Source organism: Lactuca sativa, chromosome 8 (assembly GCF_002870075.4).
Source record: "Lactuca sativa cultivar Salinas chromosome 8, Lsat_Salinas_v11, whole genome shotgun sequence".
Taxonomy (NCBI): domain Eukaryota; kingdom Viridiplantae; phylum Streptophyta; class Magnoliopsida; order Asterales; family Asteraceae; genus Lactuca; species Lactuca sativa.
Window position 1 is genome coordinate 17,158,187 of NC_056630.2, and position 72,089 is coordinate 17,230,275.

The 72,089-nt window shown below is 35.4% G+C and overlaps 4 protein-coding genes, 1 long non-coding RNA gene, 2 other non-coding genes and 1 pseudogene across 7 annotated transcripts in view; 5 read left to right on the top strand and 3 right to left on the bottom strand.

Annotated features, from left to right (window-relative positions):
- The first annotated feature begins 16,568 nt into the window (after positions 1–16,568).
- Positions 16,569–20,965, top strand: LOC111919772 (sister chromatid cohesion 1 protein 1). The gene is made up of 20 exons (XM_023915364.3): positions 16,569–16,621; positions 16,797–16,865; positions 16,963–17,021; positions 17,100–17,144; positions 17,240–17,259; positions 17,343–17,419; positions 17,505–17,625; positions 17,721–17,796; positions 17,876–17,954; positions 18,051–18,169; positions 18,239–18,303; positions 18,385–18,561; positions 18,768–18,930; positions 19,102–19,184; positions 19,274–19,469; positions 19,837–19,903; positions 19,985–20,115; positions 20,185–20,287; positions 20,386–20,498; positions 20,713–20,965. The coding sequence occupies exons 1-20, from the start codon at positions 16,569–16,571 to the stop codon at positions 20,793–20,795; spliced, it is 1,899 nt and encodes a 632-aa protein (XP_023771132.1). The 3' UTR covers positions 20,796–20,965.
- Positions 20,966–22,340: 1,375 nt separating this feature from the next.
- Positions 22,341–26,228, top strand: LOC111919696 (uncharacterized). The gene is made up of 4 exons (XM_023915274.3): positions 22,341–22,941; positions 23,249–23,734; positions 24,657–25,160; positions 25,770–26,228. Exons 1-4 carry the CDS (start codon positions 22,441–22,443, stop codon positions 25,851–25,853), a joined length of 1,575 nt encoding a protein of 524 aa, XP_023771042.1. The 5' UTR covers positions 22,341–22,440; the 3' UTR covers positions 25,854–26,228.
- Positions 26,229–31,055: 4,827 nt separating this feature from the next.
- LOC111919697 (LOB domain-containing protein 21) lies at positions 31,056–31,831 on the top strand. The gene has a single exon (XM_023915275.3). It carries the CDS (start codon positions 31,111–31,113, stop codon positions 31,594–31,596), a length of 486 nt encoding a protein of 161 aa, XP_023771043.1. The 5' UTR covers positions 31,056–31,110; the 3' UTR covers positions 31,597–31,831.
- Positions 31,832–44,635: 12,804 nt separating this feature from the next.
- On the top strand, positions 44,636–47,835 carry LOC111919630 (uncharacterized). The gene is made up of 7 exons (XR_008225640.1): positions 44,636–44,995; positions 45,264–46,050; positions 46,135–46,283; positions 46,711–46,766; positions 46,988–47,081; positions 47,166–47,337; positions 47,414–47,835. It is a non-coding gene; the product is annotated as an uncharacterized LOC111919630 (long non-coding RNA).
- A 6,240-nt stretch (positions 47,836–54,075) lies between these two features.
- Positions 54,076–54,182, bottom strand: LOC111919809 (small nucleolar RNA R71). The gene has a single exon (XR_002859609.1). It is a non-coding gene; the product is annotated as a small nucleolar RNA R71 (small nucleolar RNA).
- Positions 54,183–59,520: 5,338 nt separating this feature from the next.
- On the bottom strand, positions 59,521–59,662 carry LOC111919804 (U4 spliceosomal RNA; annotated as a pseudogene).
- Positions 59,663–61,163: 1,501 nt separating this feature from the next.
- LOC111919802 (U4 spliceosomal RNA) lies at positions 61,164–61,316 on the top strand. Its single transcript, XR_002859604.1, has one exon. It is a non-coding gene; the product is annotated as a U4 spliceosomal RNA (small nuclear RNA).
- Positions 61,317–62,448: 1,132 nt separating this feature from the next.
- The window catches only part of LOC111919698 (clathrin heavy chain 1), an 11,500-nt gene continuing 1,859 nt past the window's right edge, over positions 62,449–72,089 (bottom strand). The window contains exons 4-30 of the mRNA XM_023915276.3: positions 71,918–71,996; positions 71,680–71,807; positions 71,474–71,572; positions 71,238–71,346; positions 71,069–71,148; positions 70,765–70,992; positions 70,622–70,687; positions 70,323–70,439; positions 70,020–70,217; positions 69,793–69,909; positions 69,611–69,670; positions 69,394–69,480; positions 69,221–69,304; positions 69,011–69,145; positions 68,869–68,931; positions 68,687–68,791; positions 68,075–68,187; positions 67,751–68,003; positions 67,532–67,668; positions 67,160–67,438; positions 66,070–67,072; positions 64,534–65,019; positions 64,279–64,449; positions 63,565–63,750; positions 63,341–63,463; positions 63,131–63,241; positions 62,449–63,045 (exon numbers count right to left, since the gene is read on the bottom strand). Of these exons, the coding sequence (XP_023771044.1) occupies positions 62,893–63,045; positions 63,131–63,241; positions 63,341–63,463; positions 63,565–63,750; positions 64,279–64,449; positions 64,534–65,019; positions 66,070–67,072; positions 67,160–67,438; positions 67,532–67,668; positions 67,751–68,003; positions 68,075–68,187; positions 68,687–68,791; positions 68,869–68,931; positions 69,011–69,145; positions 69,221–69,304; positions 69,394–69,480; positions 69,611–69,670; positions 69,793–69,909; positions 70,020–70,217; positions 70,323–70,439; positions 70,622–70,687; positions 70,765–70,992; positions 71,069–71,148; positions 71,238–71,346; positions 71,474–71,572; positions 71,680–71,807; positions 71,918–71,996 (4,770 nt within the window). The 3' untranslated portion in view covers positions 62,449–62,892. The remainder of the gene's footprint in view (positions 63,046–63,130; positions 63,242–63,340; positions 63,464–63,564; positions 63,751–64,278; positions 64,450–64,533; positions 65,020–66,069; positions 67,073–67,159; positions 67,439–67,531; positions 67,669–67,750; positions 68,004–68,074; positions 68,188–68,686; positions 68,792–68,868; positions 68,932–69,010; positions 69,146–69,220; positions 69,305–69,393; positions 69,481–69,610; positions 69,671–69,792; positions 69,910–70,019; positions 70,218–70,322; positions 70,440–70,621; positions 70,688–70,764; positions 70,993–71,068; positions 71,149–71,237; positions 71,347–71,473; positions 71,573–71,679; positions 71,808–71,917; positions 71,997–72,089) is intronic.

Genomic DNA, 72,089 nt, shown 5'->3' on the forward strand with positions numbered 1-72,089 from the left:
ATCGAGTCGAGGCCTCTCGACTCGTCGAGTAGACTTCAAGTTCCGCGTCCAATCATTCATTCCTACTCGACGAGTCTGGGGCCTCCAACTCGTCAAGTCCTTTTGCAAAAATGAATAATTCTTTATTAAAATACATACCAGGAACCGAGCGTTACAGAAGGGGTCAAATCGTGGTGGTGGTCTGAGCGGACAGGAAAATAGTCAAAACCACCATGTAGCTCCCTTGCATGCCCCATATAACTAAAACTAAGTAGGAGGTAATGCGATGATAATTATGCCTCTAGATCTCAGACGTCGATAAGCAATAAGTATCTTGGTGGGCGTGAACATGTGGTTGTGACTTTAAACAAGGGTGTTTATATCAATAAAGAAAACTTGAAGGTCGAGCGCAATAATATATATATATATATATATATATATATATATATATATATATATTGTTGAGTTCAGTTATGATACCTATGTTTTTGAAAAGTAAATTCTTTAGTATTACATATATATATATATATATATATATATATATATATATATATATATATATATATATATAGGGTTAGGTTATTTTGTTTATACTAACTATTGTGTGCCAGAATGCACAAATCTGGACCAACGGATAGAATTAATCAATGGACATGATTTGAGTATGTATGATATTACAATGGGATAACATGTACCATATAATCACACAAATTTTAACAAAAGGGTATTTTGGACAATTAACTACATTTAAAAAAAGGAAATTTTCGGATTTTTAGGGATAATTAATTCTCCTAATTTTAAAAATGTGATTTTTTTTTAATTAATTCAATTTTAATTCTAACGTAATTTCTAAACATAACCGATTTTATTCTATCAGAATATTTTTTGCTAGAATGATGTTCTTTCATAATTTTATTTTATTAGAATATTATTGAAGAATAACAAAATTCTTGAACCTGAGGTTGAAAAATAACAACATTCTAATATATTCTTATACATCCGAACTTAAATACAAATTTATATATATTCTTACAGACTAAAAGTCTTATATATTTTAATATAATTGTACATATTTTAAAAGAATATCAACACAAATGAATAAAACTCTTAAAAAATAACAACATTCTTAAATCATAAGTATGATCAAACTTTATTCATTCTTCAAGTTATTCATATTAGGTCTTCAACACATTCTTCCAGTCATTCCTATCACAAATACAACAAAAACTAATAATGGTTAAAAACATGTTACTTGCAATTAATTATCACTTTATATATTCTGGTTGAATACATAGAATATGACAGAATACATAGAATACATTCTTAGAGAATACATAGATTTTATTCTGGCAGAATACATTGTGACATAATACATATAATACATTCAAAAGTATTGTTTTTACTGCTAATATAATTTTTTATTCCAAATATACAATAACGAGGGATAATAGAAATTGGAATTCAAAATCACAAATTGAACCAAAATAATACACAAACAAATTAATTACCTTTTTAAACAATTACTTAGAACATGTGTTGCTAGTATTCTAACAGAATGCATACCACAAGGTTAAATTCTTAAGATTCTCTTTCAGACATTTCAACAAACACTTGTTAGACATTCTCATCAAACAATCCAAAATCCTTTGAAAGGCTTAGGGTAATCGAAAGCAAAATAAAAAAAAAAACATAAATTCATTAAAGAACCTCAAAGTTTAAGTGCATAGTAATAAAATCAAATAGCATTGCAAAGTGAATAAAGTAGTCCTAAATATGACTGCATCAATATAATCAAATAGCTTTAGAAATTCTCATAAAAAAGAACAATTCCACTATAATCGATTAGCATAAAAAAGTTTTCACATTTTTAAATACAAAATATCTCAAATATAGTATTTACCTTGTCTAATAAGAAAGAACCACCCGATTTTTTTTTTTTCTGTCAATGCTGAATTAGAAAACCATGAAAGCGTAATAGGATTGCAAAAATCTAATTTTAGTTTCTGTAAAAATCAATCAGACAAAGTAAACATTGGAAAAATCTAAGTTTTTCCATCTGGATTTATGTATATCTCTTACTTATCTTCTTCTCTCGTACTCGGGATTAACAGAAGCAAAGGCGGCAATGGCCGATGGTGCTCACAGCAAGGTAAATATGGTGTTGTTACTTTGGTGGTGCTGATACAAGAAGAGAACATATATGAGGTGAGAAAAAATAAACCTGAAACGAGCAATAAAAGATGCAAAGATAAGCCTCGCCATACGTCGATTTTGCTTGTGTGTCGGAGAACCAGGCGGAAGATGCCTTCTAGCGGCCGGTAACGATGGTTGACAGAGAGGGACGCCGACAGTGAGATTGGATTGCAGTTGAAAAGAAAATTGGGTCTAGGTTTAGAAGGAGATGATCATATACTTTTTGACTTGTGCTAATTTATAGGATATTATTATTTTCCCTAATTAATTAAATAGTAATAATGTGTAATTACCATTATAGTTTTGTTATATTAATTATCTACCATAATTAAATATGTCATGATTACTATAATACCCTTAAATGATTTATTTAATTATTTATTATTTCCTCAATTCTCATTGGTGCATACATGCACACAATAGTTACTAGAAACATTTGAACCTAGCTCTCTCTCTCTCTCTCTCTCTCTCTATATATATATATATATATATATATATATATATATATATATATATAATCATAACCATTGCAAACATTTTATGTTTGAACTTTTGGTCAACATCTTTCTAGTTATGAATGCTGTAAATATTTACTGTGTTTTATGATGTATGAACTGACTGATCAAATGTGGTTTTATGTTGTTCTCATGGAATAATTGTCCTTTATTCACATGATGTAAAAGAATTTGGGGATACACACCATTTTCTGACTAACAATAATGAACATTTTGCATATATTCATGGGGTTCTCAATTTAATTTACTCCTCATAGACAAAAGAAGTAAAGCATGCTATATTTATATGCTTATTTGGACAATGACCTATGTATTATGTTATCATTTCTAGTTGTTCAATGCATTGTGATTTGGTCCCTTCTTATGAAGAGATCTTTGTCATAAAAAAAGTGCTCACAGGCCTTATTTTACAGATCAAAGAATGAATTAATTCCCTATTCATATGAAATAGTAATTTAGTATAAATTAGAGGCATTGTGGCCGACTACTATTACTAAATGTGCATATAATGCAATGTCTTGAAAGCAAGCTACAATGACCATATTCCAAAGTTATAAATAATTTATTGATCAAAGGCTATAAAGGGACTGCTATACATTCAACTACATCAAGGGGTAGATCTTTACCAACTTTTTAATCTACTATTTTAAGGAAACCAAAAAACCTGATCGCCTACCTCGAGCTTGAAAAGGTCTTTACTAAAAACATAGAAGGTAAGATCGGGTTTTGTCACACCCCCAAACCTGAACGGCGGAAACGTTCGGGGGCGGATGACTTCATGTGGTAACGTAACAAATGAATACATAGTAAAAAAAAGCAATACAACCATCATATATATAATTGAAAGTTTACATTTGTCAAAAGTTACATGTTCAAAACTCAATTACAATATGATGTCAAAATACGAGATTAAACTGGCGCCGCAGCATCCCTTCATCAAAAGCGAAATGAATACCTGAAATTACTGATTCCCTGGGACATACAAGTAATTTTGAAAGAGTAGATCAGCATTTAAGCTGGTGAATTTCATAAGTATTTAAGTGACAATGTTCGAATGAACTGAAATGTTTTATCTTCGTTTGTTTGTGGTTAGAAAATCCAATATTTTCTACTAGTATAAAAGTAGCCTTCACTCAAGACCAATGTTTGTTTCTAAAATGTATGTAAATGTAAAAGAACCAATGAATTTGAAAACCTTGTAAATCAATGCATTTTAATACCCCTTGTGAGTTTTATAACCATACTATTGACTCTGAATGCCTATACACAACGTTCTTCAGGCGTTGAAATGTTATGACGTTTGTCACCCCAAACGGTGGACTGCAGCTAACAGTCAGGGCGCGGGTTTGTCAAGCCCGTATAGATCTATACACAAACACCATGCTCCCCCTCCAAGGGATTCTGGTATATAATACAGGACTTGAAATGTGTACTCGAACGTACATGAAGTTAGTGTCTCACAAATCCGTGGTATAAAAACAGATCTACTTGTTAAAATGTTACGTTTGTTCTTGTACACGAAAGTGAACTTCTTGAAATATGTGATTCTACTATATAAGAGTTAGAAATTTGTTTCGTAAAACCATACCTATTATAGTTTCCAAAAAAACGTGTCTTGTTTGTTTAGAAACATTGAGAAAAGGAATCGCTTGTTTATGAAAGTATAGATTTTTGGGTGTAGAGTCTAGGATAGACAAGAAAAATCTCAGAACAGATTAGTTTATACATGCATTACAACAACGTTATATTTTTAAAAGGGAAAATGCTATTGTGACATATGTTATATATATACATATATACATATATACATAAGTTCCTTTAAATGTTTATAAATCGCATGTGATTTGAATATATATAACAGTGTATAAAAGAATTTCTTTATGTAACGCACGATAATACTCGTGTGTTTTACTTGTAATCCCCCCCTTTGAAAGCATATAAAAGTATTTAGACTAATTAAAAGGTTGATTTAGGGGTATGAAACTCACTTGAAAGTTTGAAGATAGCGAGATGGAAAACCGGGCAGAGTTTCGTCTCGGGAAACGGATTTTCCTCGGGGTTCTCGGGAATCTCGGGAGTAAAATCGACCTTCGGGACTTGAGCCAAAAAGACCAGAGCTTCGGGTTTGAACGGACACGGAAAACGAGGCAAAGTTGGGAGAGAGAGAAGAGAAATGAACCCTTTCTTTGGAAACCCTCGCATTCTATTTATAGGAAGGCTGGTCTGCCTCGGTACGCGGGGCGTACGCTCGTACGCGCTGCGTACGCGTACGTCATGCATGACCGAAGCCTCGACTGCCTCGGTTCGGATGGGACGGGTTGTTGGGTTCTCGGGTCGGATGGGACGGGTTGCTGGGGAGGTGGGTCGGATGGGACGCCGGGTCGGATGGGACGTCGGGTCGGACGGGTCGGGCGGGTCGGATGGATCGGATTCCTCGGATATGGCGACGTGGACGATCCGAGGCCAATCCTCTCGGTTACGCGGGGCGTACAGGAGTACGCAGCGCGTACTTCGGAGGAGGATGCTGACTCCCCTTCGGATAATATCCGAATTTTGAATTAAATAAATAAATAATTTATTTAATAAACTTCAAAAATCCATATCTTCTTCATACGAACTCCGTTTTCGATGGTCTTTATATCCTCGCGTAGGTGAGACTACGCTCTACAACTTTCGTTTAGACTCCGTCGGCAAATTCCAAAATTATATTTTTATTATTTATTAAAAATCCATCGTGTTTAAGGAATTTCTTAGAAAATTCATAACTTCTTTATCTGATGTCGGTTTTTGCCAGACTTTTTACCGCTGGAATACCATTGTCGAGACCTTCGATTCTCGTTTAGGTCATTCCAGCCAAAAGTCGCTCGATCTCCGATTCGAGTTTTTAGCTGTCTGTTGCTAAGCCGAACTTGAAAAAAATCACATCTTCGATATATGAAGTCGGATTTGGGCGTTCTTTTCACGTACGATTATGTTTCAAAGACATTTAATCATAGAAGGAAATTAAGTAGAACTTATTTATACATGTTATTATGAAGGTAACTTTTTATTATTCAGAAGTGGTTACAATACTTGACCCATTTTGGTCGTTACAAAGAGTTGAAATATCGGGTTGTCACATCATCCCCCCGTTAGAGAGAATTTCGTCCCGAAATTTAAAGTAGCAAAGATGCTAGTGAACATGAAAGAGATGAGGGTACTTTTGTTTCATCTGATCTTCGCGTTCCCATGTGAATTCAGGTCCCTGCTTGGCGTTCCAGCGAACCTTCACGATGGTTATGCGACTTTGTTTTGTTTGTTTGACCTCTCGATCCATGATTTCTACTGGTTCTTCCACAAAGTTGAGGCTCTCGTTGATCTCGATCTCGTCGAGTGGAATAACAAGAGTCTCGTCGGATAGACACTTTTTCAAGTTTGAGACGTGGAAGGTTGGATGGATGTTACTAAGTTCGCGCGGTAGGTTAAGCTTGTAAGCCACAGGGCCGATCCTGGCAAGAATCTCGAAAGGCCCTATGTATCTTGGATTTAGTTTCCCCCGCTTTCCAAATCGTATTAAACCCTTCCACGGTGAGACCTTTAATAAGACGTGGTCTCCTACCTGGAATTCTAAAGGTTTCCTCCTTTGGTCAGCGTAGCTTTTCTGTCGGTCTCTTGAGGCCTTCAATCGTTCACGAATCTGAACGATCTTCTCTGTTGTTTCACGTATGATCTCCGGACCTGTGAGAGTGCTTTCAGGAACTCTTCCTCTAGCTAACTGGGTATCGCCAACTTCAGTCCAGCACAGAGGGGATCTGCACTTTCGACCATAGAGGGCTTCAAACGGAGCAGCCTTTATGCTTGTATGATAACTATTGTTGTATGAAAATTCGACAAGGGGTAAATGAATATCCCATGCCTTTCCAAAGTCAATCACACAGGCTCTCAGCATGTCTTCTAAAGTTTGTATTGTTCTCTCACTTTGTCCGTCTGTCTGTGGGTGGTAGGCTGTACTCATGTCTAGCCTAGTTCCCAGGGAACTTTGTAGTGACTGCCAGAATCTTGAAGTGAATCTACTATCTCGATCGGAGATAATGGATATTGGAACACCATGCAGTCGTACTACTTCCCTTAAGTAAGTTCTTGTAAGCTTCTCCATTTTGTCAGTCTCTTTGATGGGTAGGAAATGTGCGGATTTGGTCAATCTGTCGACAATGACCCATATGGTATCGAGTCCACTTGTCGTCTTGGGTAACTTGGTTATGAAGTCCATAGTAATCCGCTCCCATTTCCATTCCGGTATCTCGGGTTGTTGTAGTAGTCCTGACGGTTTCTGATACTCGACCTTAACCTTAGCGCAAGTAAGACATTTACTCACGAAGGTAGCAATTTCTGCTTTCATGTTAGGCCACCAGTACAGTTTCTTAAGATCCAGATACATTTTATCTGAACCCGGGTGAACGGAATATCTTGAATTGTGAGCCTCGGTCATGACTACGTATCTGAAACCACCATGATTTGGGGTCCAGATTCGGTCCATGAGATAGTAGGCTCCGCCACCCTTGACTTCTAAATTCTTCTCCATTCCTCGCAGGGATTCACCCGCCACATTTTCAGGTTGCAAAGCTTCCATTTGTGCTTCTTTAATTTGTGTGGATAGGTGGGAATGGATAGTCATGGTCAGAGATTTGACCCTCCGACCAGTGTATTCCTTTCGACTGAGGGCGTTGGCTACTACGTTGGCCTTGCCAGGATGATAACGAATTTCGCATTCGTAGTCATTCAGTAACTCAACCCATCGTCGTTGTCGCATGTTGAGTTCCTTCTGATCGAAAATGTGTTGAAGGCTCTTGTGATCGGTGAATATAGTACTCTTTGTTCCGTATAAGTAGTGCCTCCAGATCTTCAGAGCAAATACCACTGCTCCTAACTCGAGGTCGTGTGTCGTATAGTTCACTTCGTGTGTCTTAAGCTGTCGGGAGGCATAAGCGATAACCTTCCCTCTTTGCATAAGAACACAACCAAGTCCTTGATTTGAAGAATCGCAATACACTACGAAGTCTTCTATCCCTTCGGGGAGGGATAGTATCGGTGCGGTGCACAAGGCCTGTTTTAGTGTCTGGAATGTCTTCTCTTGTTTCGCTTCCCAGTCAAAGGCCACTCCTTTCTGGGTTAATGAAGTAAGAGGTTTCGCAATGCTCGAAAAGTTCTTTATGAATCTGCGATAGTAGCCAGCTAGACCTAGAAATTGACGAATTTCTGTAGGTGTCTTTGGTGCCGACCAGTTCTCAATAGCCTTAATTTTGGAAGGGTCCACGTGTATACCTTTCTCGCTAACAACGTGACCTAAAAATTCGACTCTTCGAATCCAAAATTCGCATTTAGAGAACTTCGCATAGAGTTTCTCCGTTCGCAGTGTTTCTAGGACTTTTCGTAGGTGTTGACTATGCTCTTCCTCACTTCGAGAGTAGATAAGTATATCATCGATAAAGACGATGACGAACTGATCCAAGTAAGGGCGGCATACCCTATTCATTAGGTCCATAAATACTGCTGGTGCATTGGTTAATCCGAACGGCATCACCACGAATTCGTAGTGTCCATAACGAGTTCGGAAGGCTGTCTTTGGAATGTCCCCCTCTAGAACTCGTAATTGGTGATATCCGGATCGCAGGTCTATTTTGGAGAAGTAGTTCGCCCCTTGAAGTTGATCGAATAGGTCGTCGATACGGGGTAGAGGATAGCGGTTCTTGACAGTAAGTTTGTTTAGCTCTCTGTAGTCGATGCACATACGGAACGATCCGTCTTTCTTCTTTACAAACAAGACCGGTGCTCCCCAAGGTGAGAAACTTGGTCTTATGAATCCTTTATGAAGGAGTTCATTAAGTTGGCTGGAAAGTTCCTGCATCTCTGCTGGTGCAAGACGATAAGGCGACTTCGCTACTGGGGTAGCTCCTGGAATTAAGTCGATTCTAAACTCGACTTGGCGTTGCGGTGGTAATCCTGGCAGTTCTTCTGGAAAGATATCGGGAAAGTCGCGTACTACCGAGATGCTCTTGATGTCCTTCAGTTCTTGACTTGTATCGACGATGTGCGCTAGGAATGCTCGACAATCCTTCCGCAAGCACTTTCGAGCTTGGATGCACGAAATGATGCGAAGGTTTGCACTAGATTTGTCGCCGTAGATAACTAATGTTTCGTTGTTTGGGAGGTTAAGACGGACTGCTTTCTCAAAGCACATGATGTCGGCGCGAAGAAGGCTCAACCAATCCATGCCGACTATGACGTCGAAACTTTTAATTTGAACCGACATGAGATTGATTGGGAAAGAATGGCCGTCTAATGTTAACGTACAGCCCATGTATATGCAATTTGTGTTTTCGGTTTTTCCATTGGCCATCTCTATAGTGAATGATTTTTCTAACTTGCTAGGTTTAGGTTTAAGTAAATGAATAAAGTTTTGACTCACGAAACTTCTCTCCGCTCCACTATCGAATAATATGCATGCGTATGAATTATCGAGAAGGAACGTACCAGCAACAATAGTTGGGTCAGCTACAGCTTCGTTATGGCCTATTGCCAAAACTCGTCTCACACCTCCGGTGCCTGCTGCCTTAGGACAGTTTCTCTGGTAGTGGCCCACCTCGCCACAACCGTAGCAAGCCTGCCCTACACCCGCACCGGGAATTTGAGTGATCGGCTTTGCGGGTTCCTTGCAGAAACGGGCTGTGTGCCCTTTCTGGCTGCAGTTGGCGCACTGCATAGCTCGACAAAGTCCATGGTGGTGGTAATTGCATTTGGTGCATTTTGGGAGGTTGCCTATATAAGGCTTTGTTGGGTAGGTATTTGTAGGGGCTGTAGCAGGTACAGTGGCCGCATTTACTGACACCAGCTGTTTCTTTGCGGATTCTTGGGAAGATCCACCCTTCCCTTTAATCCATGCCCTCTTCCTGCCATTGTTGTTGTTGTAGTTGTTGTAGTTGTTGTTTGCTTTCTGTGGGGCTGGTGCAGAAGTGGTTGAGTTCTGATGACCTCCGTAGTCGATCAGAGATTGTGCCAGTTCCTTAGCACTTTCAAAGGTGTCAGGTTTAGAAGCTAACACGCTTGATCGCATTTGGGGCGTCAGTCCCCAGATGTACCTTTCTATCTTCTTGCTCTCGGGAGCAATCATATCTGGACAAAGGATTGCCAGCTCGCAGAATCTGTTGGTATAAGTAGCGATGTCGGTACCAACCATTCCGAGAGTCCATAGCTCGTGTTCAAGCTTTTGAATCTCTCCCCGTGGGCAGTATTCTCTCATCATCATGGCCTTCAAGTTCTCCCAGCTTATGGAGTTTGCCACGATTAGGGTGAGTACTTTAACGTGGCCATTCCACCAAGTTAAAGCTTTATCGAGAAGGGTGAAAGTTGCAAATTTGACCTTGCTGTGCTCGGGGCAGGAGCATATTTCAAAGACTGCCTCCGTCCTTTCGATCCACTGCCTCAGGGCCATCACACCACCAGTACCATAAAACATCCGGGGCTTGGCATTAGTGAAGTCCTTATAGGTGCATTCTCGAGGTGGTCCATGACTCTCTCCATGGTTGGATAGGTGTGTGCCAGATCCCGAGCCATTAGTACTCGAGTTATTGATCTGTGACATGGCAGCTGCCACTGCCGCGGTGACTGCTGCTTGAAACATAACAGCATCAAATTGAGGTGGTGGAGGTGGTGGTGGTATAGGTGCTTCCTCACCATTGTTTCGCCTTGGATTCCTACGCGGAGGCATCCTTCAACTATAGATTGAAAAGACAAGGATAAGAATTTCATAGAATGGAAAAAAATGTATGTGTCTCATGAACTAAATCGCTATAGTTCAACAACAGATGAAAGTATAAGTCTTAAAATAGAAAAATGAAAGTTATTTGTAAGACTGAAGGTATGAAACGAGTGTTTGGGTTCACAAAGACCATTCAATGTTCGAACGAAATACTCTACATAGTAGTAATAGTGCCATTTATATTAATATAAAAGTTGTTACAACGATCATGAAAATTTGACCCCCATAAGGGTCTCCGATTACAAAGTTCGAGAAATTTAAAGACTTTTAGCCGAGGTCCTAAGCTATAACAAAATTTGAGTCCTAGACAAGCACTACTTGCGTCGAAGGTTGCGCTTGGAGCTTGACTCCGTATCTGATTGCTTTGACTCCATTAGACGCCTATCGAAAGCGGCTTGTTGTTCCCTTAGTTCGGCGAGGACTGCAATCATTTGCGCTTGAAACGATTCAGCTTGGAATTGGGCGTTGTCTTGCATCTTGTCCAGCCTACGGATGTCAGAAGTGTGAACCTGCACTTCCACGTTGATATCCCGGAGTCGACTAGCTTGTACTCCAGACTGATAGGACTGATTGGCTAACTTACCCACCATTACCGGGAGTGCTCGATCAGCCGAACCTCCGCCGCGGACATCATAGAAGTCCCGGCACATGCCGTAGGGAGGGCGTAGGTTTTGCTGTTGGCTCCAATGGTGGAGGTGACTTCCCCAGACGGGAGTCGGTCCTTGAAAGTTCCTTACGAAGACGGGAGGTTGAATGGGTGGTGGATCGATAACTTCCGGCTCTGAGTCGGTACCGGAGTCATCACCCACTTCTATGGGTTCCTCGTCCTCTTCGGGATCATCTTCGATCCATCCTCCGTTGCCTTGGTTGGGAAAGTAGGGGTCGCCAGGGTGGTGAAATCCAGCCATTTGACTGTACGAGAAAAAGGGGTTATAAGAATTGAGTAAAGCCGGAACATGTAAAACATGTAAGTTAAACTAGTTTAGATAGCAAATACTCCTATAGTAATTAAGTGCTTGTGTTTGATTCTTGTAATGGTTTGGTAAGTTTTGACTTGTTGCTTACTACGATCATTCCTCGATATACGTTGGTCCAATCTTGGGCAAATATAGTTGATCATGCTATATTTGTCCAAAATCTGATTACATATATCGAGTCCCAATCGTAGTGTCAACTTGTCTAAATACTTGTATAGTTGTATAACATGAAAATAGTTCGTGGTATGTATGTATTTGTACTTAAATGAACTACCAGTTTAAGTTGAACGAAATGCTGCTTAAGTGTAAAAAGAAAATTTGTTTTGTCAGAGAGTATTAGTCCCTTAAGCATTTATAGTTTGTATATCTTATGTGGTTCGATATACTTAGTTCACTATAAACATTGCTCTGATACCAATCTGTCACACCCCCAAACCTGAACGGCGGAAACGTTCGGGGGCGGATGACTTCATGTGGTAACGTAACAAATGAATACATAGTAAAAAAAAGCAATACAACCATCATATATATAATTGAAAGTTTACATTTGTCAAAAGTTACATGTTCAAAACTCAATTACAATATGATGTCAAAATACGAGATTAAACTGGCGCCGCAGCATCCCTTCATCAAAAGCGAAATGAATACCTGAAATTACTGATTCCCTGGGACATACAAGTAATTTTGAAAGAGTAGATCAGCATTTAAGCTGGTGAATTTCATAAGTATTTAAGTGACAATGTTCGAATGAACTGAAATGTTTTATCTTCGTTTGTTTGTGGTTAGAAAATCCAATATTTTCTACTAGTATAAAAGTAGCCTTCACTCAAGACCAATGTTTGTTTCTAAAATGTATGTAAATGTAAAAGAACCAATGAATTTGAAAACCTTGTAAATCAATGCATTTTAATACCCCTTGTGAGTTTTATAACCATACTATTGACTCTGAATGCCAATACACAACGTTCTTCAGGCGTTGAAATGTTATGACGTTTGTCACCCCAAACGGTGGACTGCAGCTAACAGTCAGGGCGCGGGTTTGTCAAGCCCGTATAGATCTATACACAAACACCATGCTCCCCCTCCAAGGGATTCTGGTATATAATACAGGACTTGAAATGTGTACTCGAACGTACATGAAGTTAGTGTCTCACAAATCCGTGGTATAAAAACAGATCTACTTGTTAAAATGTTACGTTTGTTCTTGTACACGAAAGTGAACTTCTTGAAATATGTGATTCTACTATATAAGAGTTAGAAATTTGTTTCGTAAAACCATACCTATTATAGTTTCCAAAAAAACGTGTCTTGTTTGTTTAGAAACATTGAGAAAAGGAATCGCTTGTTTATGAAAGTATAGATTTTTGGGTGTAGAGTCTAGGATAGACAAGAAAAATCTCAGAACAGATTAGTTTATACATGCATTACAACAACGTTATATTTTTAAAAGGGAAAATGCTATTGTGACATATGTTATATATATACATATATACATATATACATAAGTTCCTTTAAATGTTTATAAATCGCATGTGATTTGAATATATATAACAGTGTATAAAAGAATTTCTTTATGTAACGCACGATAATACTCGTGTGTTTTACTTGTAATCCCCCCCTTTGAAAGCATATAAAAGTATTTAGACTAATTAAAAGGTTGATTTAGGGGTATGAAACTCACTTGAAAGTTTGAAGATAGCGAGATGGAAAACCGGGCAGAGTTTCGTCTCGGGAAACGGATTTTCCTCGGGGTTCTCGGGAATCTCGGGAGTAAAATCGACCTTCGGGACTTGAGCCAAAAAGACCAGAGCTTCGGGTTTGAACGGACACGGAAAACGAGGCAAAGTTGGGAGAGAGAGAAGAGAAATGAACCCTTTCTTTGGAAACCCTCGCATTCTATTTATAGGAAGGCTGGTCTGCCTCGGTACGCGGGGCGTACGCTCGTACGCGTTGCGTACGCGTACGTCATGCATGACCGAAGCCTCGACTGCCTCGGTTCGGATGGGACGGGTTGTTGGGTTCTCGGGTCGGATGGGACGGGTTGCTGGGGAGGTGGGTCGGATGGGACGCCGGGTCGGATGGGACGTCGGGTCGGACGGGTCGGGCGGGTCGGATGGATCGGATTCCTCGGATATGGCGACGTGGACGATCCGAGGCCAATCCTCTCGGTTACGCGGGGCGTACAGGAGTACGCAGCGCGTACTTCGGAGGAGGATGCTGACTCCCCTTCGGATAATATCCGAATTTTGAATTAAATAAATAAATAATTTATTTAATAAACTTCAAAAATCCATATCTTCTTCATACGAACTCCGTTTTCGATGGTCTTTATATCCTCGCGTAGGTGAGACTACGCTCTACAACTTTCGTTTAGACTCCGTCGGCAAATTCCAAAATTATATTTTTATTATTTATTAAAAATCCATCGTGTTTAAGGAATTTCTTAGAAAATTCATAACTTCTTTATCTGATGTCGGTTTTTGCCAGACTTTTTACCGCTGGAATACCATTGTCGAGACCTTCGATTCTCGTTTAGGTCATTCCAGCCAAAAGTCGCTCGATCTCCGATTCGAGTTTTTAGCTGTCTGTTGCTAAGCCGAACTTGAAAAAAATCACATCTTCGATATATGAAGTCGGATTTGGGCGTTCTTTTCACGTACGATTATGTTTCAAAGACATTTAATCATAGAAGGAAATTAAGTAGAACTTATTTATACATGTTATTATGAAGGTAACTTTTTATTATTCGGAAGTGGTTACAATACTTGACCCATTTTGGTCGTTACAAAGAGTTGAAATATCGGGTTGTCACAGGTTTTGAGCTATATTGTTGTCACACAAGATAAGCACGTCAGCCGCTTGCTAGTCATGCAAATCTAAGTTTTCTTCCAGATAATTTTCGACCCAGTCAAGTGCCAAAAAACATAGTAAAATCACACAATGGACACTGTTGTTATGATTCTGGCTCGCATGGAAAGAAATAAGAGCGGGAAGCTTAAGTTCAGATAGAGGGCTCCACATAAAGCCCATGGTTTTTATGGGAGCCATAATCTAGATTTTACTCTAGCGATGCCACGTCCCTCTAATATAACATTGCCATCTTATGACTTGCTTTTCCCCTATGCCTCTTGGCAAGATCTTAAGCAACGACCTTTTGTCTCCTCTTAACATGAGAAGAAACAAATTCGCCAATGACTCTTGACATCATGTTTAAGGTGCTATTTGTTTTTTGTAAAAAACATCTTCAGACCTCTTATTGTTGTGCGACGCAACACACGCGCTGACGCGCAATACTTTCTGTTTGGCACATCACGTGTATTGTCTCTTCCAACCTCTTCTTCTTCTTTTTTCTTGCCGAAATCTTAATTATATGTTGCTGAAATCTTATTTTACGTTTTTTTTCTTTATTCTTGTTGAATTTTTTTTCCTGTTTTTTTATATTAAATAATGATAATTTCTTGATGAAATATCATTATTTTTTGCTAAAATATCTTTATTTTTTTGTTGAAGTATCATTATTTTTTGCTGAAATATCATAAATTTTTGCTGAAATGTCATACATTATTAAAATTTAAGTATTAAAAAACTATTTTCGGTTTATAAAATCAGTTTATTTTAATTTTTTAATATCTACAGCAGCATACAAATGTTAAAAAAAGGCATGCTTCTTATTACAGTCTTGAGTTGTTTGATCCACATTTTCTATTGCAGAGGTGATCCGCAGATTTCATGAATTTTTGCTTCAAAAAAAACAAACAAGACCTAAATCTTCCTTTATTATGACCACCTCGTAACCTTAGCTTTGATGCAAACTATCACGACCTTAGACGATTCTAAGTCAACTGTGCGGTACTTAGTGCTTCAACACCTTTTATTGGTTACTAATTTAGTCTAACCCGAATAGTGAGCTAAAAGAAACAACAGGATAAGACCGAAAGCACACAAGAGAGAGTTAGGGGAATATAGAAACATGTATTGCACTAGAGAGAAGCTTACAAATGTTTGTATGGTTTGGCCAAATAAAGGCCTCACATATTTAGACACCTCCTCATCCTCAATGGACGATAAAGATTATTTCGATCTAACGACTACAGTTGTGTATCTAAGAGTGTTCTATATAAAGATTAAGAAATTTACTAGGCTCCAAACATCCAAACGCTTATAGGTAATTATATATAAGTATAGATCAAACTAAAAAATATGGAATAATCTGTAGCGGATGTGATGTAGACGTCTATGCCAACTTGGGTGTCAAGTAAACGCCTACCCGACAAAGCCTCTTTTTAGCAATCGGAAACATTTTGTTTATTTGCCTCACTCATATGTGATATTTAAAGAAAGCATTCAGCTCACCGGATATTAAATTTAAAAATACTTATGTTCATTATTGTTTAATGATAAAGAAAAACAAGATACATGATGAATAAAAATACACATCCATATAGATAACTTAGGAGGCAATGAATAAGAATAAGATATACTTAAAGTAATGTTTGTATTTCAAATAAATAATAAAATTATCAATTTATTGTTAATACTTTTGTTGATATACATTAACATTAAGACTTTTTTTTTACTTAGTCTTATACTTTTAAACATATTTATTATAAAAAAATAGAATTTAACGAATATACAACCATATTGTTATTTGTAACTTATTACTTATGGATGTCGAAAATTAATAAATCCAATAATTGTTAACATGTTTACGTGATCATCTTTCTCTTTCCTTCGTTTAGATAAATTACAATAGTAATAATAAGATGTAACAAGATAAATTAGAAAATTGGGCTATATATCGATGCACAACGTACCAACACTGGAAGCATACATTTAAGGGAAAGTACACGTGGCAGGTTAAACAGATGGGTAGCATGGAAAACTATGATGTGAACGGTAGCACTAGAATGGAACCACGACATTCTTTCCACATGCTTCCACCCTCCCGCCTAAAATCCGTTATTGCGATTGCACACTCTCACTCTCAAATCTCATTTGTATGTGAGAATTTCCTCTTCACACACACACAGACACACACAGATACATAAGCAAACGACCGCCATTAACAACTCTCTGTTCGTTTTCATCTCTGCAACCAACTCAGAGAAAATGTTTTACTCTCACCAGCTCCTTGCTCGCAAAGCTCCTCTCGGACAAATCTGGTATGGAATCGATAGTAATAATCCCCTACGTGTGTTTTCGATTAAGTGAAGCTTAATTTATTTTATTGATTCGAGGTTGAATGAACTTTTAGATTCTCATATTGGAGTAACTGCAGGGATTTGATTGAATCTCGTCATTAATTTTATTTCATTCTCGTTTTTTTGGTTTATTAAGGATGGCGGCAACAATGCATGCGAAAATCAATAGGAGGAAGCTCGACAAGCTTAACATCATCAACATCTGGTATTGATTCACTTCATTTTGTACCTAATTAATAGCATCAGTTATGTTTCGTTTTTTCAGTTCGCTTTAGTTGATGATCTCACTGATTGAATTGCAGTGAAGAAATTTTGAATCCATCAGTTCCAATGGCTCTCAGATTATCTGGAATTCTCATGGGTAAATTGGTTAAACAATTTATTCGACATTTTTGTTGTTGACATTGATTTTTCTCAAATTGCTTTTCGTAATTCTCAGGTGGAGTCGTTATTGTCTACGAGCGCAAAGTAAAACTTCTCTATGGTAATCTCTTCGATTTAATTCATTCATTGTTTGAATTATTTGTTGCTAGAAAATGCAATTGTTCTTAAACTCCAATTTTTTTTTTTTATTTACAGAGGATGTGACTCGTTTTCTGGTACACTCTCAATTCCGTTTGTCTACATTCCCGCTTTGCTTTTCCATGTACTTGATGAAAACTGAAAGATATGAATTACCCAGGTGGAAATCAATGAAGCATGGAAGGTTAAAACTGTTCGAGATCCTACCATACTTCCTAAGGGCAAGTCTCATGCCAAGTAAGTCGTAATTTCCGTTCACACATTGATGATTGCTTTTTTTAATCTCATAGTTTTGATTTCCATTTATTGTTACATTATGTAGATATGAAGATGTCACACTCCCTGATAACATACCCACAGACCTAGGAGAAATTGAGCAACCTCTTCAGTTTTCTAACTCAGAAACACAAAGAGAGTTTCATAGAAGTGCTTATACTGAAATGGTAATATGTCCAATAGAGTGATAAAAATGACCATCTCCCTTTATTCTATTCTGCATCAAAGTTCAAAAAACAGATTTATTCCTTTTTTTGTGCAGAAACTTGACAGTATAAATGAAGCCTACATCAGCCACAACCAGGGCAAGAAAGATATCCCTCAGGATCATCATCAAGGTCTTTTAACTTCATCAAAAATTATCACAGATTTTCAGATTTCTCAAACCTTTCCTGATAAATTTATATGTGATCTCAGCTAATATTGATGATATCACAATGTGTGACAAATTTGATTCACACCAGACTGAAGCAGGTCTCTTCAATCTTTTTGAGAGGTAGGTTACTAGGTTTTGATGCTAAGTGAACTTTCTACATAGAAAAAATGAGCATACCTTAATCGGTAAATTTAACTTTAACACTCTTATGAACAGGTTTGACATCGATGAGGACGAAGAAACACAAGTGAATTCAGCTTTCCATGATCATACTGACATACCAAATACTCTTATCCCCTCTCCACCTCCACAAGAAGAACCCCAAATTCAAAACCGTAAGTATCAGTTTATTGTCTCAATTGTAGTGATGTGTAAGAAAAGTTACTGACTTTTATGTTTTGTAGCTGATGAGATCCATGAGCAACACCCAGGAGAAGTTCCCAATCCCCAAGTTTCTGATGAAGATAAGGTAAAATATTCATTCAGTAATTCACTTCCACAATAACATTTAAACATATGAGTTGGTTTAAATGATAATTAAATGTTGTAGGCACAGTACAACAGTCCACACAACAGTCCACAGAGGCGAAAACCAACCAGAAGAACTACAAGAAGAGTCACAACTACTTTAATGGATCATGGACAAACTATAATTCCTGGACCAATGTATCAATTTTGGCTTCAGAATACTTCTGATATTGTCTCAAGAAGAGGACAGAAGAGAAAAGTATGTTTTTCATCCATGTACTTTTTTGTTCTTAACTGCAAATTGTGTAGAATAGGAACATACTTTACCCTTTCTACCAAGATGGGAAATGTACTTTATTTTTTGCCTTTAATAACAAATTATTTACCGATAATAACAATGTACTTACCACTATCATGTTCTTTTTTTTTTTAATAATTGACTGCTGCATCTAAATATCAATACAGCTCATGCGCAATAACACACACTCTGTAAAGATAGCCAGACTCATGGATCTACCACCAGTTTCTCTTGTTTGTGGCTTGGTTGGAAACAATGATATTTATTATCCTCTTCCAATATTAAAACTGTGGACAAAAAGCATTCAACCTTTGCATGATTCTCCTTCAGGTATGAACTCTCTATTAACATACTTCTAGCATGATGTTTTTGGAAAATTGCAGTGTGGGCCAGCTTAGGGGTTATTTGCAGAATAACCCTTATATAAAAGCATACTTATGATAATTTGTTAATTATTACAATGATAATAATGAATATAACAATTTCATCTATTGGATTTAGGGAACAACTCGCCACCTCATCCACCAGCACCATCATCATCATCACCCCCAGAAAGAAACAATTATCATGACCCAATAAGCCCTGTAAGCCTAATCATTTAACACTTTTCATTCATTTAATCAATAAATATATAATTAACATAAAATTTTTTATGATGAACATGAACCTTTAGCCTTTTGAAGATAACCATGGTGAAGTTGGATCTGGATCATTAGGGGTATCCATAGAGAATATAAGGGTAAATATTATGGATAACAATGAGGTGATGCCTCCTTCAATCCCCATGGAAAAGTCAACAACCAACCATGTCAACAGTGGAGTAAGTGTATCTGCGGTCAACAGGGGGACTGTTACACCGTCAAATTCAGGTATATTTATATAATGGACATTTTCTTTATAATTCGTAATTTTTTTTCCTATTAATACAGAATGAGGCATAAAAATGTTGTATACATAAACTATTTTTCTTTTCTGGACTAGATAAATAGTATGAAGGAAAGACTAAATGACCATTTTACTCTTTATATTCCATAAAACAAAATTTCACAAAATTAATCAAGTTTAACAATTTTCATCAACTTTAATGTCAAATGGGCAGATAGGTAAAATATTAGTGTATTAATACATTAAGCTAAGTCAAAAAAGAAACATCAAGGTATAGTGTATCTAGATTAAGTGCTTAACCCATTAATCTTATTATTATTATTATTATTATTATTATTATTTTAACAACAGGTGACGATGTTAGATCCATGCCAAGTGCAGAAATTGCAGCACATGGCTCAGATGTCAACTCTGGAAGGTGAGTGTGGTTTAAATTTAAGTAGAGTTAGAGATAGAGAGCCACAAGTCAAGTGTGAGGTTTGACGTTTGAGTTTTTCAGGTCAAACAAGAAGAGACTTTTCTCATCAACTAGACGAAGAAGTGGGAGTAACCTTGAACCAGTTGTAGAGGAGCTGTATGGGAATTACTCTGATCCAATTTTCAAGCTATCTGAACTATCAGAAAACCAAAATGGTACTATATAACTATTTTTAAAATGTCTCCTCACTATTTTTACACCTAATTAATCTGTTTAATTACTTTCATCAGATCTGGTGGTAGAAACTGGAACAGGACCAACACAAACACAAAAAGACCCCATACCTGATCAACCAGTGGAGCAGTTAACTGATTCTATCCGAATGTAATCAACACTATATATTATTATTATTATTATTATTATTATTTTTAATAGTATATAGATTAAATGAAAATATGTCTGTTTTTGATATGTGTATATAGGCAACTGAAGATGCATTTTGATGCACCGGGGTCTCCTCAAACGGAATCACTTAACCAGCTTGCATTGGGATTGAACAGGAAAGCAGCTGCTGGTTTATTTTATCAGACTTGTGGTATTTTAACTTTCTTCCTAATTATATATACTTTTTTTAAAATTATATATTTTTAAATATATATATATATATATATATATATATATATATATATATATATATATATATATATATATATATATATATATATATATATATATATATATATATATATATATATATATATATATATATATATATATATATATATATGAATTATGGAACATGCATACAGTTATGGCGACCCGTTGTTTCATAAGGGTGGAACAGAGAGTCGCTTATGGAGACATTCTAATTTCTAGGGGTGCCAAGATGTGAGAGATAGAATTAGAACGAGACTTGGAAGAATTTATGCAGTTGTTATGTTTCCTTTTATTATATATAGTTTAACAATATACTTTAAGTTGCACTAAAGATATAAAAAAATCCTTAGGATTAATTCTAGCTAGTTTATGAGGACTATATGTATCTGCAAAGAGATATGTGCTGCTTTTTAGAATATACTATATCTTTGCCCAGCTATTATAATGACCCTTTTGTAGTATATTTTTTTATTAGTTGACCTACTTAATTAGATAAATGTTTACATGTTCCTACCAAAAAATTATACCGTTGGCATGGGCTATATTCAACTTTATAAGTTATTAATAATACGAAATTTATGTACTGATATATTTTCTTTATGTTTTTAAATATACATTTTTATCTATAAAGAAATATATGCAACATGATCAATATTGCTTGAGTGAATCATATCCAATGTTGTAGATTGATTTAATAGTTTTAACCTTAAAATACATAGTCTATATTTTATACTCGCAAACAGATGTTTTAATTTAATCCACATTAATTATTAATGCTTATGGAAAATATATTTAACTTTTTCAAATGAACGGTCATAGACATGCTTTTTTGGCTTCGATATAAAATCAGTCATTTAATCATTTTATCACCGTATTAATAGAAAAAAAAAAGAACTGAAATTAACTTGATACTAAAAATCTTATAATAAAAATAACAAGATACACGAAAAAATGATTGTATATTGGGACACAGTTCAACAGACCTCCAAAAACATCCGTGGTTTTATATTGCATGATTACATTACTCTCTCTCTCTCTCTCTCTCTCTCTCTCTCTCTTAGTTTTGTGTTAGTTTCTTCCATAGATGTTAAAAAAAAATTATGCATGACCTGCAAGATTCTTTAGTAATTACGAGTGAAACTCTTTGATATTCTTGATCTTTTGCTCTAAAGTATTAGACCTTGTGTCAACCATAACAATTCGCATCAACAGACAAGTCAACCAACCTCGATTGAGGCCCGGGGGGTTTGAGTTTTCAAATTTACAAACTTTAAAATATGAGAATGTATCATGTTTCCTTTTTTTTTTTTAAAATCATTAACAAAAATTGTTGTGCTAACAAATCCAAAGATGAGGTAACCAATCTAAAATGTTAAGAAGGTAGTCGTAAATTTAAATCATTTGCACTATGAAATCGTTAGATTAAGTGATTAACACACACAAATAAAGTTATATTGTGTACTATAAAGTATTTGAAGACAACTATAATTTGTATTATATAAAAGAATCCTTTTCTTAGCTTGTTAGTTATTTGTTATAAAACCTAGATAAAGGCTGGCTGATTTATATGTTGTTATGTTACGTGTTAGTAAAAGAAGACGCAATGCCTTACACTTTAGATCAAAAAACCAGAAATGACTTTGTTTAATCGAAAATGGAGGTCTAAAATGTAGGATCCCTTTATTTGTAGGCCCACTTAGCCTAGTCCAATATCATTTTTAGGTTAGCCTAGCCCAGCGGCCCAAATTGGATGAAAACTGAAGGAGCAGCAAGGCACATCGATTGATCGCTGTGCCTTTGGCTTGGACGTCTAACCTCTCTCATCCCACCCAGCTTTGGACTGCATCAAACGAACAACACACAGAACAGCGAAATCGGAAATGGTGAAAGACGAAAATGAAAATCCAGTTTCAGAAGTAGATGAAGACGAGGAAGAATTATCAAATGGAGAGGACGAGGAAGAAGAAGATTTTGATGAGGATGAAGATGAGGAAGACGAGGAAGAAGAAGAACCACCAGTAACATCGGAATCTAGAATGCGAGCTGAAAGAGCAAGAATGGAAGGAGTCTTTCATCGGATTTCTTCTGAGAGAGTTCCATTGAGAGTCCATGATGTGGTGATCAAAGGAAACATGAAGACTAAAGAATCGTTAATCGAAGCTGAAATCGGAGCCCTAAAAACCGCCACGTCAGTCCAAGAGCTGCTTCAGGCGGCGACGATTGCGAATGCCAGGCTTCAAAAGCTCGATATATTTGATTCCGTAAACATCACGCTTGATTCAGGACCGTCTGAATTGCCTGGGACTTCTAATGTGATTGTTGAAGTTGTTGAGTCCAAAAACCCTCTCACTGGTGATATTGGCATTTTCACGAAGCCTGAGGTACTAGTTTCCGTTTATTTTCCGACTTTGCAGTTATATAATGTTACGGTGTTTGGAGTAATATATTGATCATTTTGTTGATGATAAGTGTTTTTGATTGCTATCTATGTTTATACAATCATTTACAGTTTACATCGTGTGACATTCAGTCATTTATGATGCTAATTTTGATCATCAAGGTTTTCAATATAGACTTAGTTTTGTAGGATGAAGTAATCGTTCATGAGGCCAAGGGCCAAGGGTTTTTTCTTCTGTTAAAGATGCATTTCATTTTTCATATAACATATTTCATCACTTGCTTCTGCAGGCTAGATCTTGGTCACTTGAAGGATCACTTAAACTCAAAAACTTATTTGGATATGGAGATTTGTGGGATGGTTCTTTATCTTATGGGTGGGACCAAACATCAGAAGCTAGTGTTGGCATCTCTTTGCCAAGATTCATGAGATTGTTCACTCCTGTTATGGCTCGAGTATCCCTTCTTTCTCAAGACTGGCTCAAATTCTCCTCTTATAAAGAGCAAGCACTCGGCCTATCTCTTGGTCTGCTTTCAACCAAGCACCATGATTTAGCATATAATCTTTCTTGGCGCACGTTGACTGACCCATCACAAATGGCTTCTGAGTCAATAAGAAGGCAACTTGGACACGGTTTACTATCACATTTGAAGTATACTTTTAAGATTGATAAGAGGAACTCACCTCTTAGACCCACTAGAGGGTTTGCTTTTGTTTCTTCTTCTCAACTTGGAGGCATTTTTCCTGATTATCGCAGCTTGCGTTTTGTACGCCAGGTATGTCCTCATCGTATTCCGAATTTTCAGTTGTTCTTGACTCGTTTTGCATGTGAAATAAGATGCTTTTACATATAATCAAGCTTCCCCGGCTTCATTCCCAGAACAAAAAAAATAGCTATAAGCTTAATGTTTGCAACATGTGTATGTGCTATATAGTATATACAATCCAATACAAAAGAGTCATACCTCATAAAGAGACATACCTGCCTGATGTCGAAAGGATTGTTAGGCCAAAATTAGGGCATTGTTATCCTATTGATTTTAGCTTTGAACTAATTCGTTACTTAGATGGAAACTTTGCATGTTCTAAGGGTCTGTTTGATGAGCTTTATTGGTTAAGCACTTAATATGGAAATCTGATACATTATTATTTTTTTCCATCCAACTCCTCTCACGTTAAAGTTGATGATTGTTAAAAATTGTTTGGTGGAATGTAAAGGTAAAATGATCATTTAGTCCCATTCACAGGTTAGGTTTATTCAGTCTAGAAAAGAAAAGAAAAGAAACGTGCATTATGTATACCACACTTATCCAAACGAACACATTACCCCATTCAGCCACCTTAATGAGAAAAGAAAAAGAAACAATCCCTAAGAATTATGATAGACAGGAAAAGCATAATTGGTGGCTACAACTTCTAGGTGATAAGCTTGTGAGTTAGTCCAACAAAAAGCAACTTAGTATCAACATCAGTCATCAACTGAGGAGTTTGAAATGTATGTTGGTGCTCTGAAATTGTAATAGAATTTGGAATGTTAGCTCACCCTAACCCCAAAGGCCAAAGTAGCTCCTGAAATATATTGATTATTATGACATCCTCATGATTTCACTTTAATCAATCATGTAACTCTACTTTGTCGTACTATATATTGTTAAACAAAATGAATAAACACATGGATTCTGATTTTTTTTTTAATAGGAATTTGATCTTCGATATGCTTTACCTTTGGGTTTTGCACGTGCTGCTCTCAACTTTGGAGTTGCTGGTGGTGTACTTTTCCCATGGGGAAGTGAATTCCTGAACACACCCACATCTTTACCTGATCGATTCTTCTTAGGTGGGAACTCCTCTCCCATTTGCTCATTGGGAGGGCCCACATCCTTATTGGGCTTCAAAACCAGGGGATTAGGCCCAAGTGAACCAAAACGCCAATTCAAAACAAACTCTGAAGATACAAATTCTGAAAGAGATTTTGTTGGGGGAGACCTTGCTGTTACTGGCTTTGCAGACCTTTCTTTTGATCTCCCTTTGAAGGTGTTGAGAGATTGTAATATTCATGCACATGCGTTTGCTTGTGCTGGAAGTCTAACCAAATTAACTGAAAATTCATTTCGTGACTTTTCCTTCCAAAAGTACCGTGACTCCTTCCGTAGCTCTGCGGGCTTTGGGCTTATTGTACCAACTAAATTGTTTCGCATGGAGGTTAGTCCCTTTTCAAGGCTGCCTACTTTCAAATTAGGGCATTTTTACTTTCTTTTTAACTTAATAAGCTTAATGGGTTAAACACTTGATTTGGACAACTAACCATAGTAGAATGGCTTAATGGGTTAAAGCCAAAAAAAAATAAAAATAACTGGCTTAATGTTTTAAATAACTAGCCCTTCTTTTTCCCTCTCACATTTTAAAATTGATTAATATTGTGAAGTTTGTTTGTTGGAATGCAAGGATAGAATGGTCATTTATTCTTTATTGGGTCTAGGCTCTAGAAGAGAAACAAAAGAAATAGGACCATCATCTATGTATATGTATGTATAACACTTTTTATCCTGACAGACTTTATCATCTATTCAGCTACTTTATCCATACATGACGTAATGGAGAAAAAAAAAAACAAAAGAAACAGGCTCTTACCTGAACCTGATTATAGATAAAGCTATAATTGGGTTGATTTTTTAAAGTAGGAAGAAATAAAAGTAGGGATGGGAATGGGAATGGGATGATATAATAAACAAAGGGATCAATGAAACTGCATTTCTTCTATCTTTTGTACGAGTATTACTATTAAAGTTGATTGTTTACTACTTTATTTAGGTGAACTACTGCTACATAGTGAGACAACATGAACATGATCGAGCAAAGACTGGTGTCCAATTTAGCTTTTCTTCACCATTATAGGATTCTCATCCTGGTTTCATCTCAAGTTCACAACAAACAAGCCATTAGCCGCTCCACCGCTGTGTCATGCGGTGAAGTGAAGGGTTCTTGTAATTTTGAAAAAAAAAAAAAACTACAGAAAATTAATAATCCATCTCAGTTATATGACAATTGACATGCTGCTTTGTTTGAATTGTTATATCTCATCTGTTGATGTTGTTAAGAATTTGTTTTGGAATTCGGAGATATGTGAGTGTGATTCTGGTTGTTTAGAAATTACGCGAAAGATAGTGAGTGAAGTTGGAATTATTGGGTATGTAATGTGTTGTTGTGTGATGCGATTCGATGTGCAGACGATTAATTTTGATTCAAAGGCAAGACAAGGCGTTTGATTGATTTGAGATCTTTGGGGGTGTGTGTGGTGTGGGCCCAGCTGTTTGATTGAGAGAGTATGAGCGCGTGAAAGACACTCATGAGTCATGGTATATGAATATGAGATTAAAAGGTGATCAAAGTGGGGACACAGCGATCTAACTGATTTGATATTAGCGGACCCTCACCCACCCACCCAGACCCACCCTCACCCTCTAGTGTTGTTCTTGGGTTTACTGTTTACCAAAAAAAAAAACAAGGTTTATTGGTTTATACCATCGCAAAACGGTTTTTGCACTCAATTTATTTCCTATTTATTTACTCATCTATCTACTATTTTAGCTGGAAATAAATTTGATAAACTGTGTTCTAATGAAAATATCCGTATGAAGATGCCGTTTTACAATTACAACAAGAACTTACATTTCTAATTGAAATTATTATCTTCTATTGAATTTAACTTGTGTAATATAAATTATGTTATTATTATTTTTTTAATACAATTTGTATTTTATTTTGTTATTATTAAATTAGAGAATAAATGATAGTTTTATATAATAATATAATAAAGGGCGAATTTCGTATAAAAAAACAAATAAATTTATTTTGGACATAATAAGAGTTAACAAAATTTAGTGAAGTGCTGTAAAATAATACTAATAATTTGTTGTAAAAATGTCATGCTTTTTTGCCAGAAGACGATGTTCTTTCATAGAACAGAATTGTTACTTTTTGTAAATAGGAACATTTTGAGAATTTCGCCAACATAAAGTATTTTTTGAGACATAAGAATATGCAAAACAAAAGTGGGTTTTAGACGAAACCAATGGGTTAGAGTCAAGGTAAAACTCATTTTTCGTGATTTTTTTTTGTTATACGTTATAATGGGTAGGATAATATGTAAAAACAAAAATGTTATTGTTGTATAACTCTCATTTTGTAAAAACAATAGGCTTCCATAGAAGCCAAGCATGAAATATTATGAAAGCCAAATACTTAATTGACTTTATTGAACCTAGTTTTTTTATACATTTAAAAGAAATATTCATATTAGTCAATTCATGATTTTTTTTATTTGGCAAAAAATAGATTTCTCTGTGAAAAAAAAATTTAAAAATTGTGGAAGATGATTGTATGGACTATTCAAATTTCAAAACGCAATTTCATAAAAGGTTTATTATACAATACTTTTAGACCAAATAAATATCACTTTTGTATAACCATCCCATTTTTTGTATTTTAGTGATTGACTATAAATAATCAATTAAACAAGACTTATTTATAAACATGAATAGCTTATAAACCAAAACTATTTGTGATTTATTTGTGAGATCAATGATGTGATGTGACTTGTTAATAACCGATTTAGATTGTTAATGGTTGTCGCCGGTCACCGTCGCCGTCACCGTGGCGTGATGATTAAATAGTTGCGAAATCAAATACGGGGCCGTTTCACATCCACCTCGAGAGTCGAGGCCCCAGCCCAAGTGGAGAGAGTAAAGCCCATTATCTCTGTCTTCTTTTTCTTCATTCCACCACTTCCCTTTGAAGTGACAATTTTCTTTTCCATTTTTCTAATTCTTCAATAAAATATATAACAACCATAAAACTTCTATTTACATTTATAGATTTTTATTTCATAAGAAAACATGTGGTCGTGATTATGCACTTGATCTTATCAAGACTTAAGAGTTTTGTCGTATGATTGATGATTTTTTATTATGCTTTTCTTATTTATTTTTTTTATAATGAATTTATGCGTCTAGGATTTGAAATCTTTGTTCCTTTATTGTGGCTTTCATTATTATAATTTAGACACATTCAATGTTTTTGCACACTTTGAAAAAACAAGTATATGGTAGGCTCTTGAAAAGGATGTAGAATAATGCTGAAACTAGTCAAAAGAATTATACTCAATTTTTCAATTTGCTGTCTTTATTATATCATAAATGATTTGAAATTTTTGTTACAAATTTATGATTAACCGTTCCGTTGTTTCGAATATTATAGCTATATGTCATCTCATATGATGGCAAGGACTAGAAATGAACTTGTGTTACGCTACATCCTTGTTGAGATTTGATATAATCACTTTTGGTGACATGGTTTCCATTTTTGTTAATAAAAAGAAAATGATTTCAAGTCTAAGATATTCAACCTATAATCAACTCTTGATTTCTAACTACCATGTTTGAAAAAACGCATATCATCCTCCTCATATTCAGAAAAAATATATTATTTGTTAACTATCGATTTTATCCAAAATTATGATAAAAACCTATAAACCGGTATTATTTAAGTGATCTGGTCGATGACATGAGTGGTTCATGTAATCCCTTGGCCTCTTATAAGATATCAATAGGTAAAACTCAATAAAAATATTATGCGGGTGATTATCGAGTTCTTAACTCATGATATCTTATAAGATATCAAAGAGATGACTTTGACCACTCATGTCATCACTCATATCACATCGAATTGTTACATCATTTAAATGAAACAAATTAATAGATGGTTGTTCAAAATTTGGATAAAACAAATAAATAAAAAACATTATATCTTTTCTTAACAAGAAAATAATATGAGTTTTTTTTTTTCATATATAAATATATCACTTCAACGTCACATCATCTTTTATTGTGATCTCTTTCACTTCGGTCTCACCTATGAAATAGACATCCATCATTTCCTCACATTTTTTAATTTTACTTTTAGTACAAACAAAAAATTTATTTACCAAAATAAATATAAATTTTTAATAAAAATAAATATAATTTGTTTATAAAAATAAATACAAAAATAATTGTATTCATACTTATTTGCTGTTTTTTTTTTCTTTTTGGACATGCATTATTTGATTCATGATTAATTGTAAAATAAATATAATTTTTTGTTCTTATATTTATCATAACAAGTTTATTTTTTCTTTTATATATATCATGTGAGATTAAAAGATAAAAATACCTGGGATGTTGTGTTATTGATGTTACCAAAATGAGTTTAGATCGAGTTGTATTATACAAACGTATGAATAAATAAAATAAGAGAATGAGTGATGTTGAATCTTGCTATAGATGAGACAAAATCTATGGTGATACGGTGAGGGGGTGGTGTTCATCATATGCCCGTAGTTCCACAACAAGCTCAATACCTTACATACTACGATTGGATATACACACTATAGTCTAATAAATTGTGTTATATATATATATATATATATATATATATATATATATATATATATATATATATATAGTTTGCCTGAATAAAAACAACCCTTTATATAAATCAATTACTATCGATATATTTTCACTATCATTGTGAAAAAGTAATAAATGTTAAAGCTTGTGTAACACCCATTTATTTTGTCACAATGCCATATAGGTGATACATCAGTATTTACCATAAAGTGTGGTTTCATGTCACACTCTAAGAGTGGTGTCACACTCATTTTTTTTAAATAATTAAAAAAATTTAGTTTTAATTAAAAATAAAATATTTCATTAAATAAAAACAAAAACTCATTACATATTTACATTGCATTAGTTGAAAAAAGATAACATCACATTAAAAAATATTCTAAAAACTTAGAAAAAAATAGAAATTAAAAAAAAATAAAATAAAAAATAAAAAAAAAACAAATGAACTCCATGAAATCGTCCAATTGTAAGGTTTGAGAGGTTTAAATAAGAATGGTTAAAGGTTAAAAAGGAAAAAAAAAAATTAAAACCGTTCAACGGTCAAATTGGTTTGGAAAATGGAGAAAGAAGTGTGGCCATGAGGTATGGTAGTACGACCTCCACGGCACCCAGACTGTGATGGATGGACGGTGTTCGTGATGATATAGCAGGAAGACTACGATCTCCACCGTAGCCGGTCCCTTAAGTCTAATTGTTTAACGGTATGTTTTAATGTTTTGATTGATTAAGATCTAAATAAGTATAATTAATGCTTTAATAGTTTATAATAAAAAGGTTGACATGATCCTAGAGTTGAAAAGGCCCATCCACTTTTCGGTTTCGGTTAATGAGGTAATACTTGCTTAAAAAAGTTTAAACCACTATGTCCCACCACTTTAGATTGTTGATTTGATTATGACAAACAATTATACATATGAACCTAAAAGCAAACAAAATTATTCAAACCACCTCATCATACATTCAGCATAAATCCAAGGACCATTTTTGTGACTCGCACTATTTTCTAACATACACCTTGTTAATTATATGCTGCGTAGTTCGTATATTTAGTTCTACAAACAACACATGTTATTTGATAAACTAATATTTTATATAATAATAAATATCTTTATTAAACTAAAATGTATATTTGTTTTGTAAGGAAAAAGATACGAAGATGGTAGTGGTAGTGGTTTTGTTGGGTCCATCAAGTGAATGTAGGTTCCAAAGCAATGCTTGTGTAGGTTTACTTGTTGTGGATGTATTTAACTTTATGTGTTGAGGGGTTTCTTCTTTGGTTGAAATCTCTTTTCTTCAATCAATTCAAATATCACGATGTGAATCTACTTTTATTTTTTTATGATGAACAACTATCATGACCTATCTAATCTTATGAGGCCACAATTGTCTCATCCACTCCTTTGTGGAGATGAACCATCATATGTCCCCCTTTAACTCCATCATTCACTAATGCTCTTAAGAAAGAAAATCCATCTTAATAGATTAATTTGGTTTTCATTTCATAAATATGATTCAATTTTAAAAACTAGAAAAAAGTTATTTATATCATGTTAATTCTTTTTATACAAAAACTAATAAAATGATTGATGACTCATTAAAGCAACACTAAATATTTCTTGGGTGGGGAGGGTACACTAGATAAAAGCCCCTTCCCATCAAACGCTATATATTTGCAAGAAAGGGGAAGCTAAAGAAAAGACAATCCCATGAGAGGCCAAGAGCCACGTTCAACATCTTCTTGTGCGGCTTGCAAGTTCATGAAAAGGAGGTGCACCCCTCATTGTCTCTTTGCACCTTATTTTCGAGCCGATGAGCCCAACAAGTTTGCCAAGGTTCACAAGGTCTTCGGTGCAAGCAATGTCACCAAGATCCTAAATGAGGTCCCCGAACCACAACGACATGATGCGGTCAATTCCTTGGTGTTTGAGGCCGAGGAGCGGCTCAAGGACCCGGTGTATGGATGCATTGGCGCGATAGCGTCTTTACAGGATAAGATGTTCCAGTTGCAACATGATCTAGCTGTGGCTAAAGCCCGACTAGCTCGATGCTCATCCAAAACATCTTATGCTTCTTGCTCGACTACATCACCATTCTTGATGTTGGATGGTGACTTTGGTATGTCCTCTTTCGGTGATTTCACAATGGATCAAGGTGGGCTAACAAGTGACTTTCACCAACACCCTTTTCCATGACAGGACGTTGTTAATTTAGAGACGGCGTGATCTACTAGAACTAGAACTTGCAAATTAAGGACTTCTTACGAGACTAATATTTCGGTTCGTCAGTTGTCTTTATCTTTTTATCGGTTTGGATTCAGCATAATAGTTCAAATCCTATGTGAATTCGAAGCAACTGATTTAGGTATTGATGGGTTTTGCTGTAATTATTGATCTTGAAAAAATGCTACAAAGAGATGCTTATTCTTCTTGCTTTTGTGCCCTCCTTTTCTTGTGCTTTGCAAACGCAATTGTGCTCCTCTATGCATAAAGCAACCAACATTTTGGCATGCTTGAATGCAACCATTACTTTTCAAAATTTGTATCAATAATCATTTTCAAAAATTATGATATACGTTCTCTCCTTTCCCAATTATTAATTTTATTTTTTTATTGGGATTAAATAGTTTTTAATTTGTATTTTTGTTTTTTTTTAATTATTCCTGATGTTAGACTATTTATTTTAGAAATTAGGAGGGATCACAAATGGATTGTTGACATAATTAACGTCCTCGTATCTTTTTTCAACCAACTCATAAAAGTGTACTTGATATGAAGGAATAAAGATGAACTTAAATATATAGAAATTGAAATCACCTAAACCCAAGAAGCCAGAAGGGGATGAGTTTCATTTCAATTCCTGTTTTTCGTTCTTATTTTTACGTTTGCCCCTTTTGTTCTGCTCGATCATTCGTCTTCATTCCATCCTTGTGTAGTTGTTGCTATCTTCTTATTTATTGTTTGAAGTTAATTATATAGTATATATCATTGAAAACTATTTCAACTTTTTGAGTTTTAATTAAAACATAAAGTATAATTTTTGTTGAAAATAATACTTTTAATAGTTTCATAATTTTCTATGACACCTTTATTTAATTATATCTTAAATAAATTTTAAATGTAAAATAAAGAGTTAATTACATAACTTGTCCCATGCTCTCCCAAATCCTACAAATTTAGTCCACGAGACAGAGTTGTTACATTTTGGTCCATATTTCGTAGTTTTATTTCACATTTAGTCTCTGCCTGTAACAAACTTTGAAAGATTATGTTACCTTTCCTCATGTGTAAAGCACATAAGGGCAATTTAGTCGTTTCCTCCGTATCTCTCCTAATAACTTATTTTATTTTCTTTTTTGCCGACTTCATCTTCTTCCTTCTTGTCAATCTCCCTTCTAGCGTTTCACTTACGATGACAACTCTTGCATACATCTTTCTATTAGTGTTGTGATATGTCGGAGATGGTTGAATTGAGATCGAGGGTGAGAGTCATGCTGGTTCCTTCTCCTGATATCACAGTACAAAAGAGAAAGATGATCGGGAGGGATTCCCACGAAGAAACTCTGACGATCAAGTTAGAATGGATTCTGAGAGAAGAAAGGGTAAATCTGTGGAAAAAGAGTTACGTCACCCTCCTCATGAAGAAGAAGGGTCCTTTTATACCTGGTTGTGAGGCGCGTGCCTCCTAACTGATTCTGTTGAGCCTTCCCTCGTGAGACGCGACGTGGCGGATCCGTATTGAACGATCCCCCGTCACACCTTTTTGCCTCGTCACCTCATTGGCTAGAGGGGAATCTTCGATATTATGATGATTGTGGCTGTCGTCGGATGGACAAGTGGAAGTCTCGGATTGGTCTCACGTTTGTCGGGGTGTTATTTCTAGGAGAAGAGGGCAAGGCACAGTTCTGCCCCTTAACCGCCATACCCGTGACTCCGCATTGGCGAAGTCCCGGACTTGGCCTTAGACTGGATACGACCAGATTCCAACCAGGCCAAGCTTGGTGTTAGTTTGACTTCTCCTTTTTTGACATTTCCCCTGAGGGATACGTTAACAATTAGCATTTGACTTTTGCACACGCGCATAAAATTTCTTACAATCTGAGTCTGAAAACTTATACTTCACGGTTAGTTAAGTTTTGTTATTGTTTGGTTAACAATTTTGAGTGAAAATCAAATTGATAGTTTTTCGGTTATATACGAAGCATTGCAACATTTCATGAAAAGTTGCAATTGTTGAGAATTGGTGCTACAAATTCACGGGTTCTGACTTCATTTACATTTAATTGTTTTTCTCTCTTCTTAAAATCATCACAAAAATGTTCAAATTCATGTTTGTAGGATCGTTGCTTACAAATCTTAAACGTCAAGTACATTTTGGGAGGAAGTTAATCTTGATCTCATCAAACTATCAACGACCTGTTGAGGGCTAATATTACTTAAGGATAACGATCTTATTACACCCTCAATTTATTACATAAGTAGTTTCCTTTATGTTTTTATGCTCTAGCTCTAACAAATATCTTGTCGTTTCTTAGATATTGTAACGCCCGCAACTTCAAGATAGACAATTAAGATATAATAAGTGAGAAGTAATATAATTTGAACCCTCGAATAGGGAAATCTTTAGTCTCGTGCGTCGCAGACTACTTCATATAAGTCTTTTAAGGAATTTATCGACAAACGATAAAATGACATTTTTATAGAAGGTTATTTAGGATAAATGATCCTAACCAAAGGTATTGTAACACCCGGATCATGGAGGTATTGAATTTCTTGAAATTTTAGCTTGGAGGAAAACATAAAGTTGGGAGAGTCGCAAGAGGAGGAGGTGGAAGAATTGAAGAAGCATGGTGTCCAGTTTCACCATTCCCCGGAAAAGGGAATACTTTTTCATCTTTATCAGAATGTGGAATATCATCTTTAGAAGAACAAGGAAAAACATTTCCAGAAGAACGAGGAAGACCATTTATGTCTTCATTAAGACATCTAAAGTAGGAGAATAGTGAATTCAAGTTAGTTGTTTTTAATCCTTAGTTATTAACCCATAAATTAAATTATGGCTAGGATCCATATTTTCGATTCGACCTTTGAAGAGGGATGTCGTAATCAAATTTGAATCTATTTTAGGTAGGTAGAGTCATCTCACCAATTTCAATTTCATGAAACTCCTAGATCTTTGAGATTCATTGAATCTTATCAAGGACATGTTTAATCTCGATTATTCTCTTACCAATTGTAATTGGATGCCGAGGATCATAATTAAGATGTGAATAATCATGCAAACCCGCTCAAACACCCTCGATCGATTTATAATCTCTCAATGATGTGCTGGTTAACCACACATGCTCCATCAATAATTATAAACACGAGTTGTTTCATCATTTCACCTTTATAGTCTCAAATTAGTGTGTCCGTTAACCACACACGCTCCCCTAACGAATCAAAAAGAAACGATGTGCGTTTTCATGGATTATCATATAATTTCACATTTTCCTAAAATAGCTAGAGTGCGATTTATAAAAGGTTTAGTTACTTTGTAGTATCATACTTTTAGAGGTTATGTCCTATAAAACCCGTTTGGCTAACAACCCTCCACCATACAAAAAACGGTGTGTGAGAGTGGACACTCATTCAATGGTCATTTATAGGTCGTTATCCTTATCCCCCCTTAGAGTATGGCTTCGTGAATGAGGCATACTAATGATTTGACTAACTTGTTTTATACGTAGAATATAGTAAACTTTTAATCATATATAGTATAAGGTGTATTTTAAATCATTTCAAAATACGAGGTTTAAATATTAATTATCTAAATTATTTTATAATTAATTAATCAATTTAAACATATAATGGATTTATATTTATCGTTTAACTACATTACAATTAAATTAATTATTAAATTTATAAGGGATAGTTCAATTTAATTTAACTAATTAAAAATTATCAAATAAGGTATCTCCTATTATTTAGGATTTATTTATCACACAAGACATTCAAAATCCGGAATCAGACAAAATTAATATAGGATAATTACCAAAAACAACACCATAAATCTGATTAAGAAGATAATTATCGAAAATCTGGAAAAATACCATTCTCACGTCGTGACAGATACATGGCATGTCGTAAGATCAATGTTTTACGAAAAACGGGTTTAGTTCGATTCAACTTATGTGCAATCAATGTTTGACAAGCCTAAACTCTGATACCATTGTTGGGTTTTATAGAAAACAAAGTGTACAATGCGAAAAAACAATTAACATTAATATGGTACATGCATCCTATAAAAGATCTATGTCATACACCTTGATAGCAACATACAATGAACAACTAAACCTAGCATAACCCTAGTGTAATTCGAAATTACCAAGTATAGAGTTACATACCTTTTGTTTTGTTGTAGTAAACAAATCACTTCGATCTCATTGTATTGTAGGTCTTGGAAAGCTTAGCACCAAAAGAATGTTGTCTCTAATGGCTCACACTCAAACTCTATAACTAAAAGACAAGAGGAGAGAGGAAGGAGGAGATTTTCGGCCATAGAATCTTCCAAGGAAGGGTATGCACGAAATTAGACCTCCTTAAGGTCCTATTTATATTGTGGATGAGACAAGGAAAACCCTAGATTTGAATAATAAAATAATAATATTTTATTTGTTCAAATATGGTATCCTTATCAACATTATGAATACTCCAGAAACTCTAAAATCCTTCCCAATTTCGTTCACCACCTATATAGGTTCTAGAGTTTTCCTTCCTTGCTTAACAATGAAAAATTACAATTCAACCATTTGACCTTTAATTAATTTCAGTTAATCCAGAATTAATTTCAGATTAATTCTGATTAATAATTAACTAATTCCTATTGATTTCACATTAATTTATTAATCATATAAATTAACAAACCAATTACTTACCAACTGATTTCATATTAATTTATTAATCACATAATAAATTAACAAACAAATTATCCATTTCTAATTAATATATTAATCATATAATATATTAACAAATCATCTATTACAATTTATTAATCATATAATAAACTAATAAATACATCATCTCTCTCTAAATGTCATTCTTATAAAGTTCTAGTTATGAGGGCAACCCAAAAAGGACGTTGTTTCTAATTACAAGAATATATCAATTTAGTTATTGGCTTAGACGCCTTAATCCAACACGAAGATGTTATGTGATAGATGAAATATTATAAGATGAGTTTTATATGATTATTATAGTGTATGTATTTTCATGATTATAATACAATGGGTAGTAAAGGGTAACGGGGGATGAAAATGATAAGATGTCATAGTATGATGAGAGATAAGTTGCCATAGTATGATGAGAGATGAAAATGATGATAGGATGTCACTACTTTAATAATACTATTGTAATAACGATGTAGGAACTAGTATTATTGTTCTAATGATGTAGGAACTGGTACTATTGTATTAACGATGTAGGAACTAGAACTATTGTATTAACGATGTAGTCATCTATCATAATATAGATGGCAACCACAATATTTACAATGATGGTCCTTAAGATAGGTCTCTATAGATGAATAAAGAAGATAATGAGAATGAGTAATTGGGTTAATTGTTTGATATGAAATAGATAATTAAACAAATTAACTATATTATTGTGGGTTGAAAACCCTATGTACTTATCAGGTTTTCTAACCTGGCCCAATCAGTAACTTTGTATCACATGTAACAGTACAAAGGTACATGGATAATGATGTTCAGACCTAATGAGAGACTTGAGGAAATACAGGCATAGTATAAAAGATATTGTTATGTCTGTAATGACTACGTTTATGCTTATGCTTCTTGTATCAGATATGACATCCCAAGTTTTAATAATCAAATGAAAAACATTTCTTAGGAAATACTTTTATAAGACAAATTCCGCATTTACAAATGAATACTATGTTTTAAATAAGCATAAAGAAATTGTCTTTTCGAGCCGTGAAAATGGGGATGTGAAATTATCTTAATTAAAAATCGTCTGTAGTTATTTGCTTTAGTTTAAAAGTTTTTAGTAATTAATTTAAGTTAATTTGAACTTGCAAAATCAGATAAAACCTCAAGTTTAGTTGTTTTTCTTAGTTTAACTTATAGTATTTAATTTATTAATTAAAATATTGTTTCCTATGCTATTATTCAACTAGGTACACTGCTTATTTGCGTTTTAGCTCGTTAAGTTTTGTTTGGTTTATAAATTAATATATATATACATATATATATATATATATATATATATATATATATATATATATATATATATATATATATGTTTAGGAAATATGTGGTTGTTATGTACCTAAGTTTATATGTAGAACCCTACGAAATATGTAGTTTTGATCTATATATAAAAAACTAATCATGATATCTCACTTACTGTTCTTCCTTAATCACGTGACTTGCTACATTACCAATCACATTTATGTTTTTTTTCTTCATTGTGTCTAAGAACTTAAAGCACTAACAATCATGACCATTTAATCAACCCTACTAAATTTTAAATTAAAACCAATAGAATAAAAGATAAAAGAGAACATGCAATAACTCAATCAATGATTTATACCTAAGCTTAGGTAAATAATAGCCGCACATTCACTTTTCCATATATATATATATATATATATATGTATATATATATATAGGCTTAGGTTATTCTATTTAAACTAATTATTGTACATCTATCATATGCTATGAGAATAACTAAGAAAATAAGTTGTTTAGCAATGCGAATAAGTTCATCCTTACAAGAATATCGTCATTTTCATGCATTCTCGTTAATTATTATTATTTTTTGTTCTCACACATCGGTTTTCACTCATTTTCATTCTGACAGAATACGACCCAATAAAACATTCTGACAGAAATGAGAATAATAATAATAAGTGTATAATAACCTTATAGACAATTTAATTAGTGAGAATGTGTATTAATGAGAATAGTTATATATGTAAGATTGAACGTATTTCTATTATCAAACAACATATTTTCTTTATCATTCTCATAACATACAATACATGTAAAATAATTAGTTAGAATACTTGAACCTAACTCTCTCTCTCTCTCTCTCTCTCTCTATATATATATATATATATATATATATATATATATATATATATATATATATATATATATATATATATATATATATATATATATATATCATACAACAAGTTTTTGGCTTCATTATCAGGGAACGACTTATTTTAGTTTTAATTTAATTGTTATTAGTTAATCGATCCTTTTTATGGGGGTAAAAACCGCAAAAAAAAATGTTTAATCAAAGTTCACAACGTGATGGTTCTATCGCCACGACATGAAAACTGGTCGTTTTCTGTTTTATGTTTATTTTCGTTTTTGTTCGTTTTTACATGTTTTCTTTGTTTTGTTTCAGCAGTTCATGACCAGGGGATCATCTTTAAGATTGTGACACCCTTTGAAGACCTGGAATCCGAGTTACACAAGAAAAAAGATAAAAAGGAAGGCGAATCTAGTAGCAGCTTCAAATCAAACGAGGTAGCAACTTTTGAAAAAACTCCCGACGAGAAAGGAACAAGGTATGAACTAGAAACCGAGAGTGATTCAGAAAAGGAATTCAAAATCGAACCCGACAACACGATGGTAGTGTGACATCCCAATATCACGGTCAGAAAAGACTAACTTAATTTATGCTTTTAAAATAATTTTCAGAGTAATCCTTTGATTTAAAAGAGTTGTGAAATTTATTCCCAAAACAAAATATGATAAATAAAATTTATCAAAGCATTCCTTAAGGAAATCTATTTTCATATATAACAAAACGTGCGATGTCATGTTCCGATACAGACCAAAAGCATAAACGGCACATTATAAGTCTTACAACGGTTATTTACAACTACAAGCCTATAAACAAAATAACTTGATGATTCATCCAACTTATGCTCTCGCGCCACTACCTGTAATACAAATAAAACTGAGTGGTTCAGGCTTGGGAGCCTGGTGAGAATATATGGTTTTCAACCCACAATAAATAATTATATTTAATTTCACCAACCAACAATAACCCGATTACCCATTCCCGTTATCCTCACTTTACGTCCCTAAAACAACAACTATCACAAGGGACCTAGTCTAAGGATTTTCATCAGGATGGACATTACTGCAAAGGGGTTTCCTCAACAATAGATATCCTAAAGGCAACCATGAGAGCGATAGAGTACACTGATGAACACATCATTCACAACACCTACAGGTTATAAACATGTCAGCGTTCCACTGGACTGTCTAGAAAGAGTCTGTGGTCGTCATCCATACTCCGCTAGATGACTAGATCAACAACAACATCAAGGCCTTTTATCATTTTTATTTCATCACATGTCAACTATTTACCCATGTTTTACCCAACATTTTTGTAGATATATATATATATATATATATATATATATATATATATATATATATATATATATATATATATATATATATATATATATAACATTCATACACAACTTAGAACCTGTATAATATATTCATTCAATACTTATTCCAAATAACAAATAATATATAAACACATAGCACGTATTTTATAGAGAAATAATTCATATCTATGTGTTAGAAGAAAGAAACTACACACTCGCTTGATAAGACGATGCTCGGACAGCACTACGACTCTTAAAATAATAATCTTTGATGAAACCGGGATATCTTCCAAAATCCGGGCTTCTTGCGAGCAGAGTTTCGGCTCGACAACTCTATTTCTTGGGATCTTCGGGGCTTTGGGACTTGCTTCGGGTGTCGGGGTTGATACCGAGGCTTCGAGGGTATTTCTCGCAAAGTAGAAGAAAGAAAAAGGGGGTGAAGAAGTGGAAATTAGCAAAGAAAATCGGCAGCCCTTAAGTTCTATTTATAGGGTGCTGAGCATCCGATCACGCTGAGCGTAATCTCAGAGTACGCGGGGCGTACTCCCTCGTCGACATGTACATCGGGCGTACGCCTAGTACGCTGGGCGTACTGGGTGGATTAGATCGGATGCGTCACGGCTTCGGACCCGAGGCACTCGAGTGGTGGAGTAGGGCGATGTGGCCCAACCCAGACCATGAACCATGAGTACGCTGGGCGTACTCCGCGTTTCAAAACTTCTAAAATTTGTATCTTTCGCATACGAGCTCCGTTTTTTACGTATTTATATCCACGTGTAGGTGAGACTATGCTCTATAACTTTTATTTAGACTCCGTCGTCTAATTTTGACTTTATTTTTATTATATTACTTTTAGTAGGCCGGGACAGAAAAACTCTGTTAGAAATTCATAACTTCTTCATCTGACGTCCGTTTCCGTCTGTCTTTTTACCGTTAGACTATTATCGACGAGATCTTCGATTCTCGTTTAGATTGTTTCGGCTAGAAATCACTGGATCTCATATTCGAACTTTGGGCTGCATACTGCTATGTCGAAACTTAGAAAATTCATAACTTCCTCATACGAAGTCAGATTTGGACGCTCTTTTTATGTATTCTCTCGGTTTAACGTATTCTACGACTTTCTTTTAGATCACTAAGGCTAAATATCGCTCTATTGTAAATTCACTATTTACTTCACACAGTGTCGTATCGGTTCTGTCGCGAAACTTCGACAGGTCATAACGTTCGTTATAACTCAGATTTCAGTATTATTTATAATTTCGGAATCCTCGTCAAGACCACTACAACTTCCTTCATAGATATCAAGCTTATCTAATATTTTATTATTACGCTTATTCTTGTTATTAATTCATTTAAGTCACACAATTAAGCATAAAACACATAATACTCAAATAATACATTCTTATTATTTCAAAACGAGTTACAAAGGTAAACCTAGACTTTTACACCAACATTAATGTATAGCCTAAAAATACGGGCGTTACAATTCTCTCCTCCTTAGGATGATTCCGTCCCCGGAATCACACATCGACAAACAAATGTGGATAGCGACTCATCATGTCACTCTCCGTTTCCCAGGTGAGATTTGGCCCATTCGCATGTTTCCATCGGACAAGCACTAATTTGACCATCTTGCGTCGCAACTTCTTAGTTTTATGGTCAACGATTGCCTCTAGTTCTTCAATTAACATTTTGTTCTCATCAATTCTTAACTCATAAATTGGAATTATATCGAGAACTTCTCCTGTGAACTTCCTCAAATAACACACATAGAAAGTGTTATGAATTTCATTCAGTTCTTCAGGTAATTCTAGCTTGTAACCTTGATTCCCAATCCTCTGAAGAACCTTAAACGATCCAATAAATCTTGGACTTAACTTTCCCCTTTTACCAAATCTTATAAGTCCCTTCCACGGTGAGACTTTAAGCAAAACCGAATCCCCAACTCCAAATGTCATCGGTCTGCGCTTTATGTCAGCATAGCTCTTTTGACGAACCTGAGCCGCTAACATTCTCTCCCTAATTATTTTCAGCTTTTCAGCAGTCTAATGGACTATCTCAGGTCCCATAAAATACTTTTCCTCAGCCTCAAGCCAACAAGACGGCGTACGGAAATTTTGTCCGTAAAAAGCTTGATAAGGTGCCATCTTAATGCTCGAGTGGAAACTATTATTGTAGGAAAATTCTACCAAAGGTAAATGTTCATCCCAGTTACCTTGGAATTCCATGGTATATGCTATCAGCATATCTTCAAGCGTTTGTATCATCCTTTCGCTCTGACCATCAGTCTGTGGATGGTAATCTGTACTCAAACACAACTTGGTACCCAATTCCTCTTGTAGACTTCTCCAAAACCTTGAGGTGAAACGGCTATCACGATCCGACACAATCGTTAATGGAACACCGTGAAGCCTCACAATTTCCTTCATATAAGAATTTGCAAGCTTATCCATAGACCATTTCTCGTTGGCTGCTATGAAGTGCGCACTCTTAGTGAAGCGATCAACGACCACCCAAATCATGTCGTGACCGTTCTTTGTTTTGGGCAGTTTAGTGACAAAATCCATAGCAATGTCTTCCCATTTACCCATATCTGTAGGCAAAGGTTCTAAACTTCCATAGGGTTTATGATGTTGTGCCTTAACTCTTGCACAGGTCACACACTCGGCCACATACTTTACAATATCAAGCTTCATCGTCGACCACCAGTAGTAGGGTTTTAGGTCCCTATACATTTTAGTGCTGCCAGGATGAATTGAGTACATTGTTTTGTGAGCTTCTTCCATCATAAGATCTCTTACTCCTCCTGACTTAGGCACCCAAATTCAATCTTGGAATACCTTCAGTCTGTGACTGTTTATACCGAACACTAAAGTTTTGCCCAAACGTTCTCCCTTTCGGTCATTCTTCTCAGAAGCTTCTTCTTGAGCTTTCTTTATACTCTCCATAATTGACGAGACAACTTCTATTCTCAACGCTCTTGGCCTTTTTCTTTCAAGATTGACTTTCCGACTGAGTGCATCACCGAAAACATTTGCTTCATTGGGGTGGTAAAGTATCTCACAGTCGTAGTCCTTAAGTAACTCTAGCCAGCGTCGTTGCCTCATAATCAATTCTTTCTGATTAAAGAGATATTGGAGACTCTTATGATCAGTGAAAAGTTTGCACTTCACTACTAGAAAACAGACCTTTAATGACGCGCGAACAATGACACACGCAGATTTACGTTATGCATTTTGTGCGTGTCCTAGAAATAATGTCAAGTTTTCAAAATTAAAAGGATAGAGCATACGCATTTATGCGTGCCCTAAAATTAAGTGTCCAACAAAAAAAATTACAAACACGGAGGGCACTTAAATTAAACGGGCGTCGTGTATAAATGTCGTTTTATAAAATTTTAATACGCACCTAGGGGAAATCAAATCCCCCAAATATTTGATGTACCCCGCTTCCTTACCTCTGCACTTTATCCTCTACATCTTCACCCACCCACTTTCTCTTCTTGATTGTTGGCTCCTCAAGCGACGAATCCTCTCTGCTCGCCGCCGCTAGCCATCGCCTCACTGTGAAACCACCAACGGCCGGATCTTCATCAAAACCTTACAATTCATCTCCTCTATACTGTTTTTGTCTACATCTTCTTCCTCGATGCCATAGCCACAATCACCTACAACACCTACCATGGCTTCGTTGGAAGACCGGTCAAGTTTTTCCCCGCCATGAAATCCCTAATCTTTTCCTTCTTCCCACTCGTGTCGACCACAATCGTTGCTCAACTCATCCTATCGCTCATCTCGCTTCCGTTCTCCTGTTATTCTTGGTAATCATCAAGATTGGGGAAAACCTAGGGTTTGTAATTGAATACAACTCGAATTACTTTATCAGGTCATTCATTTTGTTTCCACTCAAGATTGGGGAAACCTAGGGTTTGTAATTGAAGATGTCTTCTTTGTATCTAGTTACTATATTCGTGGATGGGTATATAGTTGCATAAGTGAGTCTTCCTGCTAGTGATACACCTGCTAAGGTGAAGCAGTAAGATGAAGCTTGTGATGACTCCAAAGATGCTTTTGCCTCAGAAGCGACATTTATCGCTGGTCGAGATCGTCTTCTAAAGGTATGGTTACATTAATCCTTTTTATTTTACAACTATGTATTTTGTTCGAGTCACATTCCCACAGATTTGATAACACTTGAATGGAGTTTTAGCACTTTGATTGACCTCTTTGGGTAGAAGGTTCCAAGTATCTACGATTTTGAAACATGTGATTTTGATTGAATTGCAGGTTCCCATAGAAAACATTAAAAATTTCTCCATCATTGCACATATTGATCATAGAAAATCGACATTAGCTGATAAATTGCTTCAAGTGACGGGTACAGTGCAATCACGTGATATGAGGGAGCAGTTTCTGGTATCGAGTATAAGTAAAAGCCTACAATTTTATGGTTTATATATTCCATAGAACAAAAAATATGAAGTATTTATTCAATTCATTTGAGAGTATATAATGCAAGATTCTTATTTTAGGTTAATAGAATTATGATTTATCTTATAGATAGAACAATAATAACAATAGATTATTCGATATTAAGTAGTATGGGAAATTGTTACTCTATTACCACCAGGCACCAGGGCTTTGGCCACTTTCTGCAATATATACATGCTTAGGCTTTTATATTCCTAAATGCTACTCTTTTACCTGTTGTTGATCATATTGAATGACAATTTTACAAGAATGTTGCTATCAACTTCTCAGGTAACTTGTCTGATGGATTCAAATGTTTGATATGAGTTTTTGGATCTGAAGTTTAAATCCAGATTGTTCTTCAATGGTCACCTATAACATTGAATTCGTTTTTCTATAGGTTTAATGGTTCTTCTCCAAAAGGGGTCACAAACCTTGTGCATGTAGGGAATGAGCAGAAAAGATGTCAAAAACCAGCTGTGGTTATAACCTCATCAAGCACTCCAGTTTCAAATCTTTTACCTGCTGGAAGTCTATAAAAAAATCATAATTTTTTACCCTTTTCCATTTTTTATAAAAAGGTGGATAATTTACACTTTTACAGGTAGTGGAATCTTCTCAAGATTTTTTACCTCTTCTATTACTCACAACGGATCGCCCCCCTGAGCTTTTGGAAAGTGGAGCCAACCAAGCAATTAACCAAGTATGTTCGTTAATAATTAATGATTATTATTTATTAGTTTTGTTTCTAAATATTCATTTTTAAACATTTTTTTTCTAAATTGAGATTTCCTCAATTGAATCATCCTTATTTTATGTCCTCTTAGTATTTATTCTTTTGTTTTGCAACTTACAGTCTAAAACATCATAGTGCAAGTTCAGTTCCAGAACAACCACCTGAAACTTCCCTATCTGGATGAAATCTATTAGTATTGGTTTTCAATCTTTTTATATTGGTTTTGTCTTTTCAGCTTATATATCTAGAAAGGAACACACAGTACTTTTGAACAACAAGAATGGGCAGCTAAAATTGTTGATTCTTTGAAGGTATAATGTCCTTATTCAGACAACAATTAATGTGAAAAAAGAAAGAATTCAATAATCAAATACTTTTTTGATGATTTTTTTATGTTGTCTTTGATGAGCATGGGGTATAATCAAAATTCCAAAATGAAGGAACAGAAAGCTGATCAACGTTTTGGCTTGGATTTGGAGGGAACCAAAGCTTCACTAGCACCAAAGTATCACTGGAGACTTCTAGATTTCCTCACTTGTTTGCATTCTCGCTCATTAAAGGTTTCAATTTCACAAACATATAATAATACCACTTTAGTTTTACTTTTTTTTTCTTTTATTATTATTGTTAATTAAGATTGAAGAAGTTTACAACTTTGATCAAGATGACCTGTTGCCCGAGGATATGTTGATATTAGATACACATGCTGAGGTGTTCGTTTGGATCTCATGATGGATTGTCGCCACATGGAACAGGCACGCCAAGTTGATGCAAATAAGAATCCATATGATCCTCAAGCTGCAGAAAGATTTCAGGAAAGTATTTGATCCTTCATTAGAAAATAAAAGGTAACTATAAAGGGTATTTCTGGCTGAATGAGTACGAAACTAAGGGCATTTATGGAAATCACAGATTACTATAGCAAAAGGTAACTATAAAGGGTTAATTGCAAGAAAAAAAAGTACAATTGATGTAATGGAAATAAATGAAAGCATGATGATGTAATCTACAAAGAGATAAAGGTAGATTGCTATCGCTTGTAACTAGTACTAAAAAAATGTTATCTTAATTTACTTTTTTTTTCTTTTTGATGAATTTGATTTTAGAAATACATAGAATGGGCTGGATCTCTTGATGGATTGTCGCCACATGTGCCATTATACAAAGTAATGGAGGAAAATGAACCTTGTTTCTTCACAACATATTTCTCATGGGATCCTTTTAAACCATCATTGCTGTTGCTGATTGGCTTCAAGTAAGTTGTGGAAAACAATTTTCTTTTTGTGGGTATGTGATAGTGGATGACTTTTTATTTGATTCTAGTCTGAATTGTAAATTAATAATGGCTAACAACAACGTTTCCATTGTTGGTTAGTTATTATTAAGCTCACATAATCTGCCATATTTATTAATTTATACCTTTTCTGTTATAACGAGTATTGAGATTTCATTGTTGGTTAGTTATTATTAATCTGCCACATTTATTAATTTATTAATCTGCCACATTGTTGGTTAGTTATTATTAAGCTCACATAATCTGCCACGCATTGCAATCATGTTACTTTGAGATTTCATTTATTTTCAAATAGCTTTATGTTAACAGTATTGAGATTTCATTTATTTTCAAATAACTTTATGTTTACATTTTTTCCCTCATTTTTCATGTGTGTTACATTTCACAGGAGTTATAATGAATGATGAGACTGTGCATCAGTTGTGTAAACAGGCTGTTTCACAGGTATTTACCATTTCAACTTTTGACTTTTGACTTCAAGGTGTTGATATTCTTACAGGTTCATACTTTTAACATTTATATTTATATTTGTTATGCAACATGAAAGTATTGGTTTAATCAAGTCTATGTCTTATTATATTAAAGGAATTTGTGGTGTACTATAATAGATGACAAGGCTGTTGGAATGATTGTTTACTAATTTTAATTGATTGTAAACATAACAGTACACTATAGAGGAGAAAGTCATTGAAAGAGCTTATAAAAAGCTTGCACTTGATGCTTTGGTTATTCAACAATGACGTTTAGCTGAGCAAAAGAGTAAGCATTTCTTCACATCACCTTTTTACTAGTTCCCATTACTTCTAAATAACATGACATTTTTTTTGGCATCTATAAACAAAGATGAGATGCTACAAATGATGAGGTTTGGTGCTGAAATGGTATTCAGTTCAAAGGATAGTACAATCACAGATGAAGATATCGATAGAATCGTTGCTAAAGGAGAAAAGGCGACTGCTGGGCTGTTGGAAGTTGGAACTTTGTGAATGATTTTGTAAATGCTGGCTTTGGTCAGGTATTTAATATTTTCAACTACTTTTGTCAAAATAAATAAATAATCTAATAATTCAATTTATGTTTCTCTTTTTAAGGATAAACTAAAGAGGTTCATATGGCCTTCCAGTTGGAGAAATAAAGTTGATCTTGCATTAGGAGATATACATGTTGCAAAGTGTATCAAGTCTGACTACCCATGTGTCCCACTGGAGGAAGCTCAAGGTTCTTTACTTCTCTTACAATGTAATAATCCATCTTCACACATATTTTGTATTTTCTTTTCTTTTCTTTTCTTGCAAGCAATATAGATACTTTGAGCAAGTTCATAGATTTAGAGTCATTGAGTGGTGTTACTAAGGAAGAGTGGACACAATTGAGGCACACATTTAAAAAAATCAGCACAAATCTTGTTTATAGTGAGGCACACATTAGGTTATTAGAACTATTAGTTTGTAAATTTTTGTTACAACTCTACTGATTTGTTTTATCTTTTTATGGAACGATTATTTGTATGACATTAAATCTTATGCAATGGATTGTATTTTTTGTATATGATATTTTATTTTCTATTATGAGACATTAAATACAAATTTAATTTCAAAATTAGTAAATCTATAAATAATATTTTTTTTAAACATTTAATATTATGATACGCAAAAATGTGTGTCATCTTCATTTATGACATGGCCTTTCTTGACAGGGGCTTTCTTGATACGCATTGCGTGTCATTAACACGCGCGTCGTAAGGTTACGACATGCGAATGCATGTCGTCTTTCTTTATGATAGGGCCTTCCTTGATACGTATTGCGTGTTGTAAATGTGCGTTGTAATTGCGCGTCGTAAATGCGCGTCGTCTCTCTTTATGATAGGGCCTTCCTTGACGCGCATTTGCACGTCGTCTGAGCCTTTTATGACGCGCAATGAGCGTCGTAAAAGGCTGTTTTTCTAGTAGTGCTTCATGCCATAGAGGTAATGCCTCCATATCTTTAGAGCAAATACTACCGCTGCCAATTCCAAATCATGAGTGGGGTAGTTCTTTTCATGCTCTTTCAGTTGTCGAGGCGCATATGCTATCACCTTTTCTCTTTGGGTCAAAACATAACCTAACCCAACCCCAGACACATCGTTATAGATAGCGAAATCCTCAACTTCGTCGGGTAGAAAAAGAATCGGTGCCTCATATAGCTTCTTCTTTAGCAACTTGAATGCTTCTTTGTGCTTATTACTCCAAGTATAAGTAGCTCCTTTGTGGGTCAAAGCTGTCAATGGAGTAGCGATCGAAAAAAAAGCCTTGGATAAACCTTCGGTAATATCCGGCTAATACCAGAAAGCTTCGGATCTCCGTGGGACTTTTCGGTTGTTCCCACTTCATCACAGCTTCAATCTTTGTTGGATCAACCATTATCCCTTCTTGGCTGACCACGTGACCCAAGAATTGGACTTCTCGAATCCAAAAATCACGTTTGGAGAACTTGGCATACAAATTCTCCTTCTTCAAGACTTTCAACACTTCTCGCAAGTGTCTGTCATGCTCTTCTTGGCTTTTCAAGTAAATAAGAATGTCATCTATGAACACTATCACAGATTTATCAAGGAACGATTTACAAACCCTGCTCATTAAATCCATGAATGTTGTTGGAGCATCGGTTAGTCCAAACGACCTAACCAAAAACTCGTAGTGTCCATATCGTGTTCTAAATGCAATCTTCTCGATATCCTGCTCTCTTACTTTCAGCTGATGATATCCTGACCTTAGGTCGATCTTTGAAAAATAGCTTGAACCTTGTAGTTGATCGAACAGGTCATCAATCCTTGGCAATGGATATTTATTCTTTATTGTTGTCTTATTCAGCTCTCTGTAATCAATTCACATCCTCATACTCCTGTCCTTTTTCTTTACGAATAACACCGGAGCTCCCCAGGGTGATGAACTAGGTCTAACGAAACCTTTTCCAATAACTCCTGAAGTTGCATCATTAGCTCCTTCATCTCCGTCAGTGCTAATCGGTAAGGTGCTTTTGCTTTTGGCGTCATTCCTGGTAACAAGTCGATAAGGAATTCTACTTGTCGATCAGGCGGCAATTCAGGAAGATCTTTGGGAAATACTTCTGGATAATCACACACGACAGGAATGCTCTGCATCTCCTTTTTCTCCTTCTTAGCATCAATCACGAATGCTAGATACGATGTACATCCCTTGGCCAAACACCTTCTGGATTTCATTAGAGAAATAATCCCAGAGTTTACTCTGCGTTTGCCCCCATACACCATAAATGACTCTTTCCCTGGCGGGTTTACTTTTACAATCTTCTTCTTGCACATTATTTCAGCATCATTGGCGCTAAGCCAATCCATTCCCAGCACGATGTCGAAACCATTTAACTCAATAAGCAATAATTCCTCGTGGAACTTATTCTCATTCAAATCAATTAAGATGTTTTTCATACGATGGCTAATAGGTATAAACTTGCCACTAGCAACTTCAACTAATAAAGCATTATCTAGTCTATCAACAGGCAAAGCTAGTTTTCTACCAAATTTATGCGAAATAAAGGAGTAGTTGGCTCCAAAATCAAATAAAATTTGGACAGGCAATTTGTTTATGAGAAAGGTACCTGAAGCGACATCAGCTTCTTCTTTAGCAGCTTCCAGTGTCATCTGGAACGCTCTCGCCTTCGGCTTTGGTGGAATGTTGGGCCTTGTTGCCTCCTTCTTTTTCGGACAATCCCTCGAGATGTGCCCCTCCTCACCACACCCATAGCAGACTTTCCACATTTAAAGCATGTGGCTTCCCCGCCACATTTCCCATGATGCTTCTTCTTGCATTTGCCGCACCATTTCGCTTCGCCTCCTCCACCTACTCTTGAACTAGACTTCGAGAATTTACCCTTTTTGTTGGACCCCGAGGGTCCGTCAAACTTCCTCTTCTCACCAACCTCTGACCTCTCCAGACCCTTCTCCCTGATCTGGGTCTCAACATTTCTAGAAGCCCAGATGGCGGCTTTCAATGTGGTTGTTTGCTTAACCATTGGACCAAAGTCCGCTGGTAGTCTGAGGGAAAACTTGTTGACCTTAGAGAGTTCAGTTGGAACTAAATATGGAATAAGCTTCATCTTTTCCGTGAAACTACCAGCGTATTCAGTAACAATCATTTTTCCCTTCTTCAAATTCTGAAACTCATTATTGATTTCCAGAAGGCCCTGCTCGGAGCAGTATTGCAATTTGAGTTGCACCACAAAGTCTTCCCAAGACTTCTTGCTCGCTTCTCCCTTAGGCATCGAGTCAGCTAACAACTTCCACCAACTCAACACTCCAGATTTTAACAAAAGGATCGCAAGAGCGGTCTTCTGTCTGTTGTTGCATTCGCAACTCTCAAACATTGTCTCCATTTCGGAGATCCAGTTTATGACATCCACTGGCATCGGGCTTCCTAATAGACATGGTGGCTTGGATGCCATGAAATCCTTGTACTTGCACCCACGCCCATCATTTCCTCCATCCTAGTTGATTTGCCTAACAATCGGTGGGTTGGCTTGACCAACAGCCCCCCTGAAGTTTCCTCCTTCCGAATGCCCTTCATTCAATTCGGGCTGTTCAATCGGCATTGAAGGTTCTTCGCGATTCTGCTGAAGCAAACATCTAGTTTCTTCCATTTGACGATCCAACATCATTTGGATCATCGCTTGTACCCCATCCATTGTCATCGGCTCAGGTGTTGCTGCTAAAACAGGTATTTGCTCGATTAAAGGTGGTTGATTCCTGTTTTCGTCTGCATTTCCAATGCCACTTCTGGTTCTTACCATTTTGATCTATACACCGAATAAGGTGAAATTAGATCCTTATTCATGATAGATAATTAAATCATCCATGTCACTACGAAACGTTTACATGCTAGTTCTAATATCGTCGTCATACGCTTAGAATCCTAAACACATAAGGTCTCCGGATCCGGTTGGCAACAAACCGTAGATCTGAACAAATAATATCATATATGGAAAACATATAACATTTAGCACATAAAATCCTTTTAGACATCTTTCCAAAAATAAACTAGTGCTCATGTCTAAAATATAACAGACACTTATCTCCCAATCTTCACTTAGCATTCTAAGTTTTAAGTCTAGAAATCCTACAAAATCCTAGTTCTCTTAAACTAATGCTCTGATACCAACTGTGACATCCCCAAAATCACGGCCAGAAAAGACTGACTTAATTTATGCTTTTAAAATAATTTTCAGAATAATCCTTTGATTTAAAAGAGTTATGGAATTTGTTTCCAAAAACAAATATGATAAATAAAATTTATCAAAGCATTCCTTAAAGAAATCTATTTTCATATATAACAAAACACAGGATGTCATGTTCCGATACATACCAAAAGCATAAACGGCACATTATAAGCCTTACAACGGTTATTTACAACTACAAGCCTATAAACAATATAACTTGATGATTCACCCAACTTATGCTCTCACACCACTACCTGTAATACAAATAAAACTGAGTGGGTCAGGCTTGGTAGCCTGGTGACCATATAGGGTTTTCAACCCACAATAAATAATTATATTTAATTTCACCAACCAACAATACCCGATTACCCATTCTCGTTATCCTCACTTTACGTCCCTAAAACAACAACTATCACAAGGGACCTAGTCTAAGGATCTTCATCGGGATGGACATTACTGCAAAGGGGTTTCCTCAACAATAGATATCCTAAAGGCAAACATGAGGGGGATAGAGTACACCGGTGAACACATCCTTCACAACACCTACAGGATATGAACCTGCCAGCGTTCCACTGGACTATCTAGAAAGAGTTTGTAGTCGTCATCCATACTCCTCTAGATGACTAGATCAACAACAACATCGAGGCCTTTCATCATTTTTATTTCATCACACGTCAACTATCTACCCATGTTTTACCCAACATTTTTGTAGATATATATATATATATATATATATATACACACACACACACACATTCATACACAAATTAAAACCTGTATAATATATTCATTCAATACTCATTCCAAATAACAGATAGTATATAAACATATAGCACGTATTTTATAGAGAAATAATTCATATCTATGTGTTAGAAGAAAGAAACTACACACTCGCTTGATAAGACGATGCTCGGACAGCACTACGGCTCTTAAAATAATAATCTTTGATGAAACCGGGATATCTTCCAAAATCCGGGCTTCTTGCGGGCAGAGTTTCGGCTCGACAACTCTATTTCTTGGGATCTTCGGGGCTTTGGGACTTGCTTCGGGTGTCGGGGTTGATACCGAGGCTTCGAGGGTATTTCTCGCAAAGTAGAAGAAAGAAAAAGGGGGTGAAGAAGTGGAAATTAGCAAAGAAAATCGGCAGCCCTTAAGTTCTATTTATAGGGTGCTGAGCATCCGATTACGCTGAGCGTAATCTCAGAGTACGCGGGGCGTACTCCCTCGTCGACATGTACATCGGGCGTACTGGGTGGATTGGATCGGATGCGTCACGGCTTCAGACCCGAGGCACTCGAGTGGTGGAGTAGGGCGATGTGGCCCAACCCAAACCATGAACCATGAGTACATTGGGCGTACTCCGCATTTCAAAACTTCTAAAATTCGTATCTTTCGCATACGAGCTCCGTTTTTTACGTTTTTTATATCCACGCATAGGTGAGACTATGCTCTACAACTTTCGTTTAGACTCTGTCGGCTAATTTTGACTTTATTTTTATTATATTACTTTTAGTAGGCCGGGACAGGAAAACTCCGTTAGAAATTCATAACTTCTTCATCTGACATCCGTTTTCGTCTGTCTTTTTACCGTTAGACTACTATCGACGAGATCTTCGATTCTCGTTTAGATTGTTTCGGCTAGAAATCACTGGATCTCATATTCGAACTTTGGGGTGCATACTGCTATGTCGAAACTTAGAAAATTCATAACTTCCTCATACGAAGTCAGATTTGGACGCTCTTTTTATGTATGCTCTCGGTTTAACGTATTCTACGACTTTCTTTTAGATCACTATGGCTAAATATCGCTCTATCGTAAATTCACTATTTACGTCACACACTATCGTATCGGTTCTGTCGCGAAACTTCGACAGGTCATAACTTTCGTTATAACTCGGATTTCGGTATTATTTATAATTTCGGAATCCTCGTCAAGACCACTACAACTTCCTTCATAGATATCAAGCTTATCTAATATTTTATTATTACGCTTATTCTTGTTATTAATTCATTTAAGTCACACAATTAAGCATAAAACACATAATACTCAAATAATACATTCTTATTATTTCAAAACGAGTTACAAAGGTAAACCTAGACTTTTACACCAACATTAATGTATAGCCTAAAAACACGGGCGTTACAGGTAGACATTACGAGAATGACCGTGGAGGAGTATAATAGGCGGATGCATAATGACAATGGGTCGGGTCTCGTACCACCAACATTTCCAGTTGGGAAAAACTTTGAGCTCAAGGAACACATACTCACTATGCTCAAAGATATTCCATTCTATGGAAAGGATCACGAGGATTCCTACAGACACACTGACAAGGTGTTGGACATTGCAAACTACTTTAATGTTCCAAATGTTTCACACGATGTGGTGTTACATAGGATGCTTCTAGTGACATTTGTAGGAGCAGCAAAGGATAGGTTAAAGTCACTTTCACCTGGAGCAATCACGACATGGGCCAACCTTCATAATGAATTCATTCAACAATCCAACCCTCCTTTGAAAATAGAAAAGTTGAAGAAGAACATCATGAATTTCCAACAATTAGATGGAGAGTCTTGATATGAAGCATGGGAACATTACAAGAGATTACTTTGTGATTGTCCTCAACATGATCTTAACGTGCAACAAGAGATATCCACCTTCTACAATGGGACCAGTGTGTACACTCGCCAACTCCATGATTCTCAAGGTCCAATAACTAAGAAAGATCTAGAAACCAACAAGGTGTTAATAGAATATTTTTCTTAACACTCAAGAGAATATCATAACCCTCAGGATGATTTGACGAGAGGAAAAGCAAATGGTGTTGGAGCTTCAGAAGTGTAACATCCCAAAAATTCATTGTAAAAATTTCATTTTTAAAACCATAAACAATACAAAAGATTGGTTCCAAAACCAACCAAAGTAATTATATCAGTTAAACATCAGAGTAAAAGTCATAAAGAGCTAATGCAGAAAACATCAGGGGACGTTGTGCAGTCACATCGGGTCCTTCCCTTTCGTACCGAAAGTACCTGAAGTCATTAGCATAAAACCGTAAGCACTAAGCTTAATGAGTTCCCCAAAATACCACATACCATACATACAATAGAGATTGCTATGTGCCAATCATAGTCTTGACATTATTCCATGAGCCGTATCATGGTCTTTCCTTGTCAGGTCGGGGGCTAAAACCATGGGTCTTACAGAAAAGTGCCAAGAGCCACCTTCTGATCTTCCATACAAATATCATAAAGACAACTAGCATACTATATATAATTGTCAAGGTCCGGTCCTTGGTTTTTCATACAATTTGTTAGGAGCCACCTACAAGTCTTTCATACAAATGCCAAGTTCCACCCCCTGTTCTTCCTATATATCATAAACTAGTAGGCCGACATTGATGCCTTCGGCCCCCCGAATACAGTATGAGACTCACCTGAATCACAATATTGACTAAAACCCCGCGCAACACTGCACTGATCACAACCAACAACTCTCACCGCCAAAAGATGGGTGCTAAATACCTCCTAACAATCCACACAAGGCAAACCCTAAGCCTACTTTCTAAAGATAAAGATTGACCAAAAGTCAATCCATGCCAAGAGTCAACGATCAAAGTCAACGGCCAGAGTTGACTTTAGCCAACCGCCACATTGTGTCCTTCCTTAGCCATGTTGTGGCCTTCATCCAGCCAAACATACAGGAAATTCCCAATCGCTACGCCGTGGTGACCTATGGCCATGTCGTGGGCATTGTGTTTCCAGCAGCTTAATAGATTAAGTTGCTTTCTTCGATTCCAAGAAGTCCAAAGCTCAGATCTAGTCCATATTATGGTTTAAATGGATAAAGTTTCCAACTTTATCCATTAAGATACCCAAAGAGATCAAGATATCGAACCCTAGGTCCAAATAAGGAGAAAATCCATACTGTTTTAACCATTAAGCCCTTAATCTGAAAAAGTTCTTAACCCAACTACTCTATAAGGGTTTCTAAAACTAGATTTATCATAAGGGTGGAAGCTTTATAGACATGTATTTCCAATACGTGTCTAAGATCCATTTTAGGTTAAATTTGAGCTCTAAAGACCAAAACTTAAGCAAATGACAAGAACTTCTACGAAAGGTTAGATCCATAACATGTGATGCTCTTGGGACTCGGGAAAGTCATAAAGTTGCCAACTTTATGAGTTCCTTCCCTCCAAACTTGCTCAAACATGAGGAACATGGAATAATATTCAAGATCTAACCACCAAAAGTCATAAAGCAAGGACTTTGACGCTTACAAAGGTCTAGAGACAATATGAGGTGATGATAATGTTGATTCCTTGCAAGCTCCACCAAAAGATCACCTTCTTCTTCTTATCTTCTTCTTCAAGCCAAGAAAGCTCCAAAAAGTAAGTCAGGCCTGATCAGCCACCACATCGTGCCCTTCCTTAGCCACGTCGTGGTGGTCCAAAATTACGCGATCAAAATACTTATTGCCACTTCGTGGTCTTCCTTAGCCACGTCATGACATAGATTTTCCTCCAAAAACTCCATCTTCGGTCCTTGATACAAGTCAACTTAACCAATCTGGAACATGGGTGTTAGAAGAAGGGTTAGCAGGAAACGTCGGTTATATATTCTATTAATGCCTAACGAGAAACGTGGTTACATATTCTACTAATGCCTAGCAGGTAATGCGAGCTTTACACAACAACAAGTTTCGAGTTATCTACTTCAATCTTCCAATCTGACTCCAATTAATAATAAACATGAGGAAGTGGTGAAAAAGTGTAATTGTATTGTTGTTGATACGTTAGAGTAATGTAAACAATATTCACAATGGAAAGAGGGTTATCCCCTCTGAACCGACAAACAACAAGAGCATGTGAGCATGGGAATCTTTCCATCTTCCACTTACTACATGTACATGTATGTTGAAAATAATGGACAGTTTGTGTATTCCCTTTGGTTTCATTTATTCGTAACTTGGTTATAATTTTGTAGACACCTTCATTGTAGCCAAAATTGGATAAGTTATGGCTTTATGAACGAGTGTTACAGTTAACAAAAAGATGCTACATATGTGGTGGTAGAGGTGTATTGCATTTCATTGCAATATCACTGTGTTTTCTAAAAAGTTGCACAGTTTTATTGAATGTAAGGTCAATACACGCCTTGATCAGTAATTGCCTTGCTCCTGCATCTCTTAGAGTCTTACACCTTGCTACCCAATAACTACTTTTACTTTCATAAACTTTAAACTCCCTATTTTGAGCGATCAAACAAAGTGCTATTGTCTTTCTTACTTGTTCGCTACATTCAAATATCGTTTTTAACCTTTTTCCGACTCCTTCCAACAAGCTATATGAATGTTGTCTTGGAAATCAGCTAAGTCATCGTCGCATACATCACCAATATCATTCATAAAGTTCACAATTGGAGTTTCACAAACATCATCAGAATCATCCCCAACATCACTTAATGACTCACTAACATCATCTTCACTAAGTGGGGAGTTGGGTTCATCAAATATGAAGGCATCATCTGCCTCAAATCTATCATCATCAGGCAAAGGAAATGGTACATTTGTGGGATTGGCCACAAAATCATGAGATTAAACGGGCTCAGATACTTCAAAATTACAAAGAAGATCTATAAAGCTAGTATTTGAAGGCCACATTACTTGTTCTTGAGTAATGTATTCAACTAGTGTAAAAACTTTATCAAATTGTAATTGCATAATAAATAATAAGATAAAATAGATGAATTATAATGATAAATATAATGTTTCACATTAAATATATGCAATTTAGACAAGAATGTGTACCTTATGATTGAGTGATGAAATAAGGTTGGTAACTGAAGATGAAAACGTGAATGAAGGATAAAATAAATTGAGAACACATTTGAAAGAATAGTTATTAAATGAAGAAATTATGAGAAAAACTGAAATTATAGTGCCAAAAAATGATTTGAAATTTATAGTGCCAAAAAAATGATTTGAAAATTGTTCTTACTTTTTCAAATGATCGGTGAGGTGTTTTGTTTTATTACGTGAACAATGATGTGTTTAATTTTTCAGATGAATAGTAGTTGTCTTTTCTTTATCATAAATAGTAAAATAATCTTTATATTTTGTAAAAGACAATAAAACATAAAAATTTATAAATATACTGACTTTTAACATTTTTTAGATAATTTGGTGCATGTGCGTCCATTTTAAAAGTCTACAACCCTTCCTTTTGCCGTTGATCGTTTTAAATTTCGACGTTTTGGATTGGTTCCTTGATTAATAATGGTTTTTTATTGAACTTTCCCTATATATATATATATATATATATATATATATATATATATATATATATATATATATATATATATATATATATAGGTTCAGGTTCATTTGAGACCATTCTAATTTCGTGAGACCGTGAGACCAAATCTAAAAATAATTTTAAAATGCAAAATAAATGGAAAAATCCAAAAAAAAATTTAAATATTATTTTCGGAACTTGAATTAACTAAGAAAAATAAAAATAAAATAAATAAATAAATAATTCAAAAAAATCCCGTTTTTTTTTTAAAATACGTGAAATGTTCTAATAGAATATTACACTGACATATTTTAAAAAATAATTTTAAAATGCAAAATAAATGGAAAAATCTAAAAATTCTTTTTTTAAATATTATTTTCGGAACTTGAATTAACTAAAAAAAATAAAAATAAAATTCTATTTTTTTAAAAAATACGTGAAATATTCTAATAGAATATTACACTGTACATATTCTAAAAAATAATTTTAAAATGCAAAACAAATGGAAAAATCCAAAAAAAAAATTTAATATTATTTTCGGAACTTGAATTAACTAAAAAAATTAAAAAATGCGTCTCACGGTCTCAGAAAATTAGGCCGGCTCACATGAACGTAACCCTATATATATATTAAAAAGGCTTAAAATGAATTTTTTTATAAATAGTAACTAAGATATAAATTAAGGGTTTAAAATACAAATTATACTGGGACTAAAACTAAATAGATCAATACAATTACTTGAACATATATTTTCCGGGACAAGATTAAGAATTATTTTGGCTATGTTTGGCGGACTAGCTGAAAAGATAGTTGATGGCTGAAAAGCTAGCTGTTAAATAAAAAGCTAGCTGATAGCTGAAAAGTTAGCTAATAAAAAATAACGTTTGGTAAAACTAGCTGAAATATATAAAATTACATAAAATGACATGTAAGAATATGTGTTTCTATAATTAATTAAGGGGTGTATTTGAAAAATTTTAAAAAAGCTCCTAAAAAGCTAATCTAAGTAGCTTTTCAAAAAGCTAGCTTATCAGCTACTTTTTGGCTTACCAAACACGATAACATAAAAAAACTCGAAAAATAAGCTAGCTTATCAGCTAGTTGTAGCGCACCAAACACAACCTTTATGTTCATATTTTAACAAGTTTGTAAACCAAGTTTTAGATAAGAGAAATTTTTTGAACCAAAAGAAGAAAAAGAAGGTTTAGAGAAGAAAAAAATTTTGAACCAAAAGAATAAAAAGAACACATACGCATCGGCATACATTCCCGTGGCGCTTAACCTATTTAGTTTTTTTTTTTTTTTTTTCAACTTAAAAACGTTAGTGAAAACCCTTATATCCGATTACGTAGTTGCTATGAAAAGAAAATCATAGTTCCGGTTATTAAATCAGAAAATATAGGCTTGATATTTTTGTTTTAATTGGAATTATGATTAGAGTTTGGCATTGTTCAAATTTGGTTGTAACTTCTTTACATAATAACTTGTTAAGATCTCAAGTACCCAAAGACTTTACGAAATTGTATATGTCCCTAAAAAATCAAAGAACATCACCAAGAGGGCATCTAAAATCAGTCGAGTTGTAAAAAGTTAAAAGTTAATCACATTCAAAATCAGAGCTTGATATCCAATTCTTTCAAAACTCATAGAAAATAGATATAAAAGCTTTTTAGAACTTGGAAATTATTACAGAAATTCTCGATGGCCAAGGGAGACCCAAGGCGAAGGAGGGGGTTTGGAAATAGTTTTCAACCAGCAATTGACGCGCCTCGGTTATTAACTCATTAACTGCATCATTGCCCCAAGCACAAAGATGCCTCTTCAAGTTGCCTCCAATCCTCCCTTTATATTACTCTATTCTTCCAACCCAATCTAACATTCCATTGATATGGGATTAACATCTAACCTTTTCTGTTCCCCTCCGTTAGACGCTCACATGATTTACATAACAAGAAACCAAGGAAGCTTTACATAACACGGCAAAAAAAGTATAAATAATAAATCAACGAGGAAGGTTCAAACTTGAAAGATAACAAGAACAACACATGATTACTAGTATTGAAGACCATGTTTTTCAGTTGTAAAAACTTGATATTAACAAATAGCTTTTATGAGATCCTAGTGACAGTTGTGTTCGACTAATCCCTCAAATATGATATAATAAACCCACAAAAAAAGGGGTTTATCTTTATGATACATGATAAACAAAAGAAATATCTGAAAACGGGATAGATGACGAATAAAGAATATTTGAGAAAGTAAATGAAATAGAAAATAACAAAAAATAATTTTGGAATGGACTTAATGGTTGCACCATTGCGTTATGTAACAAACATGCAACAAAACCATCCATTAGGGACCATGTGCACAATAAATTAAATATTTGGATGAAAATTGTAGCTTTTGACATACCATATGAATGGACGAAAAACTATTATTTAGTCCGGATAGTATTATGAGTTATGAGTTATGACTATATTTTCTGATACTAGCCTAGAAACCAGTCGAGTCGCCCTACGAAGAATAACTCAAAAGGACTTGATTATGTATTTTTATTTAATTGAGTCTATTTGTAATCAGTTTTTTCAGCGCAACACCATAGTCCATATAGGTATTTGCACATTGCACCTCTAGTCCTAAGGTTTTGACTTTGACTTTCTAAAAGGCAAAATATGTGTTATGCATCACAACAAACGTCCATTGAATACTTTCACAAACATTTGTGTCGATACAGATCAAGTTTTGGTTTTTGACTTTATATTTTTATCCAAACTCATAAACATTCGTTGTTAAATTAATCAATTCTTTAAAAAAATATCATTTAAAATGATGAATGATAGAATATTTCTCAAGAATATAATTTTATCCTTGAAATTACTTGAATAAAAATGATAGCATACGGTCGTCAAACTGACAAGTCAATCTTGTCAGTTGATTAGAAGTCTCGTAAGATGTTGATATTTTGTATACATAATACATATATTCAAGGGCAAAATTCGAACTTTAAGTAATCCAAGTTTGTTACAACTTATAATACACTAGTTAGCAATGTTAGAAATTGTCGTTAAAAGTAATAATTTTTTACATTCATTTATTATTTAAATGTCAAAATATGATTTGTAGCATAATGGAGAGAATTCAAGAGATAACTAGAGTTGGTGGCTTTAAATGAGGTGATGTGTATAAAACCAATGAAACGTGACCGACTAATGAGGTAGGAAAAAAGGTTAAATGTTAATCCCACATCGGTGGAAGGTTAGATTGGATTGAAAGAGAGGATATTATAAAGGTGGAGTGGGGTGTATTGTTTGAAAGCATCTTTGCGCTTGGGGCAATGACGTAGCTAATGAGGTAATAACCGAGGCGCGTCAATTGCTGGTTGAAAACTATTTCCAAACCCCCTCCTTGGCCTTGGGTCTCCCTTGGCTATCGAGAATTTCTGGAAGGGTTCCCTTAATTGGGTAAAACCCTACAATTTCCAAGTTCTAAAAAGCTTTTTGTAATTTTTGAACATTAAAAATGATTAACTTTATGTAAATATGATTAAAATGGTATAGTTTTTGCTCAATTGCTGGTTGAAAACTATTTCCAAACCTTTGACCAGAAACCCATTAGAAAAGCCTTTGATCCGTTGTTCCGCAACATTTTATTCTTCTCTACTAAGACTTCTATTCAAAATTACCAACCTACCCTACATGTGACATTGGTTTTGGTCCACAAGTTCCTTTGCTTTTGTCAATGAGTAATGTATGTGCCCAATGTAACAATACATTTTGTTTGTGATACGGAGCAGGCAGCAGTTAATCATGTATTTCATAAGGTCTAGAACTGTCCTAAGTTGTACTCGTTTTTAATCAATATGAACAACGATTTTTATAGGCCTTCATGTACCTGAGATCTTAACAATTGTATCTAGAAACTTCTATCTTCATACAGACTTTAGAATCAACCTAGTTTACTCAAAGTACCAAACTTGTCCGATTCTAGATTCAAATCATAATTTCGGTTAATAAAACAGAAGCATCAACCCTACAACTTTTTTCATACACAATTGTAACACTGTTGTTGACCAACAATAGGATCTGTCTTGAACTGAATCCACTAACTAGGATCATTATTTGTATCGAAAATCATGATTTTGCTTTCAGTGGTTTGTTTGGTGATTGAGGTATAATTTAAAGACCGTTTTACCGAAAGTGTACAAGTTCAATTATTTTAATGAGTAATGGGACAAAGACGGATTGATTATAAAATGTAATATTTGGGGGATTATGGACATTCATTGGTTTAATTGCAAGAAAGGTCCCACAAACATACAGGTAGTTATTGTGGTTAGGTATGAATGGTTATTGTCATTACTGACAAAGAAGTCTCCCGATTCTGAATCTGAAACTAGACTATCCGACCCCATCTCAACTCTTTTGCTTTATGAATAAAGTTAGATTCTCTATTATTCTCTACTTTGAAGTTGACAAGAAAACTCTACTTTTAGAAAAACTAAAGTCTCAACATAGAATTAAAGCAATTAAGTAGAGAAAAAAAAATTAGGTGGTATTAAGTTTTATAGTCTCAACTCTCAAGTCTTAATAAAGAAAAAAGAATAGAATCCCAAAAGAAAACAGATAATATGAAAGTCTTGACAGAGGGGAGAAATACATGGTGAAATCAGAAAAGAAAGTGAAAGCATACAAAAAGACAAAGTAGTAGTAGCATATACATGATACATCCTTCTATGGAAATGGAATGGAATCCTCAACCCCTTTGTTGTTTTGGTACACAATTGACAATTGACAATACATAATCATAATCATACTCATACTCATAATGCTTGCTGCTGCTGCTGCCCTACCACCTGCAAAAAATTGCCTCGGCTATGGCTCTTCTCTATCCAAAGAATATTACAAGAAAAACTTATCCACACGAACACAAACACACACACCAATCAATCTTTATCTTTATTATTCTTCTTTTAACCAACGACAACACAAGAAAGAAACTCCCTCTACCACCAACTAACTGGAACTCTTCTTTCAGTGTTGACCAAATCAATAGGATCCCATTTGTGGCATTCCAAATGGAGGCATTGGTGGCATTCCCATTCCCATTCCACCCATTGGCGGTGGTGGTTGACCATATCCACCACCCCCCATACCAGGCGGGGCAGGTAGAGCAAGTGGCAGTAGCTGGGCATACATGTTCTGCAACCATGTCATGTCAGTAATCCATCTCTTCTTTAATTTATTATATAATAAATCCATTTAAAAAATATATTAAAGAAAATACCTGCTGCTTGATGACATCCTGCTCTTCATTCTCCTTGGCTTTATTTTCCTTCACTGCCTCTATCTTGTCCTTGATTAACTCGTCAACTTTCCCGGTATATTCACGAATAAACTATGCAACAAAACACAAAAAAAACAAATAAATAAATAAATAGAAAAATAAAATCTCTCACCAGTCACCTCATTTAGATAAAGTGTACAGAATTATTACCTGAAGCAGATATGGGAAGGCAAAATCAATCATGTTGTTCAACCAGGCCAGCTCAAGTGCAACATCTGCACGGATTAGATCATAACAAACAAACAGACAAGAAGCAAAGCATTCTTTCTTTCCCTGCACAACAAATAAAGTACTATTACTGCTTGCTTTACTAAAATATAATATAAATTAAAAAGAAACAATATTTAGTAAAATACACAGAGTCATAGACGTACCTGTTCAATGAAATACACGAGCAACTCTTCTGCAAGCTCACGATCCCCAGATTGTGATGCAGTCTCCATGGCATCTTTGTACACTTTGTCTTTCTTGGACAATGCAATGGATTGTTTCCATCTACCTGCCTTCTTGTAGATGTATGCAGCAACTCGCCTCATCTCAAGAAGCTCGTGTTTCTCAATCTGCCCAAAAATCAAAATCAGTAATTTACACTTTTTGCCCCTGAATTTTGCAAATTTGGTCCCACAAAGTTATCTCTTGCAACTTTGGTCCTAACTTGAAGTTTTCGTCCCTGTTCCAAGACAGTGACTATATTTTTGGGACCAACATCGTTACCAAAAATTCAAAAAACTATTCTTTTGGAACCAAAACTGCAAAACCCAACTATACTCAGGGTCCAAAAATAGTAGTATTTTTTTTCCTTGGAACACCGACCAAAAACGTTACAAGAACCTCAAAACCAACTTTTTTCAACCAAAATTGCAAAAATCAACTATACACAGGGGCCAAAAACAGCAATTTTACTTGGAACAAGGACCGAAATAGCAAAAGAACTTTTTCGGACCAAAGTTGCAAAAATCAGCTATTCTCAGGGACCAAAAATAGCATTTTTTTTCCTTGGAACAGGACCAAAAACGTTAATGTGGACCAAAATTGCAAAGAGAAGTTTTTCGGATAAAAAAGAAGAAATTGCAGTTGAATGAAGTAACCTTTTGAGCAAGGCCGATCTGGTCAAAGTTATCATGCAAATCAATAGATTCACGCAATCTATCATAGTCTTCCTCCTCAACATATATTTCATTCAATGCCTCGTTAACAGCCGAAACATTATTGCTCTGAACTGCAACCATGTAAGGTTTCACAAGATGAAGGTGTCCAGCCTGTAAAAAGCACAAGTCAAAAACAATACACCAATTTATGACCATTTGAAAAATAATAATGATTATATGATTATGAATACAAACCTTGCGCATAATGTCAACGACACGAGTATGGTCAACACGAAGTGCAAGGACATTGAGAACATCATTGATAAGATCCGGATGCTCTTGTAGGTAAAAGTGAACAGCCTTATAATAAAGCTCAACATTTGCAACTTTAACTACAATATCCTTGAACTGCATATGGTCCCAAGCATCTGGAGAATGATTCATGACAGTGGTTGCAGCATTATCAAACTCATCATACTGAATATACAAATATGTGAGTTCCTTCCAGTGTTGTTGTTCATCACAAGCACGGATTAGCTTTGGGATGTTGAGACGTGTTGAGAAGAGCTTGATATGTTCCATGAGTTTCTCGTAACGGTATCTTGCGTAAAGAACACCTAATTCAGTGAAGATGCCCATGTGAGCACGTTCCAAACCTAGACCACTTTCCATTAGAGATATTAGCTCATTGAAGCATCCTCTGTTTTGGTAGTATTCACTCACCTCTTCCAAATCATCCACCTAAAAAATTCACCAAAAAAAATAACTTCCATTAATATCAAAACAAAACATACGCCCATATATACTACCCCACAACATCATGCCAGCATGTCTTGCATCATTTTAGACTAGTGTTGGTGAGTAGTGCAGCAATGAATTTGGTGTTTTCCTATATAACTGCACCATTTTTTTTTCACAGTTTGCTCCATTCAACTTTGAATGTTATGTATTTTTTGTTTATTTAGTAGTATAATGATATTTAGCGGTAATACTTGATCATCTATAGAAAACCTACTCCAATACAAAACCTCGAATATCTTTTTAAGTTTACGTGTAATATGTGTTTAAGTGTATGTGTAATAATTCTATAAAGGCATGTATAATACTTATTTAAAATTTAAATGTGTGTAATAAACATAATTTCTTATTTAATAAAATGTTTGTTATATGGATAATCACAAAAGGGACCACTTTATAATGTGATATAACAAAACAGCCACCTTTTTAACCAATATCACAAAACGACCACCAATTTCGCAACAGGTCAGTTGCGGAATTCCAAAAAATGAGAAATTACCTTTTACTGACAAAAGGCTGCTAAAAAAAATTAAATAAAAACACTTTTTATGAACAAACTCACAACTATATGAACAATTTCGCAATTATAATTTGCTAAATAGGATTTTTCTTTTTTAGTGGTAGGGAGCACTTGTGAAATTTACAGCTGCCCAGTTGCGCAGTTGGTTGTTATTTTGTGCTATTGGACAAAAAAGGTGATTGATTTGTTAAAAATATCACATCACAAAGCAATCATTTGTGTTATTATCCCTTGTTTTAATAGTATGACAGTAAAGTCAAAATTAATTAGATATGAATGATTATTTTGGCTATAATGTCTAATAATATAATATATAATCTATAAAAGTATTATATAAATAAAAGGTATGAGTTAATTTTGTAAAAAGTGAATAAATAAAAGGGTATTATTGAAATTGTATATAGGTTAGAAAAAAGGAATATACTTATAGTTTTTAAAATTGTGTGATGAAGGAGAAGGATAAAAAATGTGACCTGGACAATAATATTGAGGCCGCAAATCTGAGCCAATCGGAACTCCTCGGCATCAACACAAGCAAAGCAAACTTCTTTCCATGTCTTTGAACTATTGGCTTTACGAGCAGCATCAACAGCACCTTGAAACTGTTGAAGCCTTACAAGTGTGACAGCGAGCTTAGCCCAGTTGGAAATGAAAGCATATATGATCTTGGCAGCTTCATATAAAGCTTCATCAAACAAGCGATCACCAACGTTTTGAAGGTTAGCAACATTAGGCATGAGGATGAACTCTTCAATGTCACTCAATCTATCAATTTTCGCATACGCATATATAAGTTCACTGTCCACCCTGGGCTCTTTCGTCTTTTGTCTAACCATGAGTAAATATTTCACCAGATCATGGTAGCATTCAGTGTCCTCAGAAGCACGAATAACATCTAAAAATTGGGTGGCATCATCAGCACGAATGAACGACTCGATCGCCTCGCTGACTAGACCTTCTCTCAGCTGGGCTTTCGCCACCTGGCTCCATACAGCGTCTTCTTCAACACGGAAAGCAAACTCAACAGCACGTGGAATACTTTGGATGTTTTCTAACAGAACATTCACTGCTTGCACGTTTAAGTTGAATTTTTTGAATATCGCGTATGCTTCTTCATAGAGCTGTGCTTCTACAGCGACTTCTCCAACTGCGGGTCCATCAAAGTTGTCTAGACGATTGATGTAGTCCATGACGCGTGATGGATCGGCTTTAATGGCTGTTAAGATGAGAAGGTTTTGAAGGTTGAAGTTTCCACTGAAAGCAGAGTTTTGAAGAACGATTTTCTCGAGTAGCTCGATTAGCTCGTGGGGGAGATCGGCTGTCATGAAAGCTTTCACAGCTGCTGACACTTGCTCGGGGCTTTTGCTTTCAGGTAAGGCTGTAGAGACAACTTGATCGATGAGCTGGCGTCTGTATTCGTTCTCAGGGTTGAGAACCTTCTCCCATAGATCCGCATCCATTCTCTCCACAACATATCTATAAAACAAAAATAGATATTATTAGTTAACAAGTCCTCAGAAACATCTATTTGTTTAAAGAAACAAATGATAACAAGTTAAGTACCTGGCTTGCAACTTGAAGAGAGAATTCTTGTTTGTGACATTGACGAGTTCTTCATCACACTGGCCTCTGCGGTATGCAACAACAGCAAGCGTAGGGTCACGCTTCTCACAGTACTTACCCACAACACGTGAATCGTAATAGGGGTTGGTGGTGAGGAAGTGCTCTGGATTGTTATTGCTATCTATGATGATTTTACCCAAAGCATTGTGGACATGAACATCTTGGCTTCCTTCACTCACAAGATGCTCTAAAAACTGAGTAAGCAACCGTAGCCGGTTCCTGGAAACCCGCGAATAAACAATAATATAAGGATTCAAACCGGAATAGAAGACACAAGAAAGTGGATATAAGGAACAAGAGAAGATTGCAGACCTCTTTTCACATTCATCCACAAGGGGCTCAACTGGAAGCAAAGAACGAACAGATAGAATCAAGCCTTTGATGAAATCTTCAGGGCACTCATCATCTAGAAGCTGCCCTACAACTAAAGGAGCATTCCCAGGGTTGACCTATACAGATATATCATAAACACTCTCAGACACACAAACTTTTTGCAAAAACTTATAGATGAACAGAAAAGATTCTCTATACCTTCTGAACATAACCTTCAATGTAGCGGAGCATGTTGTTGGTGTAAAGATAGTGGGTGAGATCTGGGACAAAGCCAAAGCGATCACACACATTGATCAATGGCCTTGCATCTGGAAGCTTGGCTTCCATTAGAAAGTTTTTGGCCTTCTCAGCATCATAAAAGTTTGATTCTCTTGTTACACGCTCGACCTCCTTAATTTGCCCAGTTTTTGCAGCAGCCTCGATGTACTTAAAGTGGATATCAGGATCCTCGCTGTCACATTGACATTAGTTAGGGTAAAGTAAGAGTTTTGCATATATAAGTGTCATTTTTAACCAGCTTACCTGGAGCTCAAATACGACCCCAAAAAGAAGTATAGACCTTCATATGATTTAAATTGCTCAAAGAGTTTGATACATGCTTCAACACCTAGCTGTTCACAGTATTCTTTGGCAACCTACCGTTCATACAATTGTCAGTAAATTGGTCAACCATTTCTGCTACCTTTATTTGACTTCAGACTTTGACCTTTTACATAGAATTTAGGGAGGTTTTTCTTTTCTTTTTTTTCATTTAAGTTATGGGCAAAGTAGCTGAATGAGTAATGATGTCTGTCTAGATCATGTGTTATAAGGTCTGTTTCTTTTTTAGACTGAATAAAGCACCATAATAAGACCATATGACCATTTAACCCTTGAATTCCAAAAAACAAACATCACAATACTCATCAACTTAAAGTGAGAGGAGTTAGTAGGAAAAAAGAAGGGGAAATAGGTATAGAGTTGATGTCTTAAATCTTAATACATTATACCAGGTTTTTGTCTTAACACATTAAGTCAGTCTGTCCAGATTAAGTCAAACAGAAACAGCCATGTATAGCTAGCTGTACAGATTAAGTGTTCAATAGATTTTGCACATTATATAAAAAAGAAACAGCCTTTAGAGTTACTATTTACCTGCACAATTATCTGAAGGTTTCCCCTAAGATTGACAAGTAAAAGATCCTTCATGCACTCCAACGCCCACTCCTTTGATAGTGTCCCAAAAAATTCCACAAGAGACTGAAAATAAAAGACAGTCAAGTTCTACTCCAGATAACCTCACAATGTGAAGTACATGAGTCTAGCAATAGACAAACCTGTGGCTCAATTGCATGAGTATTGACAATAACACGTTTGATATCTGGTAGTTCACTGTAATGCTGCAGAAAGCACAAAGTTTGAATCAAGCAGATGACGTATATTCATGGGAAACAGAGAAGTTTCTGGAAATTAGCGAACCTGAAGGGCTCGAACAAAAAGACCTGCTTTCTCACAAAGTTGAGCGATGCGAGGACGATCATAGTGACTGAACATACCATTTGCTAATATCGCATCAGCAACATTAGGAAATGTCACGAGATTGATTTCAAGAACCTATAGAAACTAGAATTTTTAGAGAATGACTTCTACAGTTAGATGGCTGAAGTTTATTAGACTCAGTGAATTTACCTTAGTTTGCAAGTGAGCATGTTCTGGCAGATTGGGCTTAAGGACATCCAAGAGGAAAGCTGTTGCCTCGCGTATTAAGTTCCTCTAAACAGATTGAATTTAGAAAATTAGCATTTTAAACTGTTTTTCATAATTGGCGAATGTAGACAGGTTATAAGTTTTAGTTAAAATACCTGGAGGAAAAGATCTGTTATTGTGTTGTAATCAACTGGACAACCTCCCTCCATTTGGGACATCATCAAAGCAAAATTAACAGCCCCCTACAGAAAGCAACACAAAGTAATTAATCATAATTGCATGAAACCAATTCCAATTTTTAAACATTAAGAACGGCAATTTGAGCACTGAAATAACATGTAAGTTTATTATTCACTGAATAATTTATAGTACCTGAGGATCTGATCGAAGAATTGTTTGCAGAAGGAATAAATAATCAGGTGTATACCCAACCTGCACAATATCAGGCATACTTATAAGATAACATATGACAGTAAGAAGTGTAATAAACCCACCCACTTGAGATAAATTTCTACCAGAACACCAAAAATTACCGCAGTAAAAGTTACACCTACCTGCTTGGAGTAAATCAGAATTTTGTCAAACTCCCTCCGCTCAGCAAAAGCTGCAACAACTTTTGGCGTCGCTCTTGCTTTGATGTAAATTTTCAGTGCAAGATCATTATCCACAGTCTACAGGTAAACAAGGAAAACAAGTGTTAATTGTGGAAGATGTGCAGTAAAAAACGAGAACAGTTGGTTTATGCAAACAACCCAAAAGCATCAAATTTCATGTTTTATACCTTCACAAGATCTCCAAGCTCCTCACTGCATTCCAGCTTGTCCTCAGCCAACCAGTTCTCCAGAAGATTCTTCTTGTTCTGATTGACAACAAGACGAGAAAGCTCCAACGATTCAAACGCATTTAGCTTCCCTTTAGTTAGAAGGGTCCCAAAATACTGCAACAGTGGTGGTGTTTGTCCAGCTTGCACAGGTACACTCTGCATATGACACATATGGTGGTTAAAAAAGGTCAAAATGGAACTCCATAAAGGTTAACATCCAGAATAAGTAAGATGATACTATTACTTAAGAGAAGTAGACACCTGAAATTTTGCAACTGTATCTGGTGTACGCAGAATGCCTTGAGGAGATTCTGCAGCAAGTTCAGCAGCTTCTTTGTACTTGGTCTGAGCAAACAATTCTTGAAATCGTTGAACAACCTGGGATAAAAAGTCAATCAGTCAAAATGAGCTGCGGAAAATATCATAACTTTACTTTCTCTAAACTACAGACAGTGCTACAAACATGAAAAAACTTATGGTAACATATATTTTCAATCTACTTCCAAAGTTGGTTAAAGAAACAGAAGAGTCATTTGAAAGACAAAAAGTAAAAGATTTACCAAATTCTCTGCACCAGGAAGATTTCCTCTTTTGGCAAGATTCACAGCAAGCTCCAAGTTGTTCAACTGTAAAAACATGTTGGTTTCATCAGAACAAAGAAAATGATGCATGCATCATGGACGGATGAAGGTTTTATGCTTACTTGTCCACTGACAAAAGGCACGATTGTTGACTCATTTACAGTGGCGAGTAAGACCTGGCCACGTCTATTGACAGCATAGAAGCCTCCAACTGATGAAGCTTCAGAGGTAAGGAAAATTGGGTCTGGGCTAATTCTATTCCTATATACTGCAGTAGCCGTTTCAAGGTCATACACAAATAGAAGTCCCAGCTTGGTAATTACATAGATCAAACTATATTTGTGGGATATCTGCAAAGTCAGCAATTGATATGTTAGTTAACAATGCAACTTCCTATTTCAAAACACAAAATGACTGACAGTTTACCTGCATGGCAACTGGAAAATCATCTTGAAAGTCGGGAGGAAAGAAAAGATCTGCTTGCTTCTTAGTGAATGAGGGTTTTCCTTCATGTATAGAAACAAGAAGCATTAGCTTTTATAAAGAAGAATTAAGAAACCTAAAAATGAATGAAAATAATGTGTTGAGAATAAACCTGGTTGGGCACCAAGCTCAATGACATGAAGCTTTGAAGTAACTTGTCCAGCATTAGAGCTTTTTGTTGCAAAAGAAATAAGAATCGAAGGATTCTCATTGCCAGGAACCTGTTGGAAGGCATATAAATATGTTATCGTTAGTTTGTTACTAATGCAACCGACTTAGATGGAAGGCAATAAAAAAGAGAGGAACCCATTTTAACTATGGTACTAACAGAAGAGGAAAGATTTGTACCTTGAAAGAGGCAAACGATGCTGCGTGTGCTTCAAGAGCTTGACTGCGCTGCTGATCAACAGAAAAAAGCTGCATGTTTCCTTTTACTAGCTGAGGTCTCTGCTCAAATCATAATGGTAGGAGGGTTAGGTATTATTAAAGCTGGAAATTCTGGTCAGCAATTTACCATAGGTGGTGCTACATGCTCTATACTAACAAATACAAACCTCTGGTGAGCCAGGGGCAATTCCAATCAACACCAACCATTTCTCAGATGGATCACATCTGTAGTTGATTATCTGATTGTTTGATAGATTAGCTGTTCTGTCAAACATCTTTGTAGGTTCAGAATCACCTGTAAAGAAAAGAACGCATCAGCTTCACAAAATATAACCTTCAGATTATACACCAAATGGAGAGAAAAAATGAAGCAGTGTCAATTCAGGGAAAATGATGGCAATGTACCCTCAATTGACCAATGATATACTGAGGTTTGGGTGACCATGCCCAACATCTTGGGGGTAATCCACTTCCAAAAGACGACCTGGAGAAGAAAGTATGATAAGATCATGTAAAACGTCAAAATTAGCAAACAAAATGAAAAGACCGAAAATCATTAATTAAAGCTTTATTGATG

Excerpts from the sequence above, each read along its gene's own strand:
- LOC111919772 (XM_023915364.3), top strand. The coding sequence starts at position 16,569 with ATGTTTTACTCTCACCAGCTCCTTGCTCGCAAAGCTCCTCTCGGACAA. Across the intron at positions 17,626-17,720 it reads GAAGTGCTTATACTGAAATG|AAACTTGACAGTATAAATGA; the intron begins GTAATATGTCCA and ends TTTTTTGTGCAG. Across the intron at positions 19,185-19,273 it reads ATCATGACCCAATAAGCCCT|CCTTTTGAAGATAACCATGG; the intron begins GTAAGCCTAATC and ends ATGAACCTTTAG.
- LOC111919696 (XM_023915274.3), top strand. The coding sequence starts at position 22,441 with ATGGTGAAAGACGAAAATGAAAATCCAGTTTCAGAAGTAGATGAAGAC. Across the intron at positions 22,942-23,248 it reads GCATTTTCACGAAGCCTGAG|GCTAGATCTTGGTCACTTGA; the intron begins GTACTAGTTTCC and ends TTGCTTCTGCAG. Across the intron at positions 25,161-25,769 it reads CTAAATTGTTTCGCATGGAG|GTGAACTACTGCTACATAGT; the intron begins GTTAGTCCCTTT and ends TACTTTATTTAG.
- LOC111919697 (XM_023915275.3), top strand. The coding sequence starts at position 31,111 with ATGAGAGGCCAAGAGCCACGTTCAACATCTTCTTGTGCGGCTTGCAAG.